The sequence below is a fragment of the Triticum urartu genome, chromosome 5 (genome assembly GCF_003073215.2).
Source record: "Triticum urartu cultivar G1812 chromosome 5, Tu2.1, whole genome shotgun sequence".
Taxonomy (NCBI): domain Eukaryota; kingdom Viridiplantae; phylum Streptophyta; class Magnoliopsida; order Poales; family Poaceae; genus Triticum; species Triticum urartu.
Genome location: NC_053026.1, coordinates 314,909,870 through 314,981,958, shown reverse-complemented (window position 1 = coordinate 314,981,958; position 72,089 = coordinate 314,909,870). Strand labels below are relative to the sequence as shown.

General features: G+C 45.4%; 1 protein-coding gene across 1 annotated transcript; it reads left to right on the top strand.

The window, feature by feature from the left end:
- Positions 1-43,203: 43,203 nt before the first annotated feature.
- Positions 43,204-49,252, top strand: LOC125508770. The gene is made up of 4 exons (XM_048673562.1): positions 43,204-43,529; positions 47,314-48,402; positions 48,498-48,641; positions 48,725-49,252. Exons 1-4 carry the CDS (start codon positions 43,437-43,439, stop codon positions 49,058-49,060), a joined length of 1,662 nt encoding a protein of 553 aa, XP_048529519.1. The 5' UTR covers positions 43,204-43,436; the 3' UTR covers positions 49,061-49,252.
- Positions 49,253-72,089: the final 22,837 nt, after the last annotated feature.

Sequence of the window (72,089 nt, the reverse complement as noted above, 5' to 3'; positions counted from 1 at the left end):
TTAATGAACGTTAGTAGTTGCGGATGCTTGCTAATAGTTCCAATCATAAGTGCATAGAATTCCAAGTCAGGGATGACATGCTAGCAGTGGCCTCTCCCACATAAAACTTGCTATCAGTCTAGTAACGTAGTCAATTGCTTAGGGACAATTTCACAACTCCTACCACCACTTTTCCACACTCGCTATACTAACTTTATTGCTTATTTATCTAAATAGCCCCTCTTTTTATTTACGTGCTCTTTATTATCTTGCAAACCTATCCAACAACTCCTAGAAAGTACTTCTAGTTTCATACTTGTTCTAGGTAAAGCCAACGTCAAGCATGCGTAGAGTTGTATCGGTGGTCGATAGAACTTGAGGGAATATTTGTTCTACCTTTAGCTCCTTGTTGGGTTCGACACTCTTTACTTATCGAAAGAGGCTACAATTGATACCCTATACTTGTGGGTTATCAATCTCGCGTAGCCAAGGCTTTTCGTCATGGGTTCTATTGGCTGACGGCGCACGCCGATGCGGAGGATCTAGTCGGTAGATGTGATGGTTGTCAGAAGTTCTCACGACGCGCTCATGTGCCGGCTCAAGAATTGAGGATGATTCCAATTACTTGGCTGTTTGCGGTCTGGGGGCTTGATATGGTTGGGCCTTTCAAAAGGTCCAAAGACAAAAAGACGCACCTCCTGGTGGCGGTTGATAAGTTTACAAAGTGGGTTGAGGAAGAGCCGGTCAGTAAATGTGACGCGGCAACGGCGGTTCAATTCATCAAAAAGATTCTTCGTTTTGGTTTCCCCACAACATTATTACTGATAATGGCACTAATTTATCCAAGGTTGCTATGGAAGAATTTTGTCAATGTGAGCATATCCGGCTTGATGTATTATCAATAGCTCACCCCCAGTCGAATGGTCAAGCTGAGAGAGCCAATCAAGAGATCCTAAGAGGCATCAAGCCTCGGCTTATGGTTCCCTTATAGAGGACGCCAGGTTGTTGGGTGGAGGAGTTACCCTCGGTGTTATGGAGTATCAATACTACCCCCAGCAGATCTATGGGTTACACGCCTTTCTTCATGGTTTACGGAGCAGAGGCGGTTCTACCTAGTGACATCCGTCACGACTCACCCCGTGTGGCGGCTTATGTTGAGGCTGACAATGAAAAAGCATGCCAGGATGCACTTGACCTATTAGATGAGGAGCGTGACCTCACGGCGGCTCGATCAACAATTTACCAAAAAGATTTGCGTCGTTATCACAGCCGCCGGGTTAAGACCAGAACCTTTCAAGAAGGTGACTTGGTGCTCCGGCTTATTCAGGATCAGACTGATATGCATAAACTATCCCCACCTTGGGAAGGGCCTTTTGTGGTTAGCAAGAATCTGAACAACGGGTCATACTATCTTGTCGATGTTCGAGACCACAAAGACTCACGCACGTCGGAGGAGGAGACCCGTCGGCCATGGAATATTGCTCATCTTCGGCCTTACTACACTTGAGCCACCGGCTCTTATAATATACATATCTAGACAATGTATATATTATGATGATTATAATAAAGATGGCACCCAGAACTTTTCAAGAAGGCGATCTGGTGCTCCGGCTCATCCAGGATCAGACTGATATGCACAAGTTGTCCCCACCTTGGGAAGGACCTTTTGTGGTCAGCAAAAATCTGCACAACGGCTCATACTACCTTATCGATGTTCGAGAGCATAAAGATTCGCGTAAATCGGAGGAGGAGACCCAACGACCGTGGAATATAGCTCATCTTCGGCCTTACTATACTTGAGCCACAGGCTCTTCTTATGTACATAGTTATGGCAATGTATATATTATGATCAATATAATAAACCGGAGCCTCAGCTAAAGCGGGGTATCTGTTGTTTTCTTATATCATGTGTGGTTACATGGGGGCTTCTGTTCATGAAGCGGCGTCCGGTTTACCCCTTGATTCAACTTATATGGCCTTATATAAAAATCACCTGGGGGCTTGGTCATACCCGAACCATTGCTACACCTCTTGATCGGCGCAAGGCCACCAGAAGAATCACTTGGGGGCTTGGTCGTTTTTCGAACCATAGCTACACCTCTTGATCGGCTCAAAGCCAAAAATAAATTTACTTAGGGGACAAAGAGAGTGTTGTAAAAGAACAACTCAAACATAGGCACCACCGAGCACAGCTCAAAATATTGCTTGGGGATTCTTTGCTTCGCAATGAACAAAGAATCTACACTTGTAATAGGCTATCAATCCACGGCTTGGAAGCCTGGTGTATACACCTAAAACCCTGGGTTAGCCTGCCTTTTTAAGTAAGCCACTCCGTCCAGGTAAACCTGGTATGACCCGCCGAACTTTTGACAAGTCAATCTCATAGACCCTGAACTTGTCAAAGTTAAAACGACGATTGGTTAAAGATTGAGGTCCATCTTAAAAGGCTTTGTAAAATGGTTTAACTCAGCGGCCTGGCAGCCCATGAAAAGACTCGAATTTGGGGCGTGGCAGCCCGTGAAAAGCCTCGACTATAAGTTTTTCTATGCTTTTACTTGCCAAGTTTTTTCTCCTTTGATGAGATTAGGGCTGGAAAAAAAGCTCGAAGCTCGTGAGCTAAACGAGTAGCTCATGACTCGGCTCGAATCGACTCGAACTCGAAGAGTAACGAGTCGAGCCGAGCTTTAGTTTAAGATCGTTTATAGACCAAGTTAAATGAGCCAATCTCACGAGTACTCGTGTAACTCGTTAGGCTCGGTACGAAAGATCAGACACTCCCAATACAAAAAAGATCAGCCACTCAGCATCCTATGTCCCAGGCGCACAACACAAGGCCTATCCGTTGAAGGCCCAACCGCCTAGGAGACTCATGCGTTACAGAAATTACTATTGTGTAGTGATATACATGTTTAATATATGCATAATCATTATTATAATGTTTAAGGGTTATATGTTCATATCTTTAACGAGCTTAACAAGCTAAACGAGCCAGCTTGCGAGTTATACGAGTCGAGTCAATCTTGGATTTGAGCTCGTTATAATAACGAGTCGAGTCGAGCTCGCTCGTTAATGAAACGAGCTCTAGCGAGTCGAGCCGAGTTGGCTCGACTTGGCTCGAATTCCAGCCCTAGATGAGATTAATAATGGTTTTGTTAAATCGACGTTCATTAACCCGATTAAGCTTTCAACTACAAAGTTGTCAGTACATAATTAAGCTTAATCCGACGCTTATTAACCCGGTCTGGTTTTGACTACAAGTCACCAGTATTATATGTGGATACACCGGTGTTTATTATAACCCGGTACGGTTTTATCATAGACCGGCACAACATGAAAGGAGTTATCAATACTCCAGGTTGGGGTTACCACCCTCAATATACAAAAGTTGGTGAACCAACAGTATGATACGATATCACAGGTAACGCCCTTTTTATCTTTGATTATTCTTTCAAAGTATAGCCTGGGTTATCAATCCATAGGCCATATGTTTGGGCATCATGACCCGTCCAACGGTAAACCGCCAGGATACCTTCAAATTTCTTGTATGCAGGAACAATTTAAATAAACATCGCTACAGATTATCTCCTACAGCATGGTGGATTCGCAGTATCAGGCAAAATAAGTATGCATGATGGCATACCAGACAAAGTGTTTTCAACTAGACTATTACAAGGCGCTTTAACTACTCGAAAGAATAATTGTTTTTGACATAGTGGGGCAGTAAACGGAGGGATAAACCGGCCTCCGGTTCATGTCTCATCTCCGGGCTGAGTTGAAGGCTGTGGATCGTCCTGCGCCGGTGTGTCTCCCTCCTCTCTACCCAGTGGCTGGAAGTCAATGGTTGCCCAATCGATTCCAGACAAGGCTTGGAACACAGCTTCATCACTTATAAGGTTTGAGGGGTCAACATCAGGGGCATACGTATGCTTACGGATTGGCGACATAAGATCTTCTACATCATGTGTTGGCGCTGGAAGTCTTTTGTGATCAGCATCATAAGATCATCATTGTTAAACTCGGAGCCGTCCTCTTTTATGCTAGGATAGCCTCTGCCAATATCCGACAAGTCAAGATCCGGTATCCATGCCTTCGCCCGCATTAGTGCAGTCAGCGCACCAGCCCTTGCACCTGATCTCTTTAACTCATCCAGGCGGGTAGGCAGCATTGACAATTTCTCAATGGCCTCCTTTATCAAAGTTGGAGGCGGTTTGTTATGCGCAACAGTGCAGATGGCCCATTGAGCTCCGGAATATAACTATTCTATCAGTGTATAGGCAACTTTCAGCTTCATCCGCATGTCAGAGCCCAGGTGGGTTATGCGGGTTCCTGTGTCATTGCAAGCATCAGTAAACCGGCAACCGATGAGATAATGTCTATTGAAAAGCTTCAGGAGAGATACTTACCAAAAACAGCATAGGTCATGGCATTGATCTGCCGCTTTAAACCGGTCAGCTCTTCGACCATCGGTTTAAGGGCTGCCTCTGCATCTTCGGCTCTCTTTTCTAAAGAGGATTTTTCTATGCCCCTGTCTGCATGTTCCTTCTTCAAAGTTTCCTTCAGCTTCTCCATGGCTGTTAAAGCGCCGGTCAATTCTTCTTTGGCCTTGGAGGTCTCTGCTTGCTGGGTTTTGATATTTTCTTGAAATTTGGCGATTTGGCCTTCCTTTTTGCTTAGCTCAGCCTATAAGAGAAAGACATATTATGAAGCGGCAGTAAAATTTGGAAGTCCCAAGCACATATAACAAGTTATACACTTGGCACTTGGGGGCTAATGCTTATTTGCTTGATTATCAGATTTTTTAACAAGTTTCAAGCACAATGCAAATATTATTCTTGACACTTGGGGCCTAATGTACGTTTGCTCAAAGTAACATCGATTAAAATCCCGGTTCAGCTTGGAAAGATAAGCCGGCCTTAGGAACTACACTGACGTAAGTTTCAAGATTACAAAGTTAAAAGTATCGGTTCATCATCAAGCGATAAACCGGCCCTTGGAAGATAAGCATGCAGAGTTGGAGGTTGCAAAGTCCCGATTTAGATTGGCATCATAAATCGTCCCTTGGGGGCTATCGGAGTTGGTACTTGAAATTGGACATAAGAGAGAAAAGGTTATGTAGTTACCTCATAACGCTCCTTCATCAGATTCACTAAACCGGCTTCGTAGTCACGGTTTGTGTACAGACGGTTTAAAAATCCAGAGTGAAGTTCTTGGGTGTTGAGGTGGGCATAGCTTAACAAGTTTGTGCTCCATTTTCCTTTGCCCATAGCAGAAATTTCCTCCTTGGCACTATGATTTGATAATGCAATAGGATTGCCAGGGGTGGTGTGGCCAACACCAGTGATTATAACATCATCTTCCCGTTCACCGGCAGCCTTTACCGGAGTTGACGATTCATCAGCAGCCTTAGCTGGGCTTGACGGTTTATCCTCAGTTGGGATTGGGCTTGCCGGTTTATCAGCCCGAACTATTGTATCAACTTCTACTTCTTCAGTAAAGTCATGATCTGGGGGTGGCAGATCATCAAGCGTGGCGTCAACATTTGCTCCCTCCGGTTCTGGAATTTTCTCTAGTTCAACAATCACATGGTCGTCAGACGGTTTATCTACATGACCCTTCTTTCTTGGTCTGGCCTTGGCTCTGAAAGAGAAAGATATATAGGTCAGTATAACACATAAGTATAAAGCGTCAAAAAGAGAAAGTTTAAGGTGTTTACCCAGGGACGGTCTTGAGGGGCGGAAGCTGTGTGGCAGTTGACTCGCCGGATGACGAAGGAGGCGTTCCCTGATAATTTGAATCGGATGGATTAAGAGGCTGTCGGAAATAACCCGCCTTGGGATAAGAAGTATCGGAAGTATTTGAGACCTCAGATCGGCGCTTCCGAACCGACGTGTTCGGTAAACCGGCCGAAGTGACTACTTGCCCGTTGTCTCGGGTTGTGCGGCGAGCTTCGTGTTGCTGCTTCTTCAAAAGAAAGTTAGGGTCCAAGTGAGCTAGGGGGTGAGAAAATCTTACTTTCCGGACGGCTTGACGGATTTTTTGTGTTGGCAGAGGGTCTGAACAAGAGGAAAGGATAATTACCTCTGTGTCGTCAGCTTGGCTGCCCTCAGCATCATCCTGATAATAATCATTGTCAATGAGGTGTATGAAAAATGAACCAAGAGAGTCAAGTTCTACCTCTACGTCCGGATCATCAAGGTCGTCATCAAGGTCTAAACCGATGGGTTCAGTTGCCTTTCTCTTGGCAGGTCTCTTTTTTTTCGCGAATACGCAAGCCGCGTATCTTTGTATTGATAGAAGGAGAGTGTAGCATGGGATTACAACGCATAGAAGGCCATGTACGCAGAGGCATGGTGTACAAGCGTTGGAGCAGACTAGAACAAAAGGGGCTGCTCAGCCCTAGGCGTCTCCGCTAGCAACTACTAACCAGGAATGATGTTAAGCAGTCCGTTGGCACCTGCCTTAGCCCATTGACGCGCCTCGTCTTTGATGGTGTTGGAGATCAGCGAGAGCGAAGGGGTGGCTCGGTCAAAGATGCACGCGTTGCGGTGTTTCCATAGCCACCATGCTGTGAGGATGATGAGGGAGGATAGCCCTTTTTAAACAGGTGCCGGCGAGCTGTCGAGGCAGGAAGTCCACCATGTCTGGAAGGGAGTGTGGGCATCCGGGAGGTTGACGGCCATGCGAGCCCAGCCGAGGATGTCATGCCAGACCTGGCGCGAGAAGGGGCAGGCCGCGAGGAGGTGATGCATGGACTCGAGCGCCTGATCGCAGAACGCACAAGAGTCCTCGTGCGGCAGGCCGTGGCGGGCCAGGCGCTCCGTGGTCCAGCAGCGGTCTTGCATGGCAAGCCAAAGGAAGAATCTGACGCGGAGGGGCGCCCATGGACGCCAAGTGAGCCACCAATGGGGGTCTTCACATGCGCCAACGAACAGAGCCTTATAGCAGGAGCTCACGGAGTACTTGCCGAAGACGGTCCATCGCCAGGAGAGCACGTCTGGCGTGGGGGAGAGCGGCGTGTAGCGCACGAGCCGCCAAAGGTGGACGTACTGCACCATGGCCGCCGGGCCGAGCGCGCCACGGATGTCGTGGACCCAAGAACGCAGGTGAAGGTCGTCTCGCATAGTGCGGTCTTTTCGTAGGCGGCGTGGGACGAGAGCATAGACTAGAGGAGCGATCTCAGCCGCGGATCTGCCATTGATCCAGTGGTCGGTCCAGAAGCGGCAAGTGGCGCCCGAGCCAAGTTGCCAGCTTGTGGAGGCGCGGAAGATGGCCTTTGCGCCCGCGTCGTGAGGGATGGGGAGGTGGCTCCACGGACGCGAGGGGTCAGTGCGCTGGAGCCATAACCATCGAACACGCAAGGACAGCCCCGTGCGATAGATGTCGCGGATGCCAAGGCCACCGAGAGAGATAGGTCGGGACACTTGCTCCCAATTGACGCGACATTGGCCTCCGTTGGCCTCCTTGTGACCCGCCCAAAGGAATCCGCGGATGATCCGGTTCACCTTCTTGATTGCCGTTTTGTTGAAGGCAATGGCCGTGAGGAAGTGAGTGGGGATGGCGCAGAGGACATGCCGCACGAGCGTGAGGCGATCACCCTGAGAGAGCATGGAGGCGCGCCAGGTGGATAGTTTGCGGCCGAGCTTGTCGAGGATCGGCTCCAAACTCGTCGATCTGGCCTTGCGGATGGCGAGAGGCAGCCCCAGGTAGGGGATCGGGAAGTGTGTCACCGGGCATTGCATCTCGGAGGTGATCGTGGCAATGTGGTCGTCAGTGCATCGGATCAGGGTCGCCGAGCATTTGTTGAAGTTGGTGTGAAGCCCGGAGGCTTTGCCGAAGACATGGAGGAGGGTGCGCACGGCAGCGATGTCATGGCTGTCCGGATGCCAAAAAATGGCGACGTCGTCCGCATAAAGGGATATACTGGATGCCGCATGCCGGGTAGTGAGGCAATGTAGGAGGCCTGCGTCCACAGCGTGCAGCAGCATGGAGTTGAGGATGTCGATCACGATCGTGAAGAGCATGGGAGAGACACGATCGCCCTGCCGCAGCCCATGGGCATGGTCATTCGGGGGACCTGGGTGCCCATTGATGAGCACCCTCGTCGAGGCCGTGGAGAGAAGGATGGAAATCCACTCGCGCCATCGTGGCCCAAAGCCAAGATGTGTCAGGACCTGGAGCAGAAACGGCCAGGACACACAGTCGAAGGCCCGCGCGATGTCGAGCTTGAGAAGCATACGTGGCGCCTTGAGGTTGTGGAGGAGTCGAGCCGTTTATTGCACAAGCATGAAGTTGTCGTGGATGCACCGTCCTCCGATAAACGCACTTTGGTTGGTGGAAACCATGGATCCAAGATGGGGAGCCAGCCGAAGGGAGAGCAGTTTGGCGACAAGCTTTGCGAAGATGTGGATGAGGCTAATTGGCCGGTAATCATAGAGAGATCGCGCGTCAGCACGTTTCGGGAGCAGAGTAAGGAGTGCCTCGTTGAGCTTCTGGAAGCTTTGGCCGTTCATGGAGTAAAGCTTGTCGAAAGCTTCGCAGAAATCGTGCTTTATCGTGTCCCAACAAGCAACGAGGAACTCGGAAGTGAAGCCATCGGGGCCGGGCGCCTTCCCGGTCGGCAAGCTTTTGACGGCGTCCCATATCTCGTCATCAGTGAATGGGGCGTCCAGCCCGAGCAGGTCGAACTGCGGAATGCGGAGAGCATGGAGGTCAAGCGTGATTGCGCGCTCTGAAGCGGTGCCGAGCACGTCGGAGAAGTGGTCGAAGGCGGCGGTGACCATATCGTCGTGATCGGTGATGGTGGCGGATCCCACCTGGAGGCTCGTCATAATGTTGCACTGCTTGCGGTGTGCCGCATGGATCTTGTAGTAGGAAAGCGCAGCGTCGTCGCTACGAAGCCAGGAAAGGCGCACCCGTTGCCGAGCGATCGATCTCTCGAGGGAGGCCAGACCCAGGTACGAAGCCTTGAACTTCTGACGCAACCAAGTCTCGAGGGGGGAGAGCTGCCTGGAGTCTTGCGCCGCGTCAAGACGCGCAATGAGCTCACGTGCAGCCTTGAGCTGCAAGTAGACATTGCCAATCGTGCGTGCGCTCCAACGCTGCAACTGTCTCGCCATGGTCTTGAGACGTGTCACGATCCTTCTGAAAGGGTCGGCGTCAGGCGCGGAGGAAGTCCAAGCCGCAGAGACCACGTCGTGGAAGCCATGAAGCTTAGGCCAGAAACGCTCAAAGAGGAATCGTCTAGCACCGGGCGGCCGCGCCACACAGTCGATCAAGAGCGGGCAGTGGTCGGAAGCGGCCGAGGAGAGGCACTGGAGAAGGCAATGGGGGTGGGCAGTCTCCCAACCGGAGGTGCAGAGGATGCGGTCGTTGCGGACAAGGGTCGGGTTGTCGCGCTCATTAGGCCACGTATAACGGCGGCCGTGCATGTATAAGTCACGAAGCTCCTCATCCGCAGTGAATCGACGAAATCTACCCATGATGCGATGGTTGATGTTTGCATTGCTCTTCTCTGCCGCCGAGAGGATCATGTTGAAGTCACCGACGAGGAGCCATGGGCCTATGCGGGAGTCACGCACATCGTGCAGCTCGGCCAAGAACTCGAGCTTGGCGTCGTCATCTTGGGGCCCATAGACCCAGGTGATCCACCAGTGGCCCTCGCCAGCTGGGGGGTAACCAGAGCCGTGACATGGTGCGTGCCAACGATCGGGTTGGAAAGGGAGAGGTCCAAACGTCGCCAGGCGAGCAAAATGCCCCCCTCGGGTGCTGGCCGCTGGGAGGAAGAAGTAGTCCTCGTAGAGTGGGCCGAGCATGTCTAGCACAATGGAATCGGTGACGAGCGCAAGTTTGGTTTCTTGCAGACAAATGATGGAAGGGGAGGCAGCGGTGATCACGTTGCGAACAGCCGTTCGCTTGGCGCCGGAGTTGAGGCCACGAACGTTCCAGAATATCGCTTTAAAGTTGTAATCCATAGAGATGATGAAGGCGTTAGGGATACAAGAACAGCAGCACTAAGCCTTGATGAGCTGCGCGTTAAACACGCGGGCGTTCTCAGGCAGGGCAGACGGGAGCTGCCAGCCGAAGAAGTCCGTGAATGCCTGAAGAACATCCATGGCCAGGGGCTGCTCAAAGAGGAGGGCATATTTTTCGAGAACGTCGCTGGGGATGGGGGAGTCGTCGTCGGTGATGAGGCCAAGGCGCTTGAGAAGAACTCGTTTAGCCTTCATCTCCGAGCTGAGACCAAGATCGGCCCGGGCGATCCGGAAGCTACGCCATGGCGTAAAGTTAGCCGGTAGCTCCTTTCGTCTATGCCGTGGCTTGGGAGCAGGCAGGATGGAGGAGGCCCTGACGGAAATCGCGTCGACAAAGGAGGCCAGAGGGGCATCATGTGCGGCAAGCTGCATGGCCAAGCTGGACGCAGCCGTAGCTGGCTCCTGGTTGGGTGGCGTTGCGTCAAAAGGAGCAGCAGGGCCCGAGCTGGGGCCGGGCAGGGCGGCAGCAGGCGAAGGGACGAGCTCCATGCACGTCTCCTGGCCTGGGGTGGCGGGGCACGCGCCAAGCAGCAGTGGGATGGGCGCGGGCCCGGGGGATGGGACGGGGACATGCACGTCGCCCCCAGGGGCCCGATCCATCGCAGGAGCGGCATCCGATGCAGGGTCCGTGTCCGGTGGGGCATCCAAAGCCGGGCCGACCATCCAATCCGGGCCATGCGGGATCGGCACGGGATCCGAGGGCGCGGTGGTGTGGCAGTTGGAGGTAGGCGTGGATGAGAGGGGCGAAGCATCCGGACCAGCGGGGTCACGCGCGGAAGGCATGGCAGCCATTGGCCCATTTGAAACGTGCCTGTCTCCATCCTCTTGGGTCCCGCAGGAAAGCACAGGAGTGGATGGGTGGGCCCCATCCGAAGGCAGCAGGCTGTCGGGACGGGCCAACTGGCGGGCCGGAACAGCGTCAGCCGTAGGCCCCAGCCTTTGACGCGCGGGGACCCGGTCAAAAGGTGCGAGACAGCCTGGGTGGGGCCCGAGGATTCCGGCCGAAACGCGGCACGGCAGTGGCGCCTGCGCCCGGCGGCGACCACGCCGGTGGCCACCCTGACAAGAGGGAGGGTGCGAGTCCGGTTGGGCGGGGGGGAAGTCGTGCTGTTGCGGCCACCGAGGGGGGAGAGGGGGAGAGCTCGGCCCTGGGTCAGCGTCGCCGGCGGACGGCGGCGGAGGCGGAGGCGGAGAGGGGCGGCGGTAGTCGAGGCAGGAAGCGACGTGGATGCGGATGGGGAAGCGCGCCAGCCCAAGAGCGAAGCGCTCAGCACGGTCCGGGTCGGCATCGGGATCCACAGCGTCGTCGTCCTACACGAGAAGTTCGGAAGAGCACGAGATGGCGTCGGGGTTGATGGTCCAGGCCGTGAGCCGGAAAACGGACATGTCGGACATGTCCCGTGTCTCCGGCGCTAGGTGCTCGATCTTGCAGAACGGAGAGAGCAGAGACTCGGCGGCGGAGCGATGCCAGGCGTGGTCGGGGACGCCGAAGAGCTCCAGCGACACGAGGAAGAGGGCCTTCACCGGCTCAAACCCCGCGGTCCGGCCCCAGGGATGGAAGATGAGGCGGAAGCGTGGCGTGCGCACACGGGAGGTGGCGATGCAGGCACGCAGCGACGGGTCACTGAAGCGGACGAGGAAATCCTATGGAGCGTGCCGGTGGACGGAGAAGTCGCCGTCGACGAGGCCGCACTGGGAGCGAAGGGCCGTTGCAATCTCTTCGCGAGAAACACCAGTGCGCCGGCCCGCGACGATGACCAGGAGCGCGCGCTCCAGAGCGCGCTCGGCAGCAATGACCTCCTGGGAACAGCCAAGGTAGCAGACGGTCGCGGCTGGGCAGGAAGCGGGGTGACCAGAGAGCGGGGTGGCGACGGAGGAACCCACCGAGGCCGTCGAAGGCGGGCGAGAGGACGTCGCAGGTGCCGAGGATGCCGGCGAGGGGGCGCTGAGCCGTCTCGACGCATCCCACCCGGAGGACGCGGGGGATGACGACGAGGGGCGCAGGCCGGCGCTGCCAGCCGACCCAGAGAACGCGGGTGTGAGTAGCCCAGACGAGGTGCGGGTGGACGCCGCCGAGCCATCAGACGCAGGGCAGCCGTCGACCGCTGTCGGGGAGGGGACACGACGCCGGAGGGGAGGGGGGAGCGGCCGTCGGACGGGGGAGGGGCAGCACGGGGGAGAAGACACTGCTTGGCGATGTGGCCGAAAAAACGACACCTTGCGCAGCGGATGTCCTTCCTGCACTCCGAGCCCGGATGGGCGTCGAGGCAGCGTGGGCAGTCCCCCAGGGATGGGCGTCGAGGCAGCGTTGGCAGGTCTCTTGACAACCTTCGTTTTAGGTCGAGGGGCCCTAGCCGCTTTCTCCTGTGGTTTCTTTTTCCAGAATGGGTCATCCCCCTATTTAAAAGATGGACAGAGGATATTAAAGGTTGCGCAGTTAAGAATATCAGGTACAAAGCAGAAGCAAGACAACTCTTACAGCTGGCGGTTTGTTCAGTGTGTAAAAGGGGCTTAACCCGGTCCTACTGTAGACAGCTTCCGGTTCATTCAACATCTTCTTGACGGACTCGGTAACTTCATCCTCTGTTAGCTGAATGTCAATATGACGTTGAGAGTCTTTTAAGTTCCCTGTGTACTCACACGTTAAACCAGAGCGGCGGCTTAGCGACAAGATACTCCAAGATATCCAGCAACGAACAAAGTCCACCCCTATCAAACCATTGGCCAGGAAAGCTCTAAGCTTGGCGAGTTGTGGTGCGTATGAGGCTCGTTCCTTGGCAGTCAGTCGTTGCGGAAGTGGATGTGTCTTGGGAAGCCGGTGAGCACGGTAACCCGGCAGAGGGTTCTCATCTTCAGGGGAAGTGTCCTTACGATAGAACCAAGTTTGGTTCCAATCTTTGGGTGGTTGTGAAGTTTGGCGTGAGGGAAGCTAACATCTTCCCTTTTTTGAATGGAGACGCCGCCAAGTTCAGTATTGGGCCCGTCTACGAATTCAGTACGACGGTTAAATGGGAAAAATCCCGGAACAACTCGACAGTTGGTTCTTCTTGCAGATAGGCTTCACAAAACACTTGAAAGTTGCAAATGTTGGACACAGAGTTGGGTCCAATATCTTGAGGGTGGATCTGAAAGCTGGCAAATACATCACGGAAAAACTTGGATCCGGGCGGTTTAAAGCCACGGATCATGTGATCAATAAATATCACTACCTCGCCGTCCTTTGGGGTAGGAGGACTTTCCGGGCTGGGAATACGCCAGTGGATCTCACTTTGCTTTGGTAAAGCGCCAGTTCTGGCGCATCCATTCAATTGCTCTTTGATAACCCGGGAAGGGACCCAGTTACAAGCATAGAACTGTTTGGCCTATTCGAATAAGGAGCTGAAAAAGATTGATGCAGGTTTAAAATTCATCATTAGCAAGCATAAAGTATAGCAGGTTAAGGAAAAAGCATTCAAGCAAGAAAAATTGTTAAACCGGAGTCTGACAACGGAGGAGGTGACAAGATAAATGAATCGACGGTTTAAGAGGGGACTAATGGTACCTACCGGATTATCATGTTTCAAAAAGCTAAACCGCCTATATTGGTATAAAAAGGTACAGATCTAAAGTACCTAAGTGAGGAAAAACAAGTTTCACAGATTGATATGATAATTTCAGATCTACGATGTGACAGAAAACTAGAATATATTCAGGCCTAAACTTCAGGTTCTTAAACAGCGTTAGATTCAGATGAGTTTTTCTACATGAAGGGAATGCTCTAATGAGGAAAAGGGGGGATTATGGCTACGGTCGCACAAGAAATAATAGATCCAAACTAGCCATTTATGCTACTAAGAGGAACAGGGAAGAACGGTGTCGGAGCTTCGACAGACTCCGATGAACACCGAGACCCTAATGGTGAATCTAGAGCAAGGAAAGGAGGAACTTACTGATGCTAATAGAACAGCGGAGGAGCCCCGCATTTCTCTGGTGCGGTCAGGTTGAGGCAGCGGCCGACGTTGGGGCGGAAGCGAAGGTCGACGGCGGCGGCAGAGCTCCAATGTTCGGGCGACACGAGGAAGAAGACGATGCGAAGGGGCACGAAGGAAAAAATGAAAAGGACCCTTCGGCTTTATTTATAAGGTGAGATGGATAAGTGTCAGGCATGAGAATTAAGGAGCCCATAAATGGGATATGTGACAGCTTTGTCGCCTCGATTGTCGAAGGCTCATTAATGAAGGCAAGATTTAGGCAGTCTTTAATGACAGGTGACGTCATGGCGGTTTATCATGATCCTGGAAGATGACGTCATGGCGGTTTATGAGATTTACGTGAAGATGCAGAAGAAGAAATTTTCCTAAGTATTGAAGATTGACATGAACCCGTTCAAATCAATCTGGGGCCTAATGTTGGGGATATTACTACTGGACATAAACCGGCCAGGAGAGGCCGGGTTATCCCCATAATGTTTATTATATTTGAAGCCCATAAAGGACAAAGATGGTGGCGCTTTATGAAGGCCCAAGGCCCAAAGGTGGGTTAATGCCTGTAGACATAAACTGACATTGATATGTAAACTTGTGTTGTAAGATAGAAAGAATAGAGACCGAGCCGGCCACGTTTATGAGCCGGCCTCGGGATTCTGTAAACCGGCGGGCGTCGACCTATGTATATAAAGGGACAACCCAACGGCGGTTTAGGAACAACAGACAATAACTCAAAAGCCAGGCAAAGCGGATTTGCTCCCTGGTCATCTAAACCCTAGCAATTCCATCACAACTGGAGTAGGCTTTTACCTTCATCGTAAGGGGCTGAACTAGTATAATTCCTTGCGTCCCTTGTCCACTTTAACCCCTTTAAGCTAACCCATCGCGATGGCTCCACGACTAAGTCCTTTCACTAGGACATCTGCCGTGACAAAACCACGACACTGCTAATACAGTGCCTCTGTTCGTTTCATCTCAAAGAATAATGAGTCTTTTTCACTACAAATGGACATTTGGGGGCTTCTGCTCATTGAGCATAGCTGTGAATATCCCTCTTGATCCAACACAACACCACATCTTCAGATGGTCACTTGGGGGCTTCCTGCTCCTTGAGCATAGCTACGAATATCCCTCTTGATCAGCTCAATGCCACAGGTCACTTGGGGGCTTCCTTCTCATTGAGCATAGCTGTGAATATCCCTCTTGATCGGCTCAATGCCACAAGCCATTTGGGGGCTTCCTGCTCATTGAGCATAGCTGTGAACATCCCTCTTGGTCCAGCTTATATGCCCTAAAGCACGTGGGGGCTTCTTGTGCAAACATAGGTGTATTCACCAAAGAGAACATAGCGTTACTACCCTCGTGAGCTGGCTTGGAATGCTAGGTGTATTCACCAAAATTTTCCGGGTTCTCCTGCTTTGTAGAAACTGCCACTCCGCCTGGGTAATCCCGGAATGACAAGCCGAACTCTTGACAGTCAATCTTACATAGACCCTGAACTTGTCAAGGTTAAAACGGCGGTCATGTGAGGCCGGATTCACAAAGTGTAAAAGGTTAACTCAGTGGCTTGGAGGCCCACGAAAGCCTTGGAGCTTTAGGCTTGGCGGCCTATGAAAGCCTCGTTTTCTCGATTTTGATTCATTGTCTTTTTTGAGCATTTTTTGGAGTCATGTATTTACACCATATTAATATATGGATTGAGACAACTCAGGCCATGAAGCCTTCATCCTTATGGATCATGCTTAAACATATCTGGAGTTTCATAACCCGGACTGGCTTCGGACTATAAGTCGCCAGTATATGATGATAGCCTATGTGCTTGGAGTTCTGGCTTTAAACTTTGGGATATTACCCATTGCTGTATAAGGCGATGCAAACCGGCAGTATATGACAATTAAACAGAGCATTATGTGCCCAATCTTTCTGGGTTGACACCCTTACTGCACTGGTATGATAAGCCGACAGTGCAATCAAATATCACAGGTATGATATTCTTTGATTATATATGATTATGATTAAACCGGCCCTGGTTATGAACTGTTTTAGTCACCAGTGGTTTATATAGGGTATTATGACCCACCCCACGGTAAACTGCCCAGGCATTTGTGATCTGTTTGTGTGCAGGGTATTGACAAAACTGATCTACATAAATCGATGCTATCATAAGTATAAAGTGGTAGTATTTTAACCGGCGGATCAGCAGTTTGTGCAAAACAAAACGTGCACGATAACACGGCAGATCAAAGTTTCACTAGCCTATTACATGACTCAGTGAGCCAAAAATATCAAGTGTTTTTTGGAAGATCAAATATTTGAACCGCCCAGCGGATCAATCTTCTTGGCCTTGACGACTTGAAGCTTCCAGATCATCCTTCTTTGGTTCTTCGTCCTCCGCCATTTGGAATTTTGGGATGACCAGTCAATGCCACACAAGGCTTGGAATTCAGCTTCATCATCTATAAGGTCGGACGAATCAACTTCAGGGGTGAAAGTATGCTTACGGCTTGGAGGAATCAGATCCATCACTTTATAAGCTGGCGTGGGCATATCTTCTGATTTTCTGTATCATAAGCCGGCTAATATTCAGAGACATTTGTTTCATCAGCAATCAGAGTCGCTAGAGGACGTATTTCTTTAACACATGCAGCAAAGTCTTTCTGATCAAAAGAAGTGCCATCTTCTTTCAAGCTTGGGTACCCAGTAGCTACCTCGGCCGGGTCTAGCTCTGGTAACCATGCCTTAGCACGGCTCAAAGCCGTCACAGCGCCGGCTCTTGCGCAGGACCATTTTATCTCTTGAATCCTAGCAAGCAGAATTGACAATTTTTTCAAGACGTCACTCAGCATATTGGGTCCTTGATTTGTTGGAGAAATCATGGCTAGTGTGGCGCTGAGTTCTGGTATATAGCTGTTCAACAAGCATATATACGGGTATAAGCTTCACCAGCATGTCTTGACTAAGATTGCTGCTCCTAGGACCTGTGTAATAATTGTGGAGTGATCAACGGCGGTTTATGACATAAAAGAAGAAGACTCAACTTTGATGTTAGCAAGGTTACTCACCAAAGATAGCAGAAACCATCTGGGATATGCGGTGTTTTAAATCAGTAAGCTTAGTGGTCACCTCTTCAAGAGCAACTTCCGCTTTTTCAGCCCGCGACGTTAGAGCAGTTTTCTCTTCATCCCAGGCGGCTCTTTCAGCATCAAAGCTGGTATTCAGTTTTTCTGCTTCAGCCAAACTAAATTTGAATTTTGAGTCGGCCTTCTGGGTTTCAGATTCTTGATGTGCCAGCCGGGTTTTCATATCAGTCAATTGTGATTGAAGTTGAGCAGTGGTGTCCTGAGTAGGCATAGATTTGAAACCATATTCATAAGTCAGCTTATATGAATCAAGTCCCAAGCATTTTGCAAGCAACAACACTTGGCACTTGGGGGATAATGTGTACGGAAAAGATTCTTCATACAACGGCTCATATGAATAAGTCCTAAAGCACTTTGTAAGCAAAAGCACTTGGCGCTTGGAGGCTAATGCATGTTGCTCGTGTTTTCATTATTATTTTATGATGACCCGGTTGGGCCGTAAACGACCACAGCCGGCTCATGGGGGCTACACAAGTAAGTTGTGATTTATAAACAATGATGAACAAGTATCGGTTCATTCATACTAGTTAAACCGGCCCTTGGGGGCTACGGATGCAATGTTAATCATTAAAGATCTGGTTTAATTCTAATAGTGAAAGCCAGCCTTTGAAGGATTCTACCAAAGATGTTTTTTATATTCATGGCTATTCTAAGTCTAAAGCATATTCAATCTTATCATATGCATTAGACTTGGGGGCTGACAGGATACACATAATATATCAAGCTGGAATTCATACCTCATATTTCTGGTGCATCTGTTTCACCATGTCAATTTCAAGATCGCGGCTGGTATGAACTTGGTTGAGATAGCCAGAGAGTACTTCACTAATGCTTAGTTGAGAGCACTTCACTAATGCTTAGTTGAGAGTAATCAGCAATATCAAATCTCACTTTCCGCCTTACAATGAATTCCTCCTTGGTGGAGTGTTTACCCAAGACGGTAGGTTGACCCGGTTCTTTGAAGCCGGTCCCAGTGATCACAACATCGTCGGCGGGTGTTTCTGACGGTTTAAACGAGCTTGATGACTTAGTGTTCAAAGGATTAAGGTCTGTACGGTCACTAGAGAGGTCCAGAATTTCTGGTGGAACATCATGGACAGGCTCTTGGGGTTGTGGCATGGAGGTGTTAGAGGCTGGAGTTTGCTGTTCCGGTTCATGGGCTTTGGGCTCTTCAGCCGGCTTGATCACCTTTGCTTTCTTGCCAGGCTTTGCTTGGCCACTGGCCCACTGCATGGGTTATCAGAGGTCAGTACAAGTATAAAAGCATAAGGAGGTAGAAAATAAAAGTAATAGTGATTACCCAGGGGAAGTTTTGAAAGTCGGCAGCTGGGTTTGTGATGAGTCGCCAGAAGAAGAGCAAGAAGCCTCCTGATAGTTTGAATCGAAAGGATTAAGTGGCTGACGAATGAGACCTGCCATTGGATAAAAAGAGTTTAAATTTGGAAGGACCTCATTTTGGTGTTTCTGCGGAGCGGGAGTATTCGGTAAGCCGGACGATCACTCTTCACCTCCGTTGGTCCGAGTTTGTCGCCGATTCTCATGTTGTTGTTGCTTCAAAAGAAAGTGAGGATCCAAATGAGCTAAGGGTGTGAAAAAGCTTACTTTCCGGATTACCCGTCGAATTTTCTGTCTTGGCAAAGGCTCTGAGTTGGAGGAAATAATAGTTACCTCTTCTTCGACTGCTTGATTGGTCCCCGTGTCATCCTAATAATAATCAGTGTCAATAAGATGATTGAAAAAGGAGCCAAGGGAATCAAGGGCTACCTCCGACTCAGAACTGTCGTCCAGACCAAGCATCTTGAAAGCAGTTAATTTCTTCTTATTCTTCTTGGCGGCTTTCTTGACGGCTCTCGTTTTGGCCCTGGCTTTCTTGGCAGCTTCATGGTCATACTCCTTGTTCAAAAATTCAGATGCAGCCTGTGAAAATCATCAAAGTTGAGTTAACGGAACATTGGAGTAATAGGATGAAGTAAGTAATTTATATACTCACATTTGGTGGCGGGTTAAGTTTGTAGAAAGGGTTCAACCCCACTTTGATGGAGCTCCACAGGCTCTCGTTCAGAAGGGTCTTTGTCATTTCATTGATTGCATCATCAGTAAGGCACACGGAGTTGTGGCGTAGTGGATCTTTTGCATCACCCGAGTAAGTGCACATTAAGCCGGACCGGAGCCTCAAGGGTATGATTCGCCAAGAAACCCAGCACCGAACCAAGTCGATAGTGGTTAACCCATTTCCCAGCAGGGCCTTGACCTTTGCAATAGTAGGAGTAAGCTTGGCACGTTCAGCAGTGGTAAGCTTTTCGGGAAGATGATGCTTTGACTCAAGCCGCTGGACATGATAACCCGATAGTGGATTTTCATTAGCCGGGGAAGTATCTTTACAATAGAACCATGTTTGGTTCCAATATTTGGGGTGACTCGGCAGGCGAGCATAGGGGAAGACAACATCTCTTCTTCGTTGAATTGAGACCCCCCAAGTTCTAAGTTGGGTCCGCTAGTAAACTCGTTCTGCCAGTTCAGATAAAAATATTCCCTGAAGAGTTCAACACTGGGCTCCTCTTGAAGGTACACTTCACAGAAAACTTGAAAGTTGTAGATGTTTGACACGGAATTGGGTCTGATGTCTTGAGGATGGAGTTGAAAGAAGTGCAGAACATCTCAGAAAAACTTAGAACCGGGCGGTGAGAAGCCCCGATTCATATGATCAGTAAAAACAATGACCTCGCCATCCTTTGGCTGAGGTCTTCCTTCGCTTGGTATGGGGGCGCGCCAATGCATGACATCTTTTGCTGGTAAGAAGCCGATTTTAACAAAATCCTTGAGCGTGTTTTCGGTGACGATAGAAGGAACCCAATTGCATGTAGTGGTTGTCTTCGGCATTGTGAAGGATGAAGCCTAAAAGAAAGGAAATTTGCAGGTTTAAGTTATTTCATTAAGCCGGAAATGAAAGCTGCAGTATATATTCAGATTGGCGGCTTAAACGGGGCCTAATGACATATGGCTAAATTATAACTGGTGATGTAAGCCGCCATGACAACAATGGTATTCAAGATCTATCAAGAGCGAATTCTACTAAGTGTTGAAGCAAACAGGTTTCACAGATTGATGCTAGGATTTTGGATCTACGACACTTCGGATAATGGAAAATATTTTTGACCTAAATTACAGTGCTCGAGGAGTTCATATGTTTAGATTGGTTTTTCTTACGCGAAGGAGTTGGTCTAATAATAAAAAAAAGTATCGCGGCTGCCGCCGTGTAGGAGGAGTGCTAAGTTTGAATCAAAGTTACAAACTACAATGAAGAACAAGGATGAACTCTGACGAACTTGCAGGAAACCCTAATGAGAAAGGGAAGGAGGAAAACTTACTTGAGCTGTTAAGCGGCGAAGGCGTGGGACCAAGCACTGGACATATCAGGTTGATGCAGCAGCCATTGTCGATGCAGTAGCAGAGGTCGAGGACGGCGGCGAAGCTCGGGTACTGGAGTAATGCGAGGAAGAAGAAATAGATGAAGATGCAAGGAGGAGAAAAGAAAGCGACCCCTGGCCCTATTTATAAGAATGGAAGGATAAGTGACATGCGCGGGAATCGAGGAGACCAAAAATGGATATATGACGACAGAAACGCCTCGATTTTCGGGATGGTTATTAAAGATAAGGATCCGTTAAGATATGCTGGGTATTGTGCAAAATTAATGATAGATGACGTCATGGCGGGTCTTCAAAATTCCAGGAGATGATGTCACGGCGGGTTACAATATCTGGCAACGACAAATGAAGAAGGGTTTTTCCCTAAGTGTTGAAGATTGACATGATGATGTTGAAGATGGCGGTTCATGAAGAAGACTTACTAAAAGGGCCCAAAGCCCAAAGGCGGCTTAAGGCCCATAGGTGTAAACCGCCATATGTGTATAACTTATATTGTAAGGCAAGTGTAATTAGTCACCGGGCCGGACACGTTGTTTATGAGCCGATAGGGACTCTGTAAGCCGTGGGGCGTCAACCTGTGTATATAAAGGGATGACCCGGCGGTGGCTTAGGGCAAGAGACAACAGATCGAAAGCTAGGTCAAGTGTATTCGCACCCTGGTAATCGAGACATAAGCAATACCACCTCAAACTGGATTAGGCCTTTACCTTCACCGCAAGGGGCCGAACCAGTATAAACTCCCTGTGTCCTTTGTCCCGTTTAACCCCTTTAAGCTAACCTAGTTGCGATGGCTCCACGACTAAGTCCTCACACTAGGACATCTGCCGTGACAATTCCACGACACGGTGTTTTGTCTATGTATTCACACATGTATCAAGTTTCTGATTAATACAATTCTAGCACGGATAATAAAAATTTCTCATCATATAAGGAAATATAAAATAACAAGTTTATTATTGCCTCTAGGGCATATTTCCTTCAGTCTCCCACTTGCACTAGAGTCAATAATCTAGTTCACATCGCCATGTGATTTAACACCAATAGTTCACATCTTTATGTGATTAGCACCCATAGTTTACATCGCCATGTGACCAATACCCCAAGGGTTTACTAGAGTCAATAATCTAGTTCACATCGCCATGTGATTAATACCCAAAGAGTACTAAGGTGTGATCATGTTTTGCTTGTGAGAGAGGTTTAGTCAACGGGTCTGCCACATTCAGATCTGTATGTATTTTGAAAATTTCTATGTCTACAATGCTCTGCACAGGCTACTCTAGCTAATTGCTCCCATGTTCAATACATATCTAGATTGAGAGTTTGAGTCATCTAGATTAGTGTCACAGCTTGCATCGACGTAACTCTTTACGACGAACTCTTTATCACCTCCATAATCGAGAAACATTTCCTTAGTCCTCTAAGGATGATTTTTAACCGCTGTCCAGTGATCTACTCCTGGATCACTATTGTATCCCCTTGCCAAACTCATGGCAAGGTACACGATAGGTTTGGTACACAGCATGGCATACTTTATAGAACCTATGGCTGAGGCATAGGGAATGACTTTCATTCTCTCTCTATCTTATGCCGTGGTCGGGCTTTGAGTCTTACTCAACTTCATACCTTACAATGCATGCAAGAACTCCTTCTTTGTCTGATCCATTTTGAACTCCTTAAAAATCTTGTCAAGGTATGTACTCATTGAAAGTCTTATCAAGCGTCTTGATCTTTTTTTTTGGAAAAGGAGGCATGCCCCCGGCCTCTGCATCTGAACGATGCATGCAGCCATATTATTAAAAGTCTCGAAAAACAAATAGTATCCGTATTATAGCTCGCAAAAGGAGCAGGATGACAAAGCAATAAAAGACCTCAAGATTACAACCGATGATGATAACATGACTAGAGACCTAAACTCCTATCCTGTTAAGCGACCGCCATCCAAATCAGTTGAATATAACCCGTGCTACCATCTCCCATTGGTTGCACCCAGTAACCAGCGGCTCCCTGGATTCCATAGGAGTGAGTAAGGACCACGTACGGATCCATGCAGTAGCTCTGAAGATAACCTGCAAGAAGTTTAAAAATTGTTGCCTGTTAAAGATCATATCGTTCCTGCAGTTCCATATAGCCCACAAAAAAGCACATATTCCAACTCGAATATGAGTCGCAGTATTGCGATCCACCCCATCTAACCACGTCCCAAACAACGATTCAATGTTAATTGGAGGGGCAATGTTGAAAGCTATATGAATAGTGCACCATAAAAGTTTAGCGGAAGGACAATCGATGAAAAGGTGTTGTATTGTTTCATTATTATCACAAAAACAACATCGTGAGCTGCCTACTTAATGTCGTTTTAGCAGATTGTCTTTGGTGAGAATCACTTGTCTATGTACGAACCACAAGAAAATTTTGATACGCAAGGGGACCTTAACTTTCCAGATATGAATGGATCTCGGGAGGAGGCCAGAGTTAATTAGGTCCAAATAAAATGATTTGACCGTGAATGGGCCATTCTTGGTCAGTGTCCAATGTATTCTTGGTCTTGATCTATCTCTATAGATCTTGATGCCCGATATATAAGTAGCTTCACCGAGGTCTTTCATTGAAAAATTCTTATTCAAGTATCCTTTTATGCTATACAAAAATTCTATATCATTTCCGATCAACAATATGTCATCCACATATACTATCAGAAATGCTACAGAGCTCCCACTCACTTTCTTGTAAATACAGGCTTCACCAAAAGTCTGTATAAAACCATATGCTTTGATCACCTTATCAAAGCATATATTCCAACTCCGAGATGCTTGCACTAGTCCATTGATGGATCGCTCGAGTTTGCACACTTTGTTAGCACCTTTAGGATCGACAAAAACCTTTTGGTTGCATCATATACAGCTCTTCTTTAAGAAATCCATTAAGGAATGTAGTTTTGACATCCATTTGCCAGATTTCATAAAATGTGGCAATTGCTAACATGATTCGGACAGACTTAAGCATCGCTACGAGTGAGAAAGTCTCATCGTAGTCAACTTCTTGAACTTGTCAAAAACCTTTTGCGACAAGTCGAGCTTTGTAGATAGTAACACTACCATCAGTGTTCGTCTTCCTCTTGAAGATCAATTTATTCTCAATGTCTTGCCAATCGTTGGGCAAGTTCACCAAAGTCCACCCTTTGTTCTCATACATGGATCCTATTTCAGATTTCATGGCCTCAAGCCATCTGTCGGAATCTGGGCTCATCATAGCTTCTTCATAGTTTGTAGGTTCACCATGGTCTAATAACATGACTTTCAGGATAGGATTACCGTACCACTCTGGCGCGGAACGTGTTCTATTTGACCTACGAGGTCCAGTAGCAAGTTGATCCGAAGTTTCATGATCATCATCATGAGCTTCCTCTCTAGTTGGTGTAGGCATCACGGAAACGGATTTCACTGATGTGCTACTTTCCAATTCGAGAGAAGGTACAATTACATCATCAAGTTCTACTTTCCTCCCACTCACTTCTTTCGAGAGAAACTCCTTCTCTAGAAAGGATCCATTCTTAGAAACAAAGATCTTGCCTTCGGGTCTGTGATAGAAGGTGTACCCAACAGTTTCTTTTGCGTATCCTATGAAGATGCACTTCTCCGATTTGGGTTCGAGCTTATCTGGCTGAAGCTTTTTCACATAAGCATCACAACCCCAAACTTTAAGAAATGACAACTTTTGTTTCTTCCCAAACCATAGTTCATACAGTGTCATCTCAACGGATTTAGACGATGCCCTATTTAACGTGAATGCAACTGTCTCTAATGCATAACCCCAAAATGATAAAGGAAAATCGGTAAGAGACATCATAGAACACACCATATCCAATAGAGTACGTTTATGACATTCGGACACACCATTACGTTGTGGTGTTCCGGGTGGCGTGAGTTGTGAAACTATTCCACATTGTTTTAAATGAGGGCCAAACTCGTAACTCAAATATTCTCCTCCGCGATCAGATCATAGAAACTTTGTTTTCTTGTTACGATGATTCTCCACTTCACTCTGAAATTCTTTGAACTTTTCAAATGTTTCAGACTCGTGTTTCATCAAGTAGATATACCCATATCTGCTCAAATCATCCGTGAAGGTTAGAAAATAATGATACCCGTCGTGAGCTTCAATACTCATCGGACCGCATACATCAGTATGTATTATTTCCAGTAAGTCATTAGCTTGCTCCATTCTTCCGGAGAACGGAGTTTTAGTCATCTTGCCCATGAGGCATGGTTTGCAAGTATCAAATGATTCATAATCAAGTGATTCCAAAAGCCCATATGCATGGAGTTTCTTCATGTGTTTTACACCAATATGAGCTAAGCGGCAGTGCCACAAATATGTTGCATTATCATTATCAACTTTGCATCTTTTGGCATCAATATTATGATTATGTGTATCACTACGATCGAGATTCAATAAACCATTCACATTGGGTGTATGACCATAGAAGGTTTTATTCATATAAACAGAACAACAATTATTCTCTGACTTAAATGAATAAATGTATTGCAATGGACATGATCTAATCATATTCATGCTCAACGCAAACACCAAATAACATTTATTTAGGTTTAACACTAATCCCGAAGGTAGAGGGAGTGTGCGATGGTGATCATATCAACCTTGGAATCATTTCCAACACATATCGTCACCTCGCTTCTAACTAGTCTTTGCAACTCCTGTTTCGAGTTAGTAATCTTAGCAACTGAATCAGTATCAAATACCTAGGGGTTATTACGAACACTAGTAAAATACACATCAATATCAAATGTATCTTTGTTCACTTTGCCATCCTTCTTATCTGCCAAGTATCTGGGGCAGTTTCACTTCCAGTGACCATTTCCTTTGTAGTAGAAGCACTCAATTTCAGGCTTGGGTCCAGCTTTGGGCTTCTTCCCAAGAGTGACAACTTGCTTTCCATTCTTCTTGAAGTTCCCTTTCTTTCCCTTGCCCTTTTTTCTTGAAACTAGTGGTCTTGTTAACCATCAACACTTGATGCTCTTTCTTGATTTGTACCTTCGCCGATTTCAGCATCGCGAAGAGCTTGGGAATCGTTGTCATTATCCCTTGCATATTATAGTTCATCACGAAGTTCTAGGAGCTTGGTGATAGTGACTAGAGAACTCTGTCAATCACTATCTTATCTGGAAGATTAACACCCACTTGATTCAAGCGATTGCAGTACCCATACATTTTGAGCACATGCTCACTGGCTGAGCTATTCTCCTCCATCTTGTAGGCAAAGTACTTGTCAGAGGTCTCATACCTCTCAATGCGGGCATGAGTCTGAAATACTAATTTCGACTCTTGGAACATCTCATATGCTCTGTGGCGTTCAAAATGTTTTTGAAGTCCCGGTTCTAAGCCGTAAAGCATGGCGCACTAAACTATCAAGTAGTCATCATACCAAGATTGTCAAACGTCCATAACGTTTGCATCTGCTCCTGCAATAGGTCTATCACCTAGCAGTGCATCAAGGACATAATTCTTCTGTGCAGCAATGAGGATAATCCTCAGATCATGGACCCAGTACCCATCATTGCTACTATCATCTTTCAACTTAGTTTTCTCTAGAAACATATTAAAAATAAAACAGCGGAGCTATATGCGAGCTATTGATCTACAACATAGATATGCAAATACTATCAGGACTAAGTTCATGATAAATTAAGTTCAATTAATCATGTTACTTAATAACTCCCACTTAGATAGACATCCCTCGAGTCATCTAAATGATCACATGATCCAAATCAACTAAACCATGTCCGATCATCACGTGAGATGGAGTAGTCTTTAATGGTGAACATCTCTATGTTAATCATATCTACTATATGATTCACGTTCGACCTTTCAGTCTCCAGTGTTCCGAGGCCATGTCTGTACATGCTAGGCTCATGAAGTTTAACCCGAGTATTCTGCATGTGCAAAATTGTCTTGCACTCGTTGTATCTGAACATAGAGCTTATCACACCCAATCATCATGTGTTGTCTCAGCACGACGAACTGTCGCAACGGTGCATACTCAGGGAGAACACTTATACCTTGAAATTTTAGTAAGGGATCATCTTAATGCTACCGCCGTACTAAGAAAAATAAGATGCATAAAAGATAAACATCACATGCAATCAAAATATGTGACATGATATGGCCATCATCATCTTGTGCCTTTGATCTCCATCTCCAAAGCATCGTCATGATCTCCATCGTTACTGGCTTGACACCTTGATCTCCATCGTAGCGTCGTGGTCATCTTGCCAACTATTGCTTGTACAACTATCGCTAACGCATAGTGATAAAGTAAAGCAATTACATGGCGTTTGCATTTCATACAATAAAGAGACAACCATAAGGCTCCTGCCTGTTGCCAGTGACTTTTACAAAACATGATCATCTCATACAATAACATATATCACATCATGTCTTGACCATATCACATCACAACATGCCCTGCAAAAACAAGTTAGACGTCCTCTACTTTGTTGTTGCAAGTTTTACGTGGTTGCTACGGGCTTCTAGCAAGAACCGCTCTTACCTACGCATCAAAACCACAACGGTGAATTTATCAAGTCTACTTTTTTAACCTTCAACAAGGACCGGCCGCAGTCAAATTCGATTCAACTAAAGTTGGAGAAACAGACACCCGCCGGCCACCTTTATGCAAAACTAGTTGCATGTCTGTAGGTGGAACCGGTCTCATGAACGTGGTCGTGTAAGGTTGGTCCAGGCCGCTTCATCCAACAATACCGCCGAATCAAAATAAGACATTGGTGGTAAGCAGTATGACGATCACCACCCACAACTCTTTGTGTTCTACTCGTGCATATCATCTACGCATAGACCTGGTTCAGATGCCACTGTTGGGAACGTAGCATGCAATTTCAAAAAAAAAATCCTACGCTCACGCAAGATCTATCTAGGAGATGCATAGCAACAAGAGGGGGAGAGTGTGTCCACATACCCTCGTAGACCGAAAGTGTAAGCGTTTGACAACGCGGTTGATGTAGTCGAAGTTCTTCTCATTCCGACCGATCAAGCACCGAACGTACGACACCTCCAAGTTCTGCACACATTCAGCTCGATGACGTCCCTCGAACTCTTGATCCAGCAAAGTGTTGAGGGAGAGTTTCGTCAGCACGATGGCGTGGTGACGGTGATGGTGAAGTGATCCGCGCAGGGCTTCGCCGAAGCACTACGACAATATGACTGGAGGCGTAAACTGTGGAGGAGGGCGCCGCACATGGCTAACAATCGTTGTTGTGTGTTCTAGCGGTGCCCCCCTCATATATATATATATATAAGTTGGAGGGGAGGAGAGGCAGCCAAGGTGGCGCCCCAAGTAGGAGGAATGCTACTTGGGCGCCTCCCAATTCGGCCTCCCACCTTCCATATCCATCCGCAAGGGGAAGGAAGGAGGAGGGAGGAGGGAAGGAAGGGGGAGGCCGAATCCCTCCCATTCCTTTCTCCCTTCTCTTCTTTCCTCCCCCTTAGTTTGGCCTACATGGGGCGCACCAGCCCCTTAGAGGCTGGTCTGTCCCCCTCTTGGCCCATTAAGGCCCATGTAGTTGCCGGGGGGATGCCTGGAACCCCTTCCGGTGACCCGATATGCACCCAGTATCCCCGGAACACTTCGGTGTCCGAATACCATCGTCCAATATATCAATCTTTACCTCTCGACCATTTCGAGACTCCTCGTCATGTCCGTGATATCATCTAGGACTCCGAACAACATTCGGTCACCAAATTACATAACTCATATAATACAAAATCGTCATCAAACGTTAAGCGTGCGGACCCTACGGGTTCGAGAACTATGTAGACATGACCGAGACACCTCTCCGGTCAATAACCAATAACGGAACCTAGATGCTCATATTGGTTCCCACATATTCTACGAAGATCTTTATCGGTCGTATCGTAATGACAACATACGTTATTCCCTTTGTCATCGGTATGTTACTTGCCCGAGATTCGATCATCGGTATCTTCATACCTAGTTCAATCTCGTTACCGGAAAGTCTCTTTACTCGTTCCATAATACATCATCCCACAACTAACTCATTAGTCACATTGCTTTCCAGGCTTATTATGATGTGCATTACCGATAGGGCCCAGAGATACCTCTCTGATACTCGGAGTGACAAATCCTAATCTCGATCTATGCCAACCCAACAAACACCTTCGGAGATACCTGTAGAGCATCTTTATAATCACTCAGTTATGTTGTGACGTTTGATAGCACACAAGGTATTTCTCTGGTATTCAGGAGTTGCATAATCTCATAGTAGAAGGAATATGTATATGACCTGAAGAAAGCTATAGCAATAAAACTGAATGATCAACTATTGGGGAACACAATATTTCAAATTTTTTACCTACGATCACGCAAGATCTATCTAGGAGATGCATAGCAATGAGACAGGAGAGTGTGTCTACGTACCCTCGTAGACCGAAAGCGGAAGCGTTTAGTAACACGGTTGATGTAGTCGAATGTCTTCACGATTCAACCGATCCTAGCACCGAACGTACGGCACCTCCATGTTTAGCACACGTTCAGCATGATGACGTCTCTCGAGCTCTTGATCCAGTTGAGGACGAGGGTATAGGATCTAGAAGTAGATGTGTCTAGAGGGGGGGTGATTAGACACTTAATGCTAAAGATGCAATTTTTAAGCTTTTTCGGTTTAAGTGGAGTTTAGGCACAATTTCAACACACACAATACATATCAAGCAAGCATGCAAAGAGTATATGAGCAGCGGAATGTAAAGCATGCAACTTGCAAGAATGTAAAGGGAAGGGTTTGGATAGATCAAACGCAATTTGAGACACGGATGTTTTTCCCGTGGTTCGGATAGGTGGTGCTATCCTACATCCACGTTGATGGAGACTTCAACCCACAAAGGGTAACGGTTGCGCGAGTCCACACAGGGCTCCACCCACAAAGGGTAACGGTTGCGAGAGTCCACACAGGGCTCCACCCACGAAGGGTCCACGAAGAAGCAACCACCCACAAAGGGTCCACGAAGAAGCAACCTTGTCTATCCCACCATGGCCATCGCCCACACAGGACTTGCCTCACTAGCGGTAGATCTTCACGAAGTAGGCGATCTCCTTGCCCTTACAAACTCCTTGGTTCAACTCCACAATCTTTTCGGAGGCTCCCAAGTGACACCTAGCCAATCTAGGAGACACCACTCTCCAAGAAGTAACCAAATGGTGTGTAGGTAATGAACTCCTTGCTCTTGTGCTTCAAATGATAGTATCCCCAACACTCAACTCTCTCTCATAGGATTTGGATTTGGTGGAAAGAAGATTTGAGTGGAAAGCAACTTGGGAAGGCTAGAGATCAAGATTCATATGGTAGGAATGGAATATCTTGGTCTCAACACATGAGTAGGTGGTTCTCTCTCAGAACATATGAGTTGGAATGTGTATGTGTTCTGATGGCTCTCTCCGAATGAAGAGGAGGTGGAGGGGTATATATAGCCTCCACACAAAATCCAACCGTTACACACAATTTTCCAATCTCGGTGGGACCGAATCACAAACTCGGTCGGACCGAAAAGGCAAACCTAGTGACCGTTAGAGATTTTGGTGGGACCGACTGGATCAACTCGGTGGGACCGATGTGCTAGGGTTAGGGTAAATCCAAAACTCAGTTTGACCGATTACTCAAACTCGGTGGGACTGATTTGGGTAATAAGTGAAACTGAGATTTGGCCAAGCAAACTCGATGGAACCGATTGCATATCTCGGTGGGACCGAGAATATTGCAATGGGTATCAGAGAGTTTGCAAGCCCACATCTGTGAGACCGAGATCCCATCGGTGAGACCGAACTGATTAGGGTTTGGCAGTGGCTTATGACAAGTGAAACTCGGTGGCGCCGGATAGGAAGAATCGGTAGGACCGAGTTTGGCTTAGGGTTTAGGTCATATGTGGAAGTGGGAAAGTAGCTGAGGGTTTTGGAGTATATCACTAAGCACATGAAGCAAGAGGCTCATTAAGCAAAACCTCATCCCTCCTTGATAGTATTGGCTTTTCCTAAAGACTCAATGTGATCTTGGATCACTAAAATGTAAAATGAAGAGTCTTGAGCTTTTGAGCTTGAGCCAATCCTTTATCCTTAGCATCTTGAAGGAGTTCCCACAACCTTTAGTCCATGCCACTCCATTGTTGAACTTATCTGAAACATGCTAGATAGAAACGTTAGTCCAACAAGAGATATGTTGTCATCAATTATCAAAACCACCTAGGGAGCACTTGTGCTTTCAATCTCCCCCTTTTTGGTAATTGATGGCAACATACATCAAAGCTTTAGATAAATATATAAAGAACAGCAAGTAAAGCTTTGGAAGGACATGTAACAAGCATAGGCTCCCCCTACATGTATGCACTCATGTAAATATGAAATATAGAGATATGTGAGAGCATAACCATGACAGAGTTGGCAATGTGTTACATGCATCTTGGCCATATGCATCAGAACAAAGGATTATCAAGGAAAATACCTTCATGCTCATGAGTCCTTCTTGCAAACAGTATGTACATAAGCAAGAACTCCTCATACTCATGATTTTGATGCATATACTTACCTTGTGGTCTTGAGTTGGCTTATGATGGAATGAACCTGCACAAAAAAGGTTAGATAACACAGGTACGTCCACTAGCCAGAGCAAACAAAAGAAACCACAAAAATACCAAGACTGGGATGACATGTAGAGAGTGAGTACAGGGTACCACATTGAATTCAACATGTCCCCAAGAATAAAGATATGCAATGAATTTGACTGATTTCTTTCCCTTAGGTGTCTTGCTCCCCCTGAATCTTACATGGGATATTGGGAGAAGATAGGAAACAGAAAATCAGAGCTGAAAGATATGAATAGAACTTAATTCAAATGAGTTCATATGAACATGTCTTTCCCCCAAAAAGACATGTGGCATCTCTCCTCTTGAACATCAAGCATCTGGGATCCTTGAGTATTCTCTCCCCCTTGGAGATTTCTTTCTCCCCCTTAATATATGGGATCCTTGAGTATTCTCTCCCCCTTAGTACTTTCTCTCCTTTGTAGGTGATAAGCTTTTGATGTGATCTCTCTCTCCCTGATGATAAGCTTTGATGTGATCTCTCTCTCTCCCCCTTTGACATCAATTTCCAAGAAGGTTTTTCCTGGAATCCGTCGAATAGGTTTGGTCCTTGAGATTCAGTACAAAGCAGGGAATAAAACTGTGATGCTTGTAGAGGACAAGATTCATTGAGTGGAGCTGGATCAGAAGAAATATAGAATATGTGGCAAACTGTTTTTCCTGTTGCGAAATCGGTGGCACCGAGTGGCATGTTTCGGTAGTACCAAAGGGATTCGGTTGGACCGAAAATGGAAATTCGGTGAAACCGAGTTCATCATAGAGAAAAACACTTGTCACCTCAGCTCACTAGTCAAGTAAGATCTCACAAGGATTTGCAATGAATTAGCTGAAAGATTTGCAAGGAATTTGATGCAGAAATATGCAGAACGAAAATCAAAAAGAAAAGAGTGAAAGTTTCTAGATGAAGTTTTTTTTGTTTGAAAAAGAAGGAAACAAATATGCAAGGGACAAATGCAATAACTCATAAAAGAACACAAGAGAACTTCATCTAGAATTGGGCGGTGACAGTCACCTATGTTAGAGTATATTGACTTAGGAGTCAAGTGAGGACACTTGATCGTAGGCCATACTCATCATTTTAAGCTCAAAATGGGGTTACCATTTTTCGTTTAAGCATCTTGATGTATTCTCGTCTTGTTAAGTGGCTTTGACTCATGTCTTGGAGTAAAGCTTCTCTAAGATGGAATACATACCTTGGGTGGTGGTGTGGTTCTTGCTCATGTAGTTGAACTTGTGTGGGTGCTCAAGGTTGATGTAGCTCATCAAGAGTTGGGAGCACCACTGGAGTTTGAGTTCATCTACCTACATGAAGGAAATATGCCCTAGAGGCAATAATAAAGTTATTATTTATTTCCTTATTTCATGATAAATGTTTATTATTCATGCTAGAATTGTATTAACCGAAACATAATACATGTGTGAATACATAGACAAACAGAGTGTCACTAGTATGCCTCTACTTGACTAGCTCATTAACCAAAGATGGTTATGTTTCCTAACCATGGACAAAGAGTTGTTATTTGATTAACGGGATCACATCATTAGATGAATGATCTGATTGACATGACCCATTCCGTTAGCTTAGCACTTGATCGTTTAGTATGTTGCTATTGCTTTCTTCATGACTTATACATGTTCCTCTGACTATGAGATTATGCAACTCCCGTTTACCGGAGGAACACTTTGTGTGCTACCAAACGTCACAACGTAACTGGGTGATTATAAAGGAGCTCTACAGGTGTCTCCAAAGGTACATGTTGGGTTGGCGTATTTCGAGATTAGGATTTGTCACTCCGATTGTCGGAGAGGTATCTCTGGGCCCTCTCGATAATGCACATCACATAAGCCTTGCAAGCATTGCAACTAATGAGTTAGTTGCGAGATGATGTATTACGAAACGAGTAAAGAGACTTGCCAGTAACGAGATTGAACTAGGTATTGGATACGGACGATCGAATCTCAGGCAAGTAACATACCGATGACAAAGGGAACAACATATGTTGTTATGCGGTCTGACCGATAAAGATCTTCGTAGAATATGTAGGAGCCAATATGGGCATCCAGGTCCCGCTATTGGTTATTGATCGGAGACGTGTCTCGGTCATGTCTACATTGTTCTCGAACCGTAGGGTCCGCACGCTTAAGGTTTCGATGACAGTTATATTATGAGTTTATGAGTTTTGATGTACCGAAGGAGTTCGGAGTCCCGGATGGGATTGGGGACATGACGAGGAGTCTCGAAATGGTCGAGACGTAAAGATCGATATATTGGACGACTATATTCGAACTTCGGAAAGGTTCCGAGTGATTCGGGTATTTTTTGGAGTACCGGAGAGTTACGGGAATTCGCCGGGAGAAGTATTGGGCCTTATTGGGCCAAACGGGAAAGAGAGAGGGGCTGCCTAGGGCAGGCCACGCGCCCCCCAAAGCCTAGTCCGAATTGGACTAGGGGGAGGGGCCGCGCCCCCTCCTTCTTTCCCTTCTGCCTTCCCCTTCCTGTCTCCTACTCCTACTACATGGAAGGACTCCTAGTTGGACTAGGAAAGGGGGAATCCTACTCCCGGTGGGAGTAGGACTCCCCTAGGGCGCGCCATAGAGAGGGCCGGCCCTCCCCTCCTCCACTCCTTTATATACGGGGGCAGGGGGCACCCCATAGACACACAAGTTGATCTTCGTGATCGTTCCTTAGCCGTGTGCGGTGCCCCCCTCCACCATATTCCACCTCGGTCATATTGTAGCGGTGCTTAGGCGAAGCCCTGCGACGTAGATTGAACATCAAGATCGTCACCACGCCGTCGTGCTGACGGAACTCCTCCCCGAAGCTTTGCTGGATCGGAGCCCGGGGAGCGTCATCGAGCTGAACGTGTGCCAAGAACTCGGAGGTGCCGGAGTAACGGTGCTTGGATCGGTTGGACCGGGAAGACGTACGACTACTTCCTCTACGTTGCGTCAACGCTTCCGCTTCGGTCTACGAGGGTACGTAGACAACACTCTCCCCTCTCGTTGCTATGCATCACCATGATCTTGCGTGTGCGTAGGAATTTTTTTGAAATTACTACGTTCCCCAACAGTGGCATCCGAGCCTAGGTTTTATGGTTGAGTTCTTGCAAGGAAGAGCACTTGTGTATCCAAAAATGACAATCATGAAGCTTAACATAGAATTTGTCAAAGGATATGTTTGAATGGTTTTGTGCTTCCTTGTCTTCAACCACTATTGTGTAGAGTCTTGGTCTTGTAGAGATTGCTCAAGATGTGAGTGAGTCGCAATCTCATGGAATTAGATTCAACCAAGCACCTACATGGGTTAGGCAACATGCAAGGTGCAAATATATCCAAGACATAAGATAGTTATCATAAGAGATATATCATGGATTAGTCATAAGCTCATGTCTTGCATGTATCCAATGGAGTTTCTACTCCAAGTTCGAAGCATCAATGATGTTCAATTCTCCTCTCAACCTGCAAAACACTTTCTCATCAAGTGGTTTAGTGAATATATCCGCTAATTGCTTGTCGGTGCGAACATGCTTAAGATTGATGTCACCCTTAGCAACATGATCTCGAATGAAATGATGACGAACTTCAATATGCTTAGTTCGAGAATGTTGTACAGGATTATGACCAATTTTGATAGCACTTTCATTGTCACAAAGCAGTGGAACATGTTTCACATAAATCCCATAATCTTTAAGAGTTTGGGTCATCCAAAGTAATTGAGCACAACATGAACCAGCGGCAATGTATTCCGCTTCGGCGGTGGATAAGGATACCGAGTTTTGTTTCTTGGAAGACCAAGACACAAGAGATCTACCAAGAAATTGACAAGTACCCGATGTGGACTTTCTGTCAACCTTGTCTCCGGCATAATCCGAGTCAGAATAGCCAACAAGATCAAAAGAAGACCTCTTAGGATACCAAATGCCAAAATTTGGTGTATGGATTAAATATCTCACTATCCTTTTCACAGCCTTAAGATGACAATCTTTAGGAGCAGCTTGATATCGTGCACACATGCACACACTTAGCATAATATCGGGATGTGAAGCACATAGGTATAACAATGAACCAATCATAGAGCGATAAACCTTTTGATCAACCGGTTCACCATCTTTGGTTAAATCATTATGTCCACTAGTAGGCATGGGTGTAGACATACCTTTGCATTCTTGCATATTGAACTTCTTGAATAAGTCCTTGGTGTACTTTGTTTGAGAGACAAATGTACCTTCCTTAGTTTGCTTGATTTGCAACCTGAGAAAGAATTTGAGTTCACTCATCATAGACATCTCAAACTTCTCTGACATTAGCTTTACAAACTTTTCACTAAAGAGAGGGTTAGTTGAACCAAATATGATATCATCAACATAAATTTGGCATACAAATAGTTCTCCATTAACCCTTTTAGTAAAAAGAGTAGAATCAATTTTACCAATTTCAAAACCACTTGTAGTAAGGAACTTGGTCAAGCATTTATACCATGCTCTAGGATCTTGTTTAAGACCATAAAGAGCTTTGTGAAGTTTGTAAACATGATTTGGTTTCTTAGGATTGATAAAGCCGGGAGGTTGTTTGACATAAACTTCCTCCTCTATTTCACCATTTAGAAAAGCACTTTTAATGTCCATTTGGTACAAGGTGATATTATGGTGATTAGCATAGGCAAGTAAGATGCGAATGGACTCAAGTCTAGCAACGGGAGCATACGTCTCATCATAGTCCATACCTTCGACTTGTGTGTACCCTTGGGCGACGAGACGTGCTTTGTTGCGAACCACTTGTCCATCTTCATCTTGCTTGTTGCGAAACACCCATTTGGTACCAATGATGTTGTGGTTGTTGTTGGGCTTCTCGACCAATGTCCAAACTTGGTTTCTCTCAAAATTATGTAGCTCTTCATGCATAGCGTTTATCCAATCTGGATCTTCCAATGCTTCTTCAACCTTCATAGGTTCAATGCTAGAGATGAATGAATAGTTCTCACAAAAGTTAGCTAAACGAGTTTTTGAGCGAGTGATTCTCCCGGTTTGTATATCATTGAGGATTTGCTCGACGGGATGATCTTTGGCAATTCTTGCTCGAACTCGTGAGAGCTTTTGCTTGGGTCTTCGTTGAACATCTTGTTCTTCTTCTTGGCCTTCTTCATTGTTGACGTCGTCGTTCTCTTGTCGTGGTGGAGAAGGAGGTTGTTGATGTTCATCTTGACGTACTTCCTCATTTTCTTCATCTTGGTGTGTCCCACTTGTGGATGCTTCCATGTCGATTCTTGGTTCACCTTGTCATGAAGTAGAAGCTTCCACTTGGACGGATGAAGTACTCTCCTTCACCTCTGTTGGACGAATTTTGCCAATGGACAAGTCTTGAATTGCTTCTGAAGAGTCTTTGTCTCCTACATCAATTGGCAATTGCTCTACTTGCGAGCCATTAGATTCATCAAACTTCACATCTACCGTATCTTCAACCTTTCGGGTGAAATTGTTGTAGACACGGTAAGTGTGAGAGTTTGAGCCATAACCAAGTAGAAAACCTTCATGAGATTTAGGAGCAAACTTTGAACGACGATGCTTATCAAGAATGTAGAACTTTGAGCCGAATACTCGAAAGTATCCAACTTGGGGTTTGTTACCGGTGAGAAGCTCGTATGCCGTCTTGCCGAGTAGCTTGTGAAGATATAAGCGATTTGTTGCGTGACAAGCTGTCTCAACCGCTTCTGCCCAAAAGTGCTTTGGCGTCTTGTATTCATCAAGCATCGTTCTTGCCATTTCGATGAGCGTCCGGTTCTTCCTCTCAACAACTCCATTTTGTTGAGGTGTGTACGTAGCCGAGAACTCGTGTGAAATCCCTTCTTTGTCAAGAAAGGTGTCCACATTTGCGTTCTTGAACTCCGTTCCGTTGTCACTCCGAACCTTCTTGATCTTCACATCAAACTGATTTTGGGCCTTCCTAGCGAAGTTTCTGAAGATCTTCTGGACCTGCGACTTGTCATTAAGAAAGAGCACCCACGTAAATCTTGAAAAATCATCAACTATAACTAGACCAAAGGAATTTCCACCGAGACTCTTGTAGGCGTTGGGACCAAAAAGATCCATGTGAAGTAGCTCGAGTGGCCTCCTTGTGGTCATGATGTTCTTCACGGGATGTCTTCCTCCAACCTGTTTACCTTCTTGACAAGCACTGCAAAGTCTATCCTTATCAAATATGACATCGTTGACTCCAAGGATATGATTTCCTTTAATAAGCTTGTCAAGGTTTCTCATGCCAACGTGACCTAGTCGTCTATGCCACAACCAACCTTTTGAGGATTTAGCAACAAAGCAAGTTTTAGGTTGTGCCTTTTTAGAGAAATCGACAATGTAAAGATCACCTCTACGCATACCCATAAAGATCACCTCTACGCATACCCGTAAAGACCATTTTATGGTTGTCTCAACGAAATACTTGGCAATCTACCTCAGTAAATAGGACATTCAAACCGAAATCAGCAAGTCTAGATACTGAAAGTAAGTTGTAGCCAAGAGATTCAACGAGCATGACATTTTGAATGGAACTATCATGTGAGATGGCCACCTTACCAAGGCCAACCACTTTACCCTTTGAATTATCACCAAAGGTGACATATTTTCGAGGGCCGTCATTTTCAGCAAGCTCACGAAACATCTCTTCATCTCCGGTCATATGATCAGTACATCCACTATCAAGAACCCATTCCTTTCCTCCTGATTCATATCCCCGAAGATTTGCCATAAGACCAAAATGTCTCATTGCATCATCAAGATCGAAGTCACTATCATCATCATCATAATATTCATGTTCATGATGATCTTGTGACTCATCATTTCCTAGAGAGGGTAATTCATTAGATAAATGATCATCAAAGTGGTCACTTTTATGAATTCTTATAGCTTTGAATATGATATCATTAATGATTCCAACATCTCCTTTAGCATGCTTAAGATTGGTGAGTTCAAATAGACATTTACCAAAACTAGGATCACTATAATTCATCTTACTCAAGGCAATAGATTTATGGAAAATTTCATCCAAAGTTTTCAAGGAATGATCGGGAAATCGTTCCTCAAGAAATTTCCATATAGTATAGGCACAACTTTGAGTAGGCAAACTAGCAATCAAGTTTTTGGGCAATCCTCTAATGATGAGCTCAATAGTTCTAAGATTGCGAATCATGTCAATATCTTCATCTAGGGTAGGATGCAACGGATCAATATGAAGTGCACAAGGGCTAGCAATATACTTGTTCAAATGATATTGATTGAAGATTACAAGCATCTCATTTTTCCACTCATGAAAATACTTTCCATCAAGAATAGGCACTCTATGTCTAAGACTCCCTAGAGTAGACACATCCATCTTCCTCCAATGGTGATTAAACCAAGGCAATGGAGACCAATGCTCTGATACCACTTATAGGATCTAGAAGTAGATGTGTCTAGAGGGGGGGTGATTACACACTTAATGCTAAAAATGCAATTTTTAAGTTTTTTCGGTTTAAGTGGAGTTTAGGCACAATTTCAACACACACAATACATATCAAGCAAGCATGCAAAGAGTATATGAGCAGCGGAATGTAAAGCATGCAACTTGCAAGAATGTAAAGGGAAGGGTTTGGATAGATCAAACGCAATTTGAGACACGGATGTTTTTCCCGTGGTTTGGATAGGTGGTGCTATCCTACATCCACGTTGATGGAGACTTCAACCCACAAAGGGTAACGGTTGCGCGAGTCCACACAGGGCTCCACCCACAAAGGGTAACGGTTGCGAGAGTCCACACAGGGCTCCACCCACGAAGGGTCCACGAAAAAGCAACCACCCACAAAGGGTCCACGAAGAAGCAACCTTGTCTATCCCACCATGGCCATCGCCCACACAGGACTTGCCTCACTAGCGGTAGATCTTCACGAAGTAGGCGATCTCCTTGCCCTTACAAACTTCTTGGTTCAACTCCACAATCTTGTCGGAGGCTCCCAAGTGACACCTAGCCAATCTAGGAGACACCACTCTCCAAGAAGTAACAAATGGTGTGTAGGTAATGAACTCCTTGCTCTTGTGCTTCAAATGATAGTCTCCCCAACACTCAACTCTCTCTCATAGGATTTGGATTTGGTGGAAAGAAGATTTGAGTGGAAAGCAACTTGGGAAGGCTAGAGATCAAGATTCATATGGTAGGAATGGAATATCTTGGTCTCAACACATGAGTAGGTGGTTCTCTCTCAGAACATATGAGTTGGAATGGTGTATGCATTCTGATAGCTCTCCCCCCGAGTGAAGAGGAGGTGGAGGGGTATATATAGCCTCCACAAAAAATCCAACCGTTACACACAGTTTTCCAATCTCGGTGGGACCAAATCAACAAACTCGGTCGGACCGAAAAGGTAAACTTAGTGACCGTTAGAGATTTCGGTGGGACCGACTGGATCAACTCGGTGGGACCGATGTGCTAGGGTTAGGGTAACTCCAAAACTCGGTTTGACCGATTACTCAAACTCGGTGGGACCGATTTGGGTAATAAGTGAGACTGAGATTTGTCCAAACAAAACTCGGTGGAACCGATTGCATATCTCGGTGGGACCGAGAATATTGCAATGGGTAACAAAGAGTTTGCAAGCCCATCTCGGTGAGACCGAGATCCCATCGGTGAGACCGAACTGATTAGGGTTTGGCAGTGGCTTATGACAAGTGAAACTCGGTGGCGCCGGATAGGAAGAATCGGTAGGACCGAGTTTGGCTTAGGGTTTAGGTCATATGTGGAAGTGGGAAAGTAGCTGAGGGTTTTTGGAGCATATCACTAAGCACATGAAGCAAGAGGCTCATTAAGCAACACCTCATCCCTCCTTGATAGTATTGGCTTTTCCTAAAGACTCAATGTGATCTTGGATCACTAAAATGTAAAATGATGAGTCTTGAGCTTGAAGCTTTAGCCAATCCTTTGTCCTTAGCATCTTGAAGGAGTTCCCACAACCTTTAGTCCATGCCACTCCATTGTTGAACTTATCTGAAACATGCTAGATCGAAATGTTAGTCCAACAAGAGATATGTTGTCATCAATTATCAAAACCACCTAGGGAGCACTTGTGCTTTCAGAGGGAGAGTTCCGTCAGCATGATGGTGTGGCGACAGTGATGATGAAGTTACCGGCGCAGGGCTTCGCCTAAGCACTACGGCGATATGACCGAGGTGTGTAACTGTGGAGGGGGGCACCGCACACGGCTAAGAGAAGACTTGATGTGCCTTTGGGGTGCCCCCTCCCACGTATATAAAGGAGGGGAGGAGGAGGCCGTCCCAAGGGGGGCGCGCCAAGGGGGGGGAGTCCTACTTGGACTCCCGGTCTAAGTAGAATTCGCCCCCCTTTCCTATTCCAACTAGGAGAAGGAGGGAAGGAGGAAGAGGGGAGAAGGAATGAGGGGGGCGGCCCCCTCCCCTAGTCCAATTCGGTTTGGGCAGGGGGCGCCCCTCTCACGTGGCCTTTCTCCTCTCCTCCAATAGGGCCCAATAGGCCCAATACTTCTCCGGGGGGGGGGGGGTTCTGGTAACCTCCCAGTTCTCCGAAAAAATGCCCGAACCACTCGGAATCATTCCGATGTCCAAATACAACCTTTCAATATATGAACCTTTACCTCTCGACCATTTCGAGACTCCTCGTCATGTCCGCGATCTCATCCGAGACTCCAAACAAACTTTGGTCATCAAATCACATAACTCATAATAAAAATCATCATCAAACGTTAAGCGTGCAGACCCTACGGGTTCGAGAACTATGTAGACATGACCGAGACACATCTTCGGTCAATAACCAATAGTGTAACCTGGATGCTCATATTGGCTCCTACATATTCTTCGAAGATCTTTATCGGTCAAACCACACAACAACATATGTTGTTCCCTTTGTCATCGGTATGTTACTTGCTCGAGATTCGATCGTCAGTATCTTCATACCTAGTTCAATCTCGTTACTGACAAGTCTCTTTACTCATTCTGTAATGCATCATCCAGTGACTAACTCATTAGTCACATTGCTTTCAAGGCTCATAATGATGTGCATTACCGAGAGGGCCCAGAGATACCTCTCCGATACACGGAGTGACAAATCCTAATATCGATTTATGCCAACTCAACAAACACCATCGGAGACACTTGTAGAGCATCTTTATAATCACCCAGTTATGTTGTGACGTTTGATAGCACACAAGGTGTTCCTCTGGTATTCGGGAGTTGCATAATCTCATAGTCAGAGGAACATGTATAAGTCATGAAGAAAGCAATAGCAATAAAACTAAACAATCATTATGCTAAGCTAACGGATGGGCCTTGTCCATCACATCATTCTCTAATGACGTGATGTCGTTCATCAAATGACAACACATGTCTATGGTTAGGAAACTTAACCATCTTTGATTAATGAGCTAGTCAAGTAGAGGCATAGTAGGGACACTCAGTTTTGTCTATGTATTCACACATGTACTAAGTTTCCAGTTAATACAATTCTAGCATGAATAATAAACATTTATCATGATATAAGGAAATATAAATAACAACTTTATTATTGCCTCTAGGGCATATTTCCTTCATCAATATGCTAAGCTAACGGATGGGTCTTGTCCATCACATCATTCTCCTAATGATGTGATCCCGTTCATCAAATGACAACACATGTCTATGGTTAGGAAACTTAACCATCTTTGATTAACGAGCTAGTCTAGTAGAGGCTTACTAGGGACACAATATTTTGTCTATGTATTCACACATGTATCAAGTTTTCGGTTAATACAATTCTAGCATGAATAATAAACATTATCATGATATAAGGAAATATAAAATAACAACTTTATTATTGCCTCTAGGGCATATTTCCTTCATTCTTGACATTGTCTGCACGCTTTAGCTATCCGTTATGCACTGGAGCTTCTGGAGGCGTGCGTTGAATATGCCCAAACCATCTCAGACGATGTTAGACAAGCTTATCTTCAATTGGTGCTACCCAACTCTATCTCGTATACCATCATTCCGGACTCGATCCTTCCTCGTGTGGCCACACATCCATCTCAACAAATGCATCTCCGCTACACCTAACTGTTGAACATGTCGCCTTTTAGTCAGATAACACTCATCGCCATACAAAATTGTGGGTCGAACCGTTGTCCTGTAGAACCTGCCTTTTAGCTTTTGTGGCACCCTCTTATCACAGAGATTGCCAGAAGCTTGGCACCACTTCATCCATCCGGCTTTGATTCGATAATTCACATCTTCATCAATACCCCTATCCTCCCGCAGCATCGACCCCAAAAATCGAAGGGTGTCCTTTTGAGGCACCACCTGCCATCAAGGCTAACCTCCTCCTCCTCACACCTAGTAGTACTGAAACCACACATCATGTACTCAGTTTTAGTTTTACTATAAGTCTAAACACTTTCAATATCAAGGTTTATCTCCATAAATCTAACTTCCTTTTTACCCCCGTCCGACTATCGCCAACTAGCACTATATCATCCGCAAAGAGCATACACCATGAGATATCTCCTTGTATACCCCTCGTGACCTCATCCATCACCAAGGCAAAAAGGTAAGGGCTCAAAGCTAACCCCTGATGCAGTCCTATCTTGACCGGGAAGTCACTAATGTCGACATCACTTGTTCGAACACGTGTCACAATATTATCGTACATGTTCCTTGATGAGGGTAATGTACACGAATATTTTTTGAATCTGTGAGTATTTATAATTTCATGATATTTGTTTTCAAATCTTGCACTTTTTTTAATTCACGATGATTTCTTCACAATGCCCAACTTTTTTGAAATCCTTGATTGTTTTTTTTTGAGACACCTTGATTGTTTCTACAGTAAATATGAACAAACTTAAAACAGAAAAAAAAAACAAGGGGCTTCCCGCTTCCGGCCGCGCATGGGCCCAGCACGCTGAATAGGAGCTCCCTTCGTTAAGCTCTCGTGCCGATCGTCTAAAAAAAAAATCTCTCGTGTCGTCATACGCGCCGTCGTGAAGCCCGGGCACGTGCCCTAGGCGCAGGCGGAAATGGAACAAAGAAACTGATGTAGTCGGCGCTCGGCCGCGTCTGGTGGGGTTTTTGCTCTCCGAGTCCCCAGTCCAAATCCACCATCCTAAACCAGCCCCGTACCTCCACAGCCTCCCTGCGAATCCACCGCCACCGTCCATTCGGCCGCCATCGCGCCTCGGATCCGATGGACACGGGCGCAGATCATCCACGCCACCGCCGGCTCAGGAAGGTCTCCGATCTCCGCACCACCGCCGCCGCATACCCACCCCCGAAACGGGTAAGTACAGCACCCATCCCTGTGATCTCTGTTGAATACATATTTTCCATCGTTACAATCATCTATGCGGCGCAACTCACGGCCAAATGGTGTCAGATAACTGTTTACTTCTGGATTGCTCCGTGTTTGTTGAGCAATACTAGTGCTGTAGATAGAGACAATGCAGTCTGGTGTGTATTCTGCTACTCCCTCCGATCCAGATTAACTGACGCTCCTTTAGCACAATTTTGTGAGCGTCAACTAATTTGGATGGGAGGGAGTAGGGATTTTTTTCTTCCTATTTAATCTCCCAGCTCGTGTTTGAAATTGGGCAGCTAGAACACCTGTTCCTCTCCACCTTTTGCAGCAGAATGGAATACCGATGTAGTATAGTACATATATGCTCTTAAATTTGTTGCGTCTGGTCCTGTCATTACTAGTCCCAGATGCGTGCCTTGGTGAGCTGCCCCTACGGGGCTGCGGCTGGGTTGTCTTGCCTGGTTTGGCCATGCCTTGTGTCTGCAGATTTGGCTGGTTCGGCCATGTGTAATTAGCCAGCACCAACAGAGGCCCAAATCCTGCAGTCATGGATAAAGTCTAATTAGGCATGCACAATTACGTACTCCCTCCGTTCCATATTACTTGTCGCTGATTTAGTACAAAGTTGTACTAAATCAGCAATGAGTAATATGGAACGGAGGGAGTACATATTAACATCGAATTACTGGGTGAACCACACAACAACAATTGTGACATGATCAATCCCTAAAACTTGTTCGGAGACTGTGACCATCCTTTAAGGCAGGAAACTATTGATGATACAATAAAAAAAATGCAATTACATGATTTGATTGGGTAAAAAGTTCAGAAGATGAATGTTATTGTCTCATGCTTCCACCTCTGTCTACAAACATAAGGACCTATGCATTCAGAATTACAATGATGACTATGGCCTATACGATGGCTCCGACGATACATTGCAGCAGCTCCTCTCAGTCAAATGGGTCGATGCCATGAGTGTCAACCAGTGCAGATGCAGCAAAAGACAAAGAAGCAAGTAAACATAAAGCCTGGCCGGAACTTCTGTCGAGCTGCTCGTTGCAGAGAAATTCGCCTAACCTGTTTAGAAAGCATTTACCAGAAGTTACAACTAGAGGAAGGCGGTAGAGAGGAATATCTGCATTACAGTAGTATTTAGAGATTCCTTTCATATGCATGTTCCAGAAAAGTACAGTGTAGGATGACATAATATTTTTGTCTACATGAACACTCTCCAGCCTGAGGTCAGTATGTGCATTCCTCGGGCACCAGATCAACACATTAATTCCAGTTAATTGAAGTTTGTACTGGATTCTGTTGATTCTAGACAAGGAGCTGCAAATCACACGGAAAATTTAGTGAATTAATTAGCTCATTTGAGTGAAGCACAAATAATGCATGCGCAGCAGCCCATTAAAAAAATACAAAAGTAATGTACGCACTTATGTGGCTGGCTGCCCTCCTCTCCTAAAGTTTCTACACATCTCCAATACTCCATCCATGATTTTTTATCTTGTCAACATAGCCGTACAGCATAGTCCTTCCTTAATCTCTCTTGTTCTTCACTAACTGCAGCAAGTTGGCTGCAGAGAGAAAAGTAAAGCATACCCACATCAATTCTTGACAACAGAAGGATGAAAACAGCATGTCACTCATAATGCTTAGCCTAAGTTAGACTGGAAGTTTTATTTTTTGTACACAAATAATTAACGATGTCAAATCCACAGCATAGACCCGCATAAGACCTTAAATCTTCCAATGCTCAAGATTACTTCACAAAAATAGAAAAAAAGGGCAGCCCGGTGCATGTAGCTCCCGCTTGCGCAGGGTCCGGGGAAGGGTCCGACCATTTTGGGTGTATTGTATGCAGCCTTTCCCTACATTTCTGAGGCTGTTTCCAGGACTTGAACCCATGACCTCATGGTCACAAGGCAGCAGCTGTACCACTCCACCAAGGCTCCCCTTCTACTTCACAAAAAATAGACACAGAAACAATTTGAAAATAGCAGCTAATTACCAAGTGCATAGAATGAACACATGCATTATTTCTTTTGCTTACATTCTTAACAATCACAATGAAAGGGCTATGATTTTTTTTTTGAAACTGGGCATTACAATCCTGCCTGACATGCTGTCTGCCTAAGCATTCTAAGCATCCATAGAGGTAGGAAACGGGGGAATGGAAATTCATCTTCACATATGCAGTCCATGTATATATAGAAATATTCCAGTAGCACTCCTACTGTAATATTTCCCAAACATTTTGCAGATGACTAAAATTATGTGTCATGCAATTACATTTTCGGAATGTAGTAAAACACCTATTGCATGTCAACAATGTAAATACAATGAAATGATTAGTTTTCAGAATCCCACGTTCAAACATAGCAGAACAAAAATACCTTCTGCCTCCCTGCAAAAGCATGCATATGCAGAGCAATGTGGATGCTCATCCATTTCTATTTGTGTAGGCTAGCATATGAATTCTGGCACAAATGGCAGTAGGTAACAATTAGAGGATCACAAAAATGCTTCCTAATCAATAACACTGAGGTGACAGTTGTTAAGCATGTTTTTGGAAAAATAACACACAAAAAGCCTACAAATAAGGAAACCTTGACTGGCATGCCTAATTTCTGAAACGTAATAAAAATCACAGAGTGTGGAACCGGGGATACAAAAATACAAATCAAAAGTTGATCTGGGTGCCTACCTTTTACTAAGAGCATATTTAGACTGGAGTATGGAACTCATGTAGCAGGAGCTGCTTGCCTACTAATTGCGTTGAGACAAATTACATTCAAGGAACCTTCCTCTCACTAATTCTCATGTGTACAAGACAATGTGATGACGGGTACTCAAAGTAGAAAAATGCTTCTTCCAGAGCATTCGTTGCAAATTGTGAATTTCTTGTCCCTGAAAACAGGATCAAAGATCTGAACGAAGCTACCTAATCCTAGAAAGCAGGCGGCAGGTCCTAATTGTACAAACAGACTCTGCTCCTAGATCCCCCAAACAAAATCGATTTCTCCATACCAAAATCGTACACACCCACGACCATGTTCTAATGATCAATATACACGACCAAGCTGGAGATGCCGGGATGTTCGAGGTCCGCGCTGGCCAAAGATGCAGTGTCACCCGAGGCGACGGAGGAGTGGGATGCTGCACTGGCGTCCATGGAGCTGTCGCCCCGGGAACTGTCGCGTTTAGGTTAGCTGCGGGGCCGTGCACGTTGGCGGAACGACAAGGCGGTGCTGGGAGGCGAAGGAGGGACGCGAGACGGAGTTGCGTTGGTGGAGGGCGGTGTGGGAGAAGGTCGGCGGCAGTCGGGAATGGAGGCAGCGGCAGCGGCTCACTTGTGAGGGAGGCGTTGTGGGGGGGGGGGGGGGGGGGGGGGGGGGGGGGGGGGGGGGGGCGATGGAGGGGACGAGGCGGGCGTATGTAAGGATAGGCGTGGTGGGAAATGGGTCGTGGTGGGCCCTCCAACCGAGTGTTTCAGGGTTATAATGAGGCTTTGGAGGCCCGCACCGGAGGCAGCATGCACCCTTGGCTTGGAGCGTATCCTCTCGAGCAGGACTTCTCTCGGAGGATTTAGGTTGTTTAGGTGGAGCCACTCATTCATGTGTTTTGCTTGTTCATGCACTGAAGTTTACTAGGAATGTTGTTAATGCTTACTTTTAAGGCAAGTTGTCCAGTTATCTGCTTAAGTTATTTGGAATTCCCTGATTGCTATTTCATTTATTTCTCACCAAAACAAAACTAGATCCGTTCGGGCGAGGAGCACAACAGTTGCCGCGAGGACAAGATCAGCAGCTTACCTAACGAGATATTAATCTTGATCATTGACAAGCTAGATGCACGGACAGCGACAGCCACCACTATCCTTTCGAAGCAATGGCGGGATCTCTATACACACTCGCACATAGGTTATGACCTTACGGTTGATGACATTCTCCCTCCACGGTACCACAGACTGAAGCAAATTGTGGTGGAGGCTAAGGCAAGGTATGAGGCAGAGAAGAATGCACTGAAGTCGGACGGCAGTTATGCTTCTAGAGACTGGTTATATTCCTTCAAAGACTGGAGGTGGAAAGTCTGTCAGCTAACACCCATCCTGCAACGTTATGAGCGTTGGGCCATGCGACGCTATGTTAAACGGGTGAATGCATTCCTTCTGGCCCCCGACAACGTTCAGCAACGTTCTATCCAGAAGCTGAGGCTTCAAGCCTGTGGGAGGAGCGATTTCACAGATCAATGGATCACGGAAGCGATTGGCAGATGGGGCGTTGAAGAATTGGAGCTTGTCATTGACAACTCTTCCTGGCGCTATGACTTCCGGCTGTTGGATGGATGCAAGAATGTGCGACTGAAACGGCTTGTGCTATCCAATTGTTATCATCGTTTTGCACCCGCCCCCTTGACGTTTCAGAGCCTCACATCACTTACTCTGTGCAAAGAAAGTTTACGCATGCTACATGTTCTTGATATTCTGGGAAACTGCGGGCAGCTGGTGGATTTGAGGCTGAAAGATTCTGGCTGTCGCCAACCTGCTTTTAATATCGTTATTCCCAACTCACAGTTAAAGAGTCTGCAATTGGACAACTACAACACTGTGAGTGTCCATCTGGCTTTGGTGCCTTGTCTTGAAACATTTGCTTGTCGTGGTCAGCCAACTATAATACGCTATGGCGATGTGCCTCGACTTAGGCATGTGAGTCTGAACTTCTTGCAAACTGGAGATAATGGCAAGGATGATTCCTCTGGTAGCAACAGGACATATCAACTAAGCAAATTCTTTACAGGGGCACCGCCATCTCTAGAGTACCTTGTTCTGCAGTTAAGAGGGCGTCAGGTGAGTAGCTTTTTCTGAAATGATCCTTTTTTCTATTGGTCATAACGTCGCATCGCTACATAAGACAGTGCTAAATTATCACTTCATATATGCAGATGTGGATCGAACCAACCGCCATTCCTGTCCGGCTCAATCATCTCAATAAACTATTCATTGCAAACGTGCCAATGAACTGGGATACAATCTGGATTCTCTGCCTAGTTGGTGCCGCACCTGCCTTGGAGTCGCTCCATGTTCATGTACGTTCATCCTACGATTTTGTCAAGCACTGCACCTTTTTTTGTTTCTGGGAGATTCCTGAAACTCTGAAATCTGAATGCAGTTTGACAACAACTCGGAGAAGGCGAGTGCCGCAGGATCACTAGATGTGCAGGTGGAACACCATCCGTACCACCATCACCTGAAAGAACTCGTGGTCATTGGCTTCAACGGGGCGGTGTGGCAGACTGGCTTTGTGAAGCAGATCATCCAGGCATCGCCGATGCTGGAGCGCGCCCACCTGCTGGACGGGCACGTCGTGGAGGACGAAGATCGGGAGCTCGTTGGCCTGGAGATAGTCCGGCGCCGCCGGGAGTGGCACGAGTGTGAGAGATCGGAGGTGCTCAGAGTCCTGGCAGACGGGATCAGTTCGCCGCATCTTGAAATAGTTTTGGAATGACTTTTGGTAAAAGTCTGCTGTGCCGGTAGCCCCCTTCCGTTTGTAGGGCTTGTAGCTGTATGCCAGTGCCCAATGATTATCTCATGCTGGCTCTAAAGATAGAATAACATGTGTTTGTATGTGGTATCTTGTTCCTTACTTTTGCTTGATTATCCAAAGGACGGATGCAGCTAGCTGTTGAGATGATTGATCACCGTACAATCTCCAGCACTAGCTACCGTGTGGTATTTACTTGCCGACCACCAGCTTCGACTTAGAGGTGCGTACGCGTGAATTTCGTTCTCGATTGAGATTAGTATCTTAGATTGTACGGAGATTGGCAGTAGGAGTAGCACGGTGTTTTGCGATTTTCTTCCCGGATACGGATTGCATTGTTTACAAGAGAAGGCAAGGGAGGGCGGAAGGAATCAGTGTTGTCTTCTTCTAGTAGTACTAGTAAGTTTGCACGTGCAACGCACATCTCGACCAATAATCTTTTCAATGATGATACATCTACTACAAATCGCACACATTTAATAAAGATCGAATGGAAAACTCAAGGAGCTTGAAAATAAGAGCCACCATATACGACTCGCTAAGATAATTTCAGTTGGCTAACAATAAAAAGGAGTAGTACCCGGTACTAGATCAATGGAGAGTATAAGGTCTATTGCCCATAGAACAGTCTATGAGCAGAAAATAAATGTGACATGAATGGATAAAAAATGATACAAAATAGAACCACAAATAAACGGAGCATAAATATAGAGAAAATGGAACATAATGTACTGGACAACAATGCCCGACCATGTTATGATTTTTTTAGAGTAACTTAAAACTTGATTGTGAGAGATTACATATTTCAAGTCAATATAATGCGTAAATATACGTTGGAAAGGGAATATAACAAACAAATTGTACAACACTATCTTGTCTCCACTGAAATATCTTAACCGAGATTATAGTTCTCTCTTTTCTTCATCGAGATTCATCACTGAAAAGGTATTCAAATTGGTCATTTTTCTTTTCTTTTTGAAGTGTAAAAAAAGAGCAATAATACTTCTGCAGTAAATCACTAAAGAGGAAAGACGTGTAAGAAAAGGACAACAAAAAAAAACCAAGATTACATTCATTATATGACATGGTACCATACTTTCCGAGGTAGGAGAAATTTCATAAGCTAATGAGCTGAAACTATAGGTACTGATTGAAATAAAATGTGCCTAATACAGCAACCCTAAATTTGGCCAACATGAAGATTTGTACACAAGGCCCACACTCCTTTCTGGAAAACGGGAAAGCCTCAATTCATCTAAACAAATAGGCAAGTCTCGCATCTACAACCAATCCTAGCAAATAGATAGCCAAGTTAGCTGAATGTAAACAACAGATAGGGGAAGACTTGTATGAAAACTAAGTTCATGTAAACAAAATGACAAAATCTAGAGGTTTTGGGCACTTCTACCAAAGCCAAGACACCACTGGCATCCAACTTGAACAAACTGTATCGTTCGTGTATAGAAAAATCTAATCTTCATTGACAAGAAAAGGTAGCATTCAAGCATACGAAACCTCCCGAAGAACAAGATACATAATTGTATGTCATCATCTGACTGAACTCATCCTACAAAGCACAGAAAATAAATAAACATAACATATGGTTTCATGAAAATGACAGTTGATAGTACTACCATAGATAGAGGACCAAATTATTAAATTATGGAAGTTCATTCGTGCGCAGATAGACTGACCACAAAAGATTTTATGTGTCCGAAAAATATGGACAGTAGCTGCCAAGATAAAGGGAAGCCAAAAATTGATGACATGCACCTTCATAAGAATCTGCATATGTACAACACTCCCAGAAGTCTGGAAAATCTAGCATGTCATTAGCCTTGAAATGATTGTAACTGCATCAAACTGAAATACAGTTGCAACCACAGAATATTCCAAGAATTAAGTCAATACACTGTGCCACTGTTAAAGAAAAAGTTTACCAGTATAAGAATAACACACATTTTGTAACCTGGTATAAGAAGACCTTGTGGTAAAATGATAAGAGAAAAAACAAGCACCTTATATTTTCCTTGGAAACAAATATATCTTGTGTAGAACTTCATCACATGGTCTATCTTTTCTCATAAAGATGGTAATAGGTTTGCGGCAATATGTTTGGCGACAACTACTTTCACCATCTATGTGGTCTCAGAGTAGTTTATCCTACAAGAAAGGAGAACGCATGATGAGAGATTACAATCATGTATGCTGCACAAAAACAAAAAGAGAGGTTACAATCAGTTCATAGCCCATCTATGTGGTCACGCAAGTTATGCTACAGAACTGCACAAAGTATTCTTTAATTTGGTGTTACAATATATATATATATATATATATATATATATATATATATATATATATATATCATCCAAAATACATTTACTAAAAACAGGCCAGCGCAATTCTTTTACTTGAAACGTCATAATATGTAATTGCATGTTTCAAACAAACATATTAACATAATCTTACCCATTAGCAAGGCTCCAACAACTGGATCGAATAGAAAAAAAGTAGTAAAATACATTTGTTTAGAAGGCTCATCATCCTTCTAAGATATTGGCAATGGCAGCATGTTATATTCCCTCCTGATATATGGTTACTCTGGACGCAGCTTCGGTGGCTTAAAAGCACCTGCCTTTGGGTCACTGACATGTGGGCCAGCCATCCGTTGGGCCCACATGTCGTATACACAAAGGCAGATGCCTTAAGGCATCGAAGCATGATCCAGTTGCTCTGTAAGAAAGATAGAATCAAAGTCAATTGTATGAATCCAGGAGATTATGATTAATCTATATATATATATATATATATATATATATATATGTATTTAGGAAAATAGTGAAGGGACCCGAGCGCCCCAATCTACATGCCCGTCACGGACAGACTCTACGGCCTGGATTTCGACACCTTCGAGATGCTCCATCCACTTCCGCCGCTCGTCGACCCCAACTGCGGCATCGATGTGCCCAAGTGGCGGCCGTGGCGCCGCCTCCCGCCGCCACCTTTCAAGCGCGAGCACGTTACCTCCCACGTTGTGCACCATGACGGACAGACCATCTTCATCAGCGTCGACGACAAGACCGGCGCCACGTTCAGCTTCGATACCACGGCGAGCTCCCCACGTTGGATGCGCAGCGGCAGCTGGAAGCTGCCCTTCAAGGGCCCTGCACACTATGACGGTGACTTGGACGGAGTGTTTGACAAAAAAAACTATCACAATTGGGGTTCGCGTCCCACAGAACTACCACTTTTTAAAAAATGACTGATAACTACCAAAAAATTGAAATCTTGTGACTAAAAACTACCACTTCCGAAAAATAGCTAGTTTAGAAGATTTAAACGTATTTATGACATGCGGGGCTCGTCTGTCAGGGCTGACGTGACGGGAAAGTCAACTCCGTTTATTTTTTACCGTTAAGTTGACCGTTATGACAGGTGGGCCCCACACGTCAGTATCTATCTTCTTCTTCCTCCTCCTATATCTCTCTTAGGCATTTCAACAAACACCTCGTCGGCAAGCACTGTTGTTGTCCAGGTCGCACACCTAGGGGCTGCCGAAGTCGACGATGATGGAGGCAGCACCGCAGCAGGCGCGAGACGGCGAGTCGTCCACCAGGCGTCCTGCAGCCTTCCTGCTCATCCCGTTCCTCTCGCGCGCCAGCCCGAGGAGATCCCCGTCATGACCCCGTCACCTCCTCATCTCCAGCAGCCGACCTCCTCAGCTCCTCCGACCCTTCAGGAACCCTCTCCGGCGAGCTCCGTTGACCAGCGCCACCAGGCCATGCCTCCTCCCTCATCCCTCTGTTTCTCCTTCCCTCCTCTCTCCATCTCTCTCTCTCTCTCTGACCTCCCCGCTCTTCTCCTCTTGTCCTGGACAGGAGCAACGGCGCCATGGCCGCCGCCCGTGCAAGTCCCTCCGCCGCCGGGATCTGCTCGCCTCTCCGCCTCCTGCCGCCCCCGTTGCCATTGGACTGCGCCGCTGCAGGCGGGTGCAGTGCGAGGCAGAGCCGACCCGGAGCTGGTTCACCCGGCGCTCGTGTTGAGGTCCGACGTGGTGTAAAGCGAGCATGCAGCCGGAGCTCCCCTGCTTCCGTCTCATGCACAAGAGGTGTTTGTTGAAATGCCAAAGAGAGAGGAGGGGAGGAAGAAGAAGGTTGAGGATGACGTGTGGGTCCCATCTGTCATAACGGTTAACTTGACGATCAAAATACACAGAGTTGACTTTTCCTCCATGTCAGTCCTGACAGACGGGTCCCACATGTCATAAACACATTTAAATCTTCTAAACTGGCTATTTTTCGAAAGTGGTAGTTTTTAGTCACGAGATTTCAATTTTTTGATAGTTATTAGTCATTTTTTTAAAAGTGATAGTTCTGTGGGACGCGAACCTCAATTATGATAGTTTTTTTTATCAAACACTCAACTTGGACGCCTGGGTTGGCCTCGCCCGAGACCCGGACATGCTCGGCCACCTCTGCTCTCGTGACGTGCCGTCTACTGATGATGACAACGGCTGTACACAGCCCCCGGCCTGGAAGCTCAGCAAGGAGAAGCTCTTCTGTGAGGACCTAGACGAGAAGCACATCGGCGCGGCCCTTGTTTGCCTGGGCACGGGCTGTAGAAGCAAGTTCTGTCTCGTGCAGTGTCTCTCCATGGACGACCGTCAGGAGGGCGTGTACAAGGAGTACCTGCCCGAGCTCGAGCGCTACCTGCTTCGACTGACCACGTTCTCGCTGGTGTATGACAAGAGTGGTGACCTGCGCACCGCTGCGCTCCGCCGCGTTCGATCCTTTGAACTGCCCAAGCCAGTGAGGGAATACTCTGCCTTCTTGGTGGATCCTGTGGCATTCTGGATGTAAACCAACAGCTTCTGTCTTCGTCAATGCTACTCTTTGGCTAAGTGGGCAGTGAAGCCTTGGTTAATATGGGGGCACAGTATCATTGATTTCTCACTCAGGTGTTAATTGCAGATATTCAGATTTTGCTTTGTACAATGCAGCTCATACATTCAGGTTTTGGAGTAGCAGACTATGGTCGGCGGATGTGCCTGGCTTTTTCTCTTCCTTTTAGATGAGCGTGACTTTATTTTTTGACTGTATTCAACATGATTATCTCTGATGGATAAATGAGCAACTGCCCGATTCTCCAAAAAATAAGTGCAGCTACTCTTGTTTACATTTTGTTTCTGGCTGCTGAAGTCGGTTAAATTGCTACATTTCTCTACATTATTATTATATTTTCTTCCATGTTGAGTGTGAGGTTTGCATGGACAAGAGAATTTTTAGGTAGAGTATTTTCCGTGCTGAACCTAGCTGTACTATGGGTACAGTTGCATACTGGGTCATCTACTGATCAGGATTACAGAACAAAGAGCTTCTGTCGTAGATGGCTGCTTTAGGGCCTGTTCGGATGTCCTCTAGCCCCATGCTTCGCAAAATTCTGAAGCGGGAGTGGAGCCGAACGGAATAGGCCCGAGAAGCTGGCTTCGGGAAGCTCAGCCCGATCGCAGTGTAAAAATTCGAAGCTCGAAAAGCCCAGCTCCACGAAAAGCAAAATAAAAAGTTGCCGAATATTACGATGGAAGTGTCACCGTCAAGTGAAGCCGAGGGAATCGGTACGCTCGCCAAAACAGATCGCTGGTCGTTCCCTCGATGGAATCGGTACAGGGGCTCGTTCCCTGGATGTCTAGTCTAAACTGGACTGCCTCTAACGGCCCAAACTAGAGCCCAACAAGGCTAGCAGCCTCCCCAGCGGGCCAAATCGCTGGGAGAAGCTACCACGTGCAGAACACTTCGCTGATCACTATGTGGAGTACTATTCTCCCTATGTTTCCTATTTGACGCTTCAGGCGTCCACTAGTATGCAATTTGCAAACGGGCGCACGGACCATCTCTGTGCCAGGCCGGCCCATCTCCCCTTATTTTCTGTTTTTTAAAACGCCAAAAAGTGATCCCGCGGTGAATCGAACCAGCGATCTCTGAACCTAGCTGTATTATTGGTACATACAGTTGCATACTGGATCTCCTAGTGATCAATATTACAGGAAAAAGAGCTTCTATCATAGTTTCTGTCATGGCTGCTTTGCTACTCTCTCTCTGTTCAGATGGGCGTTTTCTATTTGGTGTTTTAGGCGCCTGTTGGTATGCGATTTGCAAACGGGCGCACACACCACAGCCGGCCCATCTTTCCTTCTTTTTTGCTTTTTAAAATGCAAAAGAAGTGACCCTGCGCCGAATTGAACCGGCGATCTTTGAACCTAGCTGTATTATTGGTATAGTTGCATACTGGATCTATTACTGATCAGGATTACGGAAAAAAGAACTTTTGTCGTCGTTTCTGTCGTAGATGGCTGCTTTGCTACTCTCTCCGTTTAGATGGGTGTTTCCTATTTGGCGCTTCAAGCGCCCATTAGTATGCAATTGCAAACGGATTCTTTTTTGAAACTATGATGATTTTTATAGCAAATTCGGAAACTATACGGCCTAATGCATAAAAATCGAAACTATGACCTCGTTGGTCTTCTGTTGACCGAAGAGGGACTTTTCGGCCTACCGTTGGCCGAAGTGGGCTCTTCAGCCTCCCTTTGGCCGGAGGGTGCCCAGCTGGTCCGAAGAGCACTTTTCGGCTTCCCGTTGGCCGAAAAGTGTCAGGGGCACAAAACGTAATTAAGATGGCCTCAAATGAAAAAGTTATCAACATGAAAAGTCTTCGTCTCGTCGAAACGGTTGATTTTGATATAAAAATCGTCTTAATCCGACGTCATATGCAACCTGTAGAGCCAAAACAAGGTCAGGGACAGACCGAATGGATGTCAGAAAATTTGTCACGGGACACCCGGTGCACTCGGTGAGACCGTGTGGAATCCAGAAGAGTACACAAGTTTGATCACGTTCACTCCGTGAGACCGAACCAAACCACTCGGAGGCTCCAAAAAATTGCCAAAGATTTTTGAATGGATTTTTAGTCCTTTTATTGTACGGGAAGTCTAGCCGCCTCATAAATCGATGTGGGCATTGTTTGTCTACACCGGGAAGACACATGCCGGCATTGAAGAAATGTCACTGTTGCGATGGCAGGAATTGAGACGAAAACTTTCGGCGGTGGCGTCATCCACCATGCAAAGTAGAGGCAATGGTCACCTCTCAGGCCTGTCACCGTGCACCCTCGATGCCGGGGGTGATGCACACAAAAACGTCACCGTGTACCCTCGAGGCTGGGGTGATGCACCGTAGCTCACGTCGAAGGAGACCCGGCCGGAAGCGCGGTACGCAAGCAGTCTTCCCAGTGCAGACGAACAATTTTCCGGATAAAAAATCCTAACTTTAACTCGGACAGGAATCTTTGGTAATTTTTCGGATCCATTCGGAGCCTCCGAGTGGTTTGGCTCGGTCTCACAAAGTGAACATGACTGAACTTGTGTACTTTTCTCTATTTCACACGGTCTCACCGAGTGCACCGGGTGTCCCGTGACAAATTTTCTCACATCCATTCAGTCTGTCCGAAGTAACTCTGCAGCTTCTGCCCCTGACCTTGTTTTGGCTCTATAGGTTTCATATGAGCTCGGATTAAGACGATTTTTATATCAAAATCAACCGTTTCGACGAGACGAAGATTTTTCATGTTGATAACTTTTTCATTTGAGGCCATCTTAATTACGTTTTGTGCCCCTGACACTTTTCGGCCAAGGCTGAAGAACCCACTTCGGTCAACGGTAGGCCAAAAAGTCCCTCTTCGGCCAACTAAAGGCCGATGGGGTCATAGTTTCGATTTTTATGCATTAGGCCGTATAGTTTTCGAATTTGCTATAAAAATCATCATAGTTTCAAAAAAAACTTGCAAACGGGCACACACACCACCTTCGCGCTGGACTGGCCCGTCTTCCTTTTTTTTAAACACAAAAAAGTGATCCCGCGATGAATCAAACTAGCGATCTCTGGCATCAAGATACGCGGCAGTAACCACCACGTTACCTAGCACAATCTGATAACTAACATCTTTTTCCAACTTTTCTTCCTTTTTTTCTTCTTCCTGGTTTGATGAATTTTTTTTCCAAATTCATGAACTTTTTCGTCAAATCTGAACTTTTTTTCTCAAAATTGATGATTTTTATTCAATTCAGTGAAAATTTTCAAATTCAATGAACTTTTTCAAAATTTTGGACTTTTATTTTTCAAAATCCATGAACGTGTTTTCAATTTCGATGATCTTTTTTCCAAAATCGATGAACATTTGTTTTAAATTTGATGAACATTTTTTCAAATTCAATGAACTTTTTTCAAATTCATGAATCCTTTTTAAAAATCCCTGAACATATTTGAATTCACATTTTTTTCGTTTTTGTGAATTTTTCATTTTTTAAATGCATTTGAGCGAACCATGAGGGAATAAAATGTGAAATCTACATGGGCCGGCCCACCAGCATAGGCACATGGGCGCCAGGGAGCTTCCCTGGCACCTGAAGCGAGGAATAGGAGCACCCGTCCAGGTGTATAGGTCGTATATTGGAAATCAGATACACCCGTGCAGCCCAATGCTCCAAATGACCCACACTATTTATCTTCTCCGTTGCCATGTACGGCCACCAAATAAACGCTTATATCCTAAAAAGCTAAGAAACCCTTCTGCTGCAGGTCATTGATGATTGACGCTTCACTACCTCTCCCCACAATCTTCACAAGAAATTGATGGATTCCCGTTTAAATTCAGTGCTCCACCTAAACTCATTTTGTTCCCATCATCCTCCATACTGGACGTCTGCCATATCGCTCATACCGCTACCACGGGTGAGCAACTCCCTCCCCAGTCCTCCTCAACATCCCTATGATATATTGCCGGTTGATCACAATTTTGGACTTCCTCGGGTACTGGACGAATTGGATGTCCGGGCCACCATTTTTGTTGTTCTTCCCCTGCTGCATACACAGGCACCTCGGATTTATGCCTCCTATAGGTAATAGTGACCTAAAACGTCTTATAAAACTTTGCAGAGGGAGTAGTAAATATTGTTGCCATCTATTGCTAATTCTGATTTTGTGTGTGCTTGATTAGTATATGAATTTAACTGTTATTTCTGAATTTGTATGCTTGATTTATTCTGCTCATGACTTATAATGTTTGAATAACAAATCTAGACTTCATCAAGCGCTGCACGATTTGGACAGCCGAGTAGTCATCTTGGTTCTTCTACCCTCGCTGCATACCCAGGCACCTCATCTATAGGTAGATATTGTACCCATCCATCACTAATTCTGAATCTTGGTGTGCTTGAGTACTATATTTGAATTTAATTTTACTAGATTAAATACATAGCTGTGCATTTTATGCTATTTTCCATGTTATAATTTTTTGTTTATCCAAATATGAATTTATTTTTGCCGATTGAACATGTATCCTCGAGTTTTAATTCTTTATATGATATATGGTATGAGGACTAATGCCTTGCATTTCATCCGATGCATCTTACATATAGGTTTGATGACTGTTTCCATCCCATTACATTCTCCAAATCTGAATTTATAGTTGAAGGTGTAATCGAGGTTGCAGTTATGAAAGCTATTTGATTAGTAAACTTCATTATTGATTCTAGATTTTATTTGTGATGTAACTATATCTTCCATCTATTAAGACAAAGTTAGCTCATCGTTGACTATTTAACTTAATTTGGTTGCACCGACAAGCTACATAAATATGTTGACTCTTCCATGGATGTTAGTCGACGTATTGGCATCTAGCTGCTGATCATGGTAGATATATGAAACCGATAAGCCCCTTAGCAATGCAAATATGTTCTGTTTTCCTTTTAAGAAAAACTTTACAGTTCCATTATATTTGCACTCGTGAATATTATGTTAGGGTCTTCTCTTTCTTATGCTTTGTTATTTAGCATAATGTTGCCTTAGATCACCTTTTAAAACATCTATTGTCAACGGCTATTTCAGCATTGTTTCTCAGTGATTCGTGTAGCTCATTCACAATCCATTGCAACATCTGATCAGGTTGTTACGTCTTTGTCTACATTTAATCAGCCTTTTGACTTTGTCAAGTCATCATGCATATATTATTCAATAATTCAACACTTTTTAATCTATAGTAGGATAAGGAGATTAAATCTATTACTACTTCAACGTTGAATTAGCTTCTGCACTTTATAGCTCTCTTTCAAAGGTATGCCATTCCAACTCATTTTCTGATTTTACATTAACAATGTTCTCTTCATCCCTTACTATTCTGAACCCCATGGTAACTGTAAGTGCATCTAGTGCCACCCCTAATTGGTTTTGGAGTATTGACGACAAACCTAGTTGAGAGACTAATGTGTTTGTGAGAATTGCAGGATAACACAGGTAGAAGTCCCTCATTGATTCGGTTTTCCTACCACAGATGACCCCTAAAAATATATGAAGACATTGAAATCAAAGGTGGTATGTGAAGCCATTCACACTGAAGTCTATGACAAGAAAAGACATTGCATGAAGACTATGGCGAAGACTTAGTTGTTTCGTCGTTCTTTTTCTTCGTTGTTGAGTCATAGGAACCACCATACTTGTCGTGAAATTGTCACGGCAGATGTCCTTAGTGTCAGGACTTAGTCGCGAGGCCAACGCATCTATGTGGTAGCTTGAGAGGGGTTGAGCGAAATCGAGAGACGCAACACAAGACAGGGATTTAGACAGCTTCGGGCCCCGGGAAACATCATCCGGTAACAACCCTACATGCTGTTTGAGGCTAGATCTCATTATCATCATGAGGGAGTCGCCGTAAACCGGCTCTCCTCTTTGTGTCTAGCCCTAAGATTGTTTTTCCTTCTTTTGAGGAGCCCTGCCCCTCCTTATATATGTTGAAGGGGCGGGTTACATGCGGAGTCCAACTCGGACTTTAACTTAAACTATTTTGACTTCCCTTCCTGGGCTTCTTAACGTCTGCCGGTTTAACATTGTCTGCCGGTTTAACATTGTCTGCCGGTTTAACATTGTCTGCCGGTTTAACACCAGCCAGTTTACCGTCTGTCTTAGCCATCTGTCTTGACTCTCTGTCTTAACTTTCCGCCGGTTTACCAAGTCCCAGCCGGTTTACAACTCCAGCCGGGTCATACGCGGGGTATATCCCCGACATTAGCCCCTAGTTTAATTTGGATTTATCCATGTTAAACTGATCTTGATTATCCTTAAGTCCTTGTCACCTCCTTCTTCTATAAAATCCGAGTCAATAGACCAACTTCATAATCAATTTGCTGACATCGGTTTGCCATAGAGAAATATTGTGAAGAATAACTCCTTTGACTTCAGCTCCCAATGCTTAACAAAAATATTGGCCTTTGAAATACTCATTTGATCTTCAGCCGGTTTAAGAATGTAGAACTTGCTGGGTTGAGAATGTAAAACTGTGCTGGTTTGAGAATGTAAAACTGTGCCGGTTTGAGAATGTAAAACTGTGCCGGTTTAAGACTATAGAACTTTGCCAGTTTATCATTGTCGGTTTACAAATATTGATGGCACCGGGTCATAATTGTAGTTATCATCAAGCTTGAAAATGTACCTCTTATATGCCTATCACTTGTAGCCCCCAAGTCTTAAGAAGGTAGCATAGCAACAGCTTAAGACTTGCTTCAATATGAATGTCACAAGCTTGAAGAAATCTAGGTTGTTCATCTCAATCACCAGTCAGAACTGAGTATTCTACATATGTAGCCCCCAAGTGCCGGGTTGTCATGCTTGCAGCAACCTGGGACTTGAAATTGCCTTATGCTTCTAAAAACTTCAGCCAGTGTAGCCCCCAAGGGCCGGGTCATTATGCAATAATGAGCAGGGACTTTATTTATACCTCACTGAGAATAACAGTATACGATGTAACCCCTATCATGGGGCTTGAACCCACGTCCACAAGGTTGAGAGCTTTGTGCTTTACCAACTGAGCAGTGGATCCTTCAATGTAATGGATAAAAAGCTTTGTACCTTGAATAGTTGACAGGAGCAATTGGTAGCCCCCAAGGGCCGGCTCATTATAATGTGATGAGTCGGGTCTTCAATAAGGTGAGCAAACAATGACTTTGCATTAGCCCCCAAGTGTCATGGTGCATGCTTGCATCGACATGAGACTTGCATATTTGATGTAATCTCAACTTGAATAATGTAGCCCCCAGGTGCCGGGTTGTAAGCCTGCAGCGACTCGGGGCTATTCCTTCAATCATATCCATTGATAATATGATAGCCATTGCGCTAAAGTGATTTTGAAAACCTTAATCATAATACGGGTTATTGATAACCATAATAAAAATCCAGCCATGTTGGCTATTAAAGATTTGAATAATATACCCAATGATTTATAAGCGCATGATTCCAATGGCGCAATCCAAATATATACTGGCGACTGATAGTCCAAAGCCAGGCCGGGTCAATAAACACCAGATTATAAGTGATTATGTACTGACAACTTGTAGTTGAAAGTCGAGCCGGGTTAACGAACACCGGGTTAATTTGATGACTGATAGTCATGCCGGGTCAATAGACACCGGTTCGACATAAAATTTATCAAAAGAGAAAAATCTTGACAAAGGCAAATAAAATCATGTAGTCGAGGCTTTTCAAGGGCTGCCAGGCCCAAATTCGAGGCTTTTCATGGGCTGCCAGGCTGCTGAGTTAAACCATTTGACAAAGCCTTTTAAGATGGGCCTCCAACTAACCAATAGTCATTTTAACTTTGACAAGTTCAGGGTCTCAATGAGAGTAACTGTCAAACGTTCGGCGGGTCATGCCAGGATTACGTGGATAGGAGTGGCTTACTTGATGAAGGCGGGTTAACCCGGGGTTTTAGGTGAATACACCAGGCTTCCAAGCTGTGGGTCGATACCCAATTACAAGGGTCCTTTCAAGCTCTTTGTTACTTTACACAAAGAGCCCCCAAGTAACTTTGTGAGTTGTGCTCAATGGGTGTCTATGTTTGAGTTGGTGCTTTTTGCAACACTCTCTTTGACCCCTAACTAATTTCCCTGGTGGCCTTACGCCGATCAAGAGGTGTAGCTATGGTTCGAATACGACCAAGCCCCCAAGTGATCAATAATATGATAAGCCAATAAGGCAGGATACCCATGTTTGAACCGCGCATCATGGCAATAGGTCCTCTTTGGCAACCTTTAACTTTTTGTAAGAGATAAATTCTTCTTGAACCGGGATTTTGAACCGGATATTGAGAGCTTCAAAGCTTTGTGGGAGACAGGTTTACCTTGAGCCGGATTTTAAACCAAATATTGAGAGCTTTAGTGCTTTGTGGGAGACAAATTTCCCTTGAACCGGAATTTTGAACCGGAATCCTTCTTTTTAAGCTGAATTTTTTTTGACGGCCTTTAAATATTCGCCAATAAGGCAGTAGCCTCCGGGACCGGGTTATTTTTCTCTCCAATGACCCGGAGTTCTTGAATCTATTTTAAACTGGCAATCATTTATTGAGTCATGTCATCGTAGCCCCCGAGTCTCAAGGCGACTCGAGGAGTTGGCTTTGAGATTCTCCATATTGACCGTGATATAAACCGATATGAGTCAGTCAACAACTCAATGATATAACTTGTCCTGCATTGGAGAACTTGCAAGACAGAGTAATAGCTCTTTTAAAGAAAACCGATATATAATATAAAAATATACTGGATGGATTTCACCTAATATGTTAAGCCAGAAATTATCCACCACGGAGTTGATGATCACCAAGGTGATGCTGAAATTAATCACGGCCAAGTCGGCCGCGGCGTTGTAAGCCGACACAGGTGGGAGAGTCGGTCGCGACATTTGTAAGACGGTGCGGAGGGGAGAGTCGGCCGTGACATTTGTAAGTCGGTGCAGACAGTAGAGTCGGCCGCGACATTTAAACCGGCGCAGGCGCAAGAATTGGCCGCAACGTTTAAACCAGCGTGAACCTCCTGTCCATGGTACGATGCCACTTTTGTAATGGACTTTGTCCTGCATAAAATATATTGAAAGACAGAGTAACTGTTCTCAAACAATTTAATATGTGCTAATAAAATATATAAAAAAGATAGCACCTGGATTTGTCAGATGAACACAGACTGAGCAAATAATCCCTTGTTCTCCTTAGAACCAATCAAACCAATGGATTTTCTCAGAAACTTTTCTTCCAGCCCCGTGCCCAGACACACTGTTCATCAATTAGCATTCCACATCTGTCGTGGAATTGTCATGACAGATGTCCTTAGTGTCAGGACTTAGTCGCGAGGCCAACACATCTATGTGGTAGATTGAGAGGGGTTGAGCGAAATCGAGAGACGCAACACAAGACAGAGATTTAGACAGCTTCGGGCCCCGGGAAACATCATCCGGTAACAACCCTACATGCTATTTGAGGCTAGATCTCATTATCATCATGAGGGAGTCGTCGTAAACCGGCTCTCCTCTTTGTGTCTAGCCCTAAGATTGTTTCTCCTTCTTTTGAGGAGCCCTGCCCCTCCTTATATATGTTGAAGGGGCGGGTTACATGTGGAGTCCAACTCGGACTTTAACTTAACCTATTTTGACTTCCCTTCCTGGGCTTCTTAACGTCTGCCGGTTTAACATTGTCTGACGGTTTAACATTATGTGCCGTTTAACATTGTCTGTCGGTTTAACATTGTTTGCCGGTTTAACATTGCCTGCCGGTTTAACATTCTCTGCCGGTTTAACACCAGCCGGTTTACCGTCTGTCTTAGCCATCTGTCTTGACTCTCTGTCTTAACTCTCCGCCGGTTTACCATCCGCCGGTTTACCAAGTCCCAGCCGGTTTACAACTCCAGCTGGGTCATACCGCGGGGTATATCCCCGACAGTACTGTTAAGTGGGGTCCAAGTGAACCAGTCAAAATGGCTGAAATGATGCTTAACCAAAATCCTATGTCTTCGAGTGAAGACTATGAGAGCAAATCTTGTCCAGAGTTGGATAAGTCAGCTTTGCTTGTAGCCCAAGTAAAGTTGCCATGTGTGTTTGAAATCTAACCGTTGGAACACGTGTCAGTTCCTTAGTGACCGAGGGTCATTTCGAACAAATCAGGTCGGGTTGCCTAGTGGCTATAAATAGCCCACCCCCTACAACCATAAATGGTTGGCTGCTCAGAGTTAGTGTACGACTTTTGTCATTTGAGAGCAACCCACCTCGAAGCCTTTGAGAGAGAATTCCTTGCGAGGATAAAGCCCTAACCACCCAGAGCCAAAGAGAGTTAGGCATCACTGAAGTCTTCCTGTCTATGTGATTTGAAGACTTATTACACTTGAGTACTGTGAATCCTCCAGCCGGTTAGGCGTCGCGTTCTGAGCATCCAAGAGTCATTGTGGATCGCCGGTGAACGAAGTCTGTGAAGGTTTGGAAGTCTACCTTGAAGACTTATCAGAGTGATTGGGCAGGGACTGGGTGTCCTTAGCTCAAGGGGAATAAGGTGAAGACGCGGTCTTCTGAGTTGAATCTCAGCCTCCCTAACCAGACGTACAGTTGTCACAGCAACTGGAACTGGTCCAACAAATCATTGTCTTCAACGAGTCACTGGTTTCATCCTTCCCATTCCTTTACTTACTGTTGGCCCTGGTGAAGTCATTGCATGATTGCATTATCTTTTGTCTTCATTGAGTGACTGCTTGTTCTGATTGGCTTCACTATATCTTCCTACCTGATCTTTACTGCCTAGCTGCTATTAGTCATTGTGCTTTCACTTCATTGAATACTTGACTATGATTTGCCTAGTGTAGTCTATCTTCCGCTGCATGGTAATAGGTTTATTTCTATCGTTTGTCTTCGAAACTTTCATGTATTGAAGACTTTCATAAAAATCGCCTATTCACCCCCCTCTAGTCAATCACTAGCACTTTCAATTGGTATCAGAGCAAGGTACTCCCTTGTTCTGTGTGTTTCGGTTTAACCATCTGGAGTTTTAGCTATGTCGACTGCAGGGATAATCAAAGTCTCTGCTGCATGCCCAATCTTCGATGGAACTGAATATCCCTACTGGAAGAATAAGATGCGCATGCATCTGAAGCCATTGATGTTGACCTATGGTATGTCGTCAAGAATGGCGTTCCCAAGGCTGGTGAAGGTGTCACCGCTGCTGATGTCAAGAAGTTCGTTCAACTGGACTCCACTGCCAAGAACATCATCTGTGGTCATCTGACCAAAGGACAGTATGGTCGTGTGAGTGCTTTGGAAACATCTAAGCTAGTCTGGGACTGGCTCTCCAAGGTCAACAAAGGCGTCTCAACCCAGAGAGATCAGAGAATCAGTGTCCTTCATAACCTCTTCAACCGCTTCAAGAGAAATGACAATGAGAATGTTCAGCTCACGTTTGATCGACTCACTGACATCACAAATGAGCTTCAAGCCCTCGGCGCCACTGAGATCACCAAGCATGAAGTCGTCAAGACACTCTTGAGATCACTTGACAGCTCGTTTGACACCCTAGCCCTGATGATTCAAGAATGTCCTGACTTCAAAGCACTTGATCCGTCTGACATACTTGAAAGGCTCAACACACACGAGTTTTAGCTTTCTGAGAAAAGAGACATCTACGGTCCCAACTATGGGCGAACTCGTGCCTTGAAGGCAAAAGCTGTCTCCTCATCTGAAGAAGAGTCTGACAACAGTTCTGATGATCCTGAAGACATTGGAAAGGAGCTTTCTATGCTTGTGAAGAAGTTCCAAAAATTCACCAAGAAGAAAGGCTTCAGAAAGTCCTCACGATCAAGCTCAAGGAATGATGAAGCTTCTGCTCATGACTACAAGAAGAGAACATGCCACAAGTGCAAGAAACCTGGCCACTACATCTCTGAGTGTCCGTAGTGAGACAATGAGAACAAGAAGAAAAAGAAGAGCAAGGAGTATGATTCTGACGACAAGAAGAAGAAGAAATACTCAAAGTCTTCTTCCAAGTCCTCCTCAAAGTCTTCATCACACAAGAAGAGCTCATCTGGCAAGGCACGTGCGTTTGTTGGCAAGGAAATGGATTCAGAGGAGGATTCCGCTTCTGAGGAGGCGGAGGTGGAGTCTGAGGAGGAGTCCGATTCTGGCGTTGCGAGTCTAGCTACAGCATACGTTGCCAAGTCCATCTTCAACACTGAAGACAATGACTCCGTCACCGACACCGATGCAAATGACAAGGACTACTCCACTCCTACCTACTGCTTCATGGCACGCGGTGCCAAGGTAAACACACGCACTACTCACTATCAAACTTCCAGTGAAGATGACTTTGATTGTGGTTCCAAACCCAGCTACAAAACACTTGCTAAAATTGCAACTGAACAACATAAAGCTATGGAATATATTCAAAAACTGTTAGACAAAAGCGATGACCTATTAGACGCTGAAATGACTCAATCTCAGTCCTTAATTGAAGACATAAAAAATCTTCACGTTAAGTATGAGGAACATGAAAATCGTCATGAAACACTCTCAACAACTCATGAAAAGCTTTCCTATGATTATCTTTAAAGGAAGCAAGATCTTGAAAAATTGAGAGCGGCTCATGAAGATCTTTAAAAGGAAAACGAGTCACTTCGCGCCAAACAGATCAGTTTCGCTTAGGAAGGATTTGAACCACCATGTCTTAAATGTATTGAGCATGACAATGCTACTTCTGTTGCTGGTTGTTCTACTGCTGCTACTATTGCAATATCTTCAACTGCTGATGTGCCAACTAACCCTTCTGCTGAGGATGCCACTGCTATTGCTGATGAGAATTCTAGGTTGAAGACATTGCTTGAAACAGGGATGTTCAAAAGCCTCAAAGGGCATCAGACACTATGTGATGTCCTCAAAAGGCAGATCCTGAACCGAAACCCTAGGAAAGAGGGTGTTGGGTTCGAAAGGAAAATGAATGCTGATGGCTCTTACTGAAAACCTGAGCAGTACCCCAAAACCACATGGGTTGCTGCAAAGGGACCTTCAGTGGATCCATCCACCCTATCTGGCTTTACTTGTGAAAATCCCATTGTTATTGATGAATCCTTTGGTGCAAACTATAAACTATTTAAGAATCAGAAAGGTGAAGTGTTTGCCAGGTATATTGGTACTAACTGCAGGAATGGACCGCCTATGAAGAAGGTCTGGGTGCCGAAAAGGTGTTTGGAGAATCTTACTGTGAATGTCGTCATGACACCACAAGTGAAGAAGACAAACCCCAGACCACAGGCTTCATACGGTCCAAAGGCTTCATATAGACAGAGGACTCACCTGAGTCGCACTAACGCAAATGTTTTGCAGGGAAGCCATACTCAGGCCTATGAATATGAGCGCGTTTCATCAAACCGCCATGTTCATAAGACCAAGAACTATTCTGCTTATTCTTATGAGTACTATTTTCCACGTGCAAGATTTTTTGCTAGGGCTCCAAAGCCAAAGTTCTCAGATGCTGCACTTAGACTCACTACTTCAAAGCCACCCTTGAAGATGTGGGTGGCTAAGAAAGCTTAACTCTCTTTTGCAGGGAAAGGTCTTCAGCCGAAAACCAAAATCGTCTGAAGCTATTGCTGGGGACCTTAAACATCTTGTAGGGCGCAAGATCAAATGCCCAAATGGTCTTATTATGTATTTTGTTCCAGAGTCACTTACTACTTGCCCTATCAGTCCTAACCTCGATCTAAGCTTTCATAATCCACTTGCTCATTAAATGTTTTTGCTTCACAACTCTCTTCGTGAAGCCTATCCCCCTAACTGCACTGTAGGGTACGACACCAGCTGCTTCAGAATGGATTATTGATAGTGGATGTACTAATCACATGACTGGCAAGCGAAGTCTTCTTATGGACTCAACCTTACGTCCATCTGACAAAAGTCACATCACATTTGCTGACACTGGTAAAAGTAAGGTATTGGGTCTAGGTAGAGTTGCAATCTCAAAGGATCAACACATGGATAAAGTCATGCTTGTTGAATCCCTTGGTTTCAACTTAATGTCTGTCTCAATGCTTTGCGATTTAAACATGATTGTGATGTTTGGAAAATATCGTTGCCTTGTTCTAATGGAATCTGACAAGTCTCTAGTGTTTGAAGGGTATCGGAAAGATGATTTGTACGTGGTAGATTTCTCAGCAGGACCACAACTTGCCGTATGTCTTCTAGGCAAAAACTTCAGAATGCTGGCTCTGGCATCGGAGGCTAGGGCGTGCTGGCATGAGGAACTTGCACACTCTTGCAAGAAAGAAGCATGTCATAGGCATCGAAGGTGTCAAGTTCAAGAAGGATCACTTATGCGGTGCCTGTGAAGCAGGAAAGATGACGAGGGCCAAGCATCCCTCGAAGACAATCATGACAACGACTCAACCCTTCGAACTGCTCCACATGGACCTTTCGGTCCCACTCATTACTCACTCTTACTACTACTGCTTGTCTCTATGGCTTTGTCATTGTTGATGATTATTCAAGATATACTTGGGTGCATAATCCTCTACAAGACTGAAGTGCAGGATGTCTTCAGACGCTTCGCCAATCGAGCCATGAACAACTATGGCGTCAAGATAAGCACATCAGAGACAAATGCAACTGAATCAAGAAACACTGGCTAGATACATATCTTGATACTTTGGGCATCACACATGAATTCTCAGCTTCCGTACACGCACTAGCAAATGGCGTCGTCGAACGCAAGAACAGAACACTTATTGAGATGGCTCGGGACGATGCTTGATGAATACAAGACTCCAAGAAAATTCTGCCTGAAGCCATTGATACTGCATGCCATATCAACCGTGTTTATCTTTCACAAGCTTCTCGAACAAGGACATCCTATGAGCTCTTACTGCAAGAAGCCAAATGTCAGTTACTTCAGAGTATTTGTGCCAGGTGCCTGATCAAGGATCCACATTCAACACTTCAAAATGCACCAAAAAGCACATGAAGGTTTTATGCTGGATATGGAAAGGATCGCACTCCCTACAGAGTCTTCAACCTCTTTCATTATAAAGTGGTTGAAACTGTGATGTGTGGTTCGATGAGACTAACGCTCGCAAAGAGAGCACCTGCCAAATGTGCTAGATGAAGTTCCATCCAGTGAATCAATCAAACTTATGGGAACTAGAGAAATCATACCATCTGAAGCTCAGCCTGAAGAGGAACTATCATCTCTGCACCTGATCAACCTGAAGACAATGCTCAGCCTGAAGACAATCCTTCTAACGATGAAAATGATCAGCAAGAGCAAAATCTTCGTCCTGTACATCCGTGTTGCAAATGAAGTACAGATTGAGAGAATAATTGATAGCATCAATGCACCAGGTCCACTCACTCGTTCAAGGGCAACACAGCTAGCAAATTTCTGTGGGCACTTCGCATTCGTCTCAATATCTGAACCCAAGAAAGTGATGAAGCCTTCATGACCTGAATGGATTCAAGCTATGCAAGAAGAGCTTCAAAGTTTGAGCTGATAATGTATGGAACTGGTTAAGCGTCCTGATTCCTTCGCAAGCCACAATATAATAGGCACAAAATGATATATCGCAACAAGCAAGATGAGCATGGTCAAGTTGTCAGAAACAAAGCTCGTCTTGCTCAGGATACACTCAAGTTGAAGGGATTGACTTCGATGAAACAATTTTCTCTTGTGGCTAGACTTGAAGCCATACGCATACTGCTGGCCTATGCAAATCATCATACATTCTTCTGCATCAAATGGATGTGAAGAGCGCTTTTATCAATGGCAAGATTGATGAAGAAGTGTATGTTGCACAACCGTCTGGCTTTGAAGATCCAAAACATCCTGATATGGTGTACAAGCTCAACAAGGCACTGTAAGGCCTCAAACAAGCCCCTAGGGCTTGGTATGACACACTCAAAGACTTCCTGAAGAGCAAAGGCTTCAAAACTGGTTCCCTCGACCCCACTCTCTTCACGAAGACATATGATGGTGAACTATTTGTGTGCCAAATATATGTGGATGACATTATCTTCGGCTGCACCAATCAGAAATACATTGATGAGTTTGGATATATGATGCAAGAGCAATATCAGATGTCCATGACGGGAGAGCTGAAGTTCTTCCTTGGTCTTCAAATACGTCAGCAACGCAACGTCATCTTTATATCTCAAGAGAAATATCTCAAAGATTGCCTGAAGAATTTGGAATTGCAAGATTGCAAAGGCTTCACGACGCCAATGCCAGCCAAACATCATCTGGGTCCCGACGACAATGGTAAAGAGTTCGATCAAAAGGTTATCGCTCCATGATTGGTTCCTTACTTTATTTATGTGCATCTAGGCCAGATATCATGCTTAGTGTTTGCATGTGTGCCGGTTCCAAGCGGCACCAAAGGAATCGCATCACTTAGCTGTGAAAGCGGAATTCTCAGATATTTGGCTCACACCCCAACACTAGGATTATGGTATCCAAAGGGCTCAGAGTTTGATCTAGTTGGATTCTCGGATGCTGATTATGCTGGTGACAAGGTGGATCGCAAGTCTACATTAGGCACATGTCATTTTCTGGGACGATCACTTGTATGTTGGTCTTCAAAGAAGCAGAACTGTGTATCTCTCTCCACTGCTGAATCTGAATACATTGCTGCTGGATCTTGCTGCGCTCAGCTTCTATGGATGAAGCAAACACTCAAAGACTATGGCATTCACCTGAAGCAAGTGCCACTCTACTGCGACAACGAAAGCGCCATCAAGATTGCCAACAACCCAGTTCAGCACTCGAAGACAAAGCACATTGAAATTCGTCATCACTTTCTCAGAGATCATGTTGTGAAGGAAGATATTGATATCATACACGTCAACACTGAAGAGCAATTGGCAGATATCTTCACCAAGCCCTTGGATGAGAAGAGGTTTTGCAAGTTACGGTGTGAGCTAAATATCTTGGAATCCTCAAATGTCCTGTGATCAGGCACACATCCTAACACTTATGCATGTTGATGACTTAGATGTGCAACACACGAAGTAAAGTATATCTTCAATCAATGAAGACTTACATTCTGAGTGTGAATACATTAACGTGGAATTTGACTTCGGAGCGCCACGATAATTGTGCGCCGTGTCTGGGTCTAATACTTCCTATACGGTGGGTAACGCCACCACCAAATTCTTCTTTGAAGTGTTTTACCCATGGCGTTACATTTGCTATGTCTTCACATTTGGTTTGTCTTCATTTTCAACTTGTCTTAATGATTATCTTCACTATGTTGATATGATTGTCTTCTGGTATATACTGATTTGGTTTGGTTTCTGTCCTCTACAGCATTCACTTATAGCTATGGCTTCTTGATGAATCTTTTGAACTAAGTGAATGTGATCGGACCCTAACCCCTCTATGCTTCTTTCCTAAGTCTATCTATCCAAATCATATGCATTCTATTGACACTGTCAAATGTCTTCTCTGCCTCATGTCAGCAGAAGACACAGAGACAAACATTAATCCGTTTTCAATGCTAAATCCTTCACCTGAAACCCGGAGAAGTGGGAACGACCACCCGACAATCCAGGCGTGCGTGGGAACGTGGAACAACCTCTGATGTGTTGCATGATAGCCACGTGTCCTTCAGATGTGAATCGCCAGGGGCACTGTGTAATAACTCTGTGCCGTCCCTATCCCTATAAATACACACCCTCACCACAGACATTATCCTTTCTTCCACTCTCGCACAAACCCTAGCGCCACCGCTAGCCCTCGACGATGCCGGTGACGAAGCGCTTAGCTGCCGCGACCTCACCGACGCCGTCTTCACGCCGGCCGCGGACATCGTCTTCTCCGCCGTCGCCGTAGGTGTCCTCTGTCGCCAAGTTAGGGCACAAACGATCGAACTGCTCGGCCTCCTCGCCCACTCCGTCTAGCAGTTCTTCGTGTGGTAAATAAAACTTCCTTTTTACGGCCCCTTTGATCCTATAGATTCATCACTTTCTACCACAAGGAGTTTCTATTCACACAAGTTGGATCTATTTCATACTGCATCTCATAATATGCCTAGTATGTTCACTTATGCTTCACAAAGAAGTTAGATTCCCCACTTGTACTTATTCGTGGATTCGTACAAATCTGGAAC

Bases quoted from the DNA above. Each gene is read 5' to 3' on its own strand.
- LOC125508770 (XM_048673562.1), top strand. From the start codon at position 43,437: ATGGACACGGGCGCAGATCATCCACGCCACCGCCGGCTCAGGAAGGTC. The intron at 43,530-47,313 runs GTAAGTACAGCA...AAACAAAACTAG, and splicing joins CATACCCACCCCCGAAACGG to ATCCGTTCGGGCGAGGAGCA. The intron at 48,642-48,724 runs GTACGTTCATCC...ATCTGAATGCAG, and splicing joins TGGAGTCGCTCCATGTTCAT to TTTGACAACAACTCGGAGAA.